Source organism: Heterodontus francisci, chromosome 23 (assembly GCF_036365525.1).
Source record: "Heterodontus francisci isolate sHetFra1 chromosome 23, sHetFra1.hap1, whole genome shotgun sequence".
Lineage (NCBI taxonomy): Eukaryota > Metazoa > Chordata > Chondrichthyes > Heterodontiformes > Heterodontidae > Heterodontus > Heterodontus francisci.
Genome location: NC_090393.1, coordinates 20,795,909 through 20,867,997, shown reverse-complemented (window position 1 = coordinate 20,867,997; position 72,089 = coordinate 20,795,909). Strand labels below are relative to the sequence as shown.

General features: G+C 41.4%; 2 protein-coding genes across 6 annotated transcripts in view; one reads left to right on the top strand and one right to left on the bottom strand.

Moving 5' to 3' along the window:
• Positions 1-2,318, top strand: part of pole (polymerase (DNA directed), epsilon) — a 139,624-nt gene extending 137,306 nt beyond the window's left edge. Inside the window, exons 28-29 of the mRNA XM_068055486.1 lie at positions 877-966; positions 1,351-2,318. Coding sequence (XP_067911587.1) covers positions 877-966; positions 1,351-1,464 — 204 coding nt within the window. The 3' untranslated portion in view covers positions 1,465-2,318. The remainder of the gene's footprint in view (positions 1-876; positions 967-1,350) is intronic.
• Positions 2,319-14,005: 11,687 nt separating this feature from the next.
• Positions 14,006-70,500, bottom strand: p2rx2 (purinergic receptor P2X, ligand-gated ion channel, 2). Of its 5 annotated transcripts, none has more exons than XM_068054836.1 (13): positions 70,263-70,500; positions 63,127-63,274; positions 59,229-59,300; positions 57,376-57,451; positions 55,172-55,265; positions 53,892-53,972; positions 50,895-51,036; positions 44,402-44,535; positions 40,235-40,325; positions 28,839-28,904; positions 23,809-23,886; positions 20,565-20,704; positions 14,006-14,757 (listed from the first exon to the last, which is right to left on the bottom strand). In XM_068054836.1, exons 1-12 carry the CDS (start codon positions 70,400-70,402, stop codon positions 20,609-20,611), a joined length of 1,218 nt encoding a protein of 405 aa, XP_067910937.1. In that variant the 5' UTR covers positions 70,403-70,500; the 3' UTR covers positions 14,006-14,757; positions 20,565-20,608. The 5 variants fall into 5 exon arrangements, 4 of the variants coding, with proteins under 4 accessions (XP_067910937.1, XP_067910939.1, XP_067910936.1 ...); XM_068054838.1 differs by lacking the exon at positions 14,006-14,757 and adding an exon at positions 64,553-66,904 and having other exon boundaries at positions 17,106-20,704; positions 70,263-70,337; XM_068054835.1 differs by lacking the exon at positions 14,006-14,757 and having other exon boundaries at positions 17,106-20,704.
• Positions 70,501-72,089: the final 1,589 nt, after the last annotated feature.

Genomic DNA, 72,089 nt, shown 5'->3' with positions numbered 1-72,089 from the left:
CCAAACCTGTGACCTCTACCATCTAGAAAGACAAGGGCAGCAGATGCATGGGAACACCATGACGTGCAAGTTCCCCATCCTGACTTGGAACTATATCGCTGTTCCTTCACTGTCACTGGATCAAAATCCTGGAACTCCCTTCCTAGCAGCACTGTGGGTGTACCTACACCCCAAGGACTGCAGCAGTTCAAGAAGGAAGCTCACAACCACCTTCTCAAGGACAGTTAGGGATGGGCAATAAGTGCTGGCCTAGCCAGCAATGCCCACATCCCATGAGCAAATTTAAAAAAACTTTCTCTGTCATTGTAACTTTGTTGTAGTTTGGCCCTGTAACCAGTCCACTGGAAGGTGCATCACAGAACTTGAGGCAGTCTATCTCTTCCAGATTTAGTTGGTACAGTTTCTTAGTGGTGGTGATGCAGGGAAAAACCTTAAAATAAAAGCAAAATACTGCGGATGCTGGAAATCTAAAATAAAAACAAGAAATGCTGGAATCACTCAGCAGGTCTGGCAGCATCTGTGGAAAGAGAAGCAGAGTTAACGTTCCGGGTCAGTGACCCTTCATTGGAACGACCCGAAACGTTAACTCTGCTTCTCTTTCCACAGATGCTGCCAGACCTGCTGAGTGATTCCAGCATTTCTTGTTTTTATTTCAGGGAAAAACCTTGTTTATTCTGGGGTTCACTTAGAAAACTGTTTTTAATTTTGATTGCACTGCTTTAAGGTTTTATGTTGAATTCCCTTGTGTTATTTTAATGCAGTTGTTAATGTGCAACCTGAATGTAAACTAAAATTATAATTACCACTTCTTCCCAGTTATTGTGCTAAGAAAGAGCAACTTTAGGACAAGATTTAATTTCATTTTTGTTTTTCTAGATTTGTTCAAAATGTAAAGGCATCAAAGAAGCCAACATGCCTATCTACTGTAATTGTGCCCGGGACTTCGATTTGACTATTTCTGTGAAGGTGTGTTTCTTCCATACCAATTTTTTCTGGTGCCATTTAGATAAAAGTTGTACATTACAGTCAGAAGTTTTATCTGATTTTGATTGAAAATAATTACTTTTTTCCTGTTACTTGTCTGCTTCAATTTTTTTCTTGTGAATTTTCAGAAAAATCTCAGTATAATTAGGAGTTGTATTGAAAATGTCTAGACTAACATCTATGACCCCTTGTTCCTAATAGTCATATCTCCACACACTTCCCTACCCCGCCCCTTCTCCCACCCCTGCATCTCTACAAATAACTGGATTTCTAACTGCATCACAAACCCTCTTGTGTTTGTATGCTAAGTTAAATAAAAGCTTGGCCTAATGTATGCATTTTGTTTTTTTGTCTGTACGTGTATAGGGATTTATGGAGCAAATCCAGGTATTCAGAAATATTGCCAGACACTACAGCATGACCTTCCTGTTGGAGACTGTTGATTGGATGTTTAGGATGAATACACACTTGAGGCCATGAAGACAAAAGAATTTACAGGACAAACATTTATACCACTTGAATGAAATTATGGATATCGGTATTTGTGGGGACATAGAGAGTTAACTCTTTCTACATTGAAGGACTGTTTAAATCTGTTTCTCTGATTCCAGCAGATGCTGCACAATCGCAACGTTCCTTTATTCTGATGGATGGTCTGGGCAGCAACCAGTTGATTTGGGAGGGTACAATTCAAGCAGAGCAAGTTTTGCCTTGTGATGAAATTACCCTTTCTGTGGCACTGTTGAATGATGAAGCAGGTTTCTTGAAAGAATGAGCATTTTCCAACTTTAAATGCACCCTCTTTCTTCAAGCTTGGATCCTAGTAAATTAACTTAATGACTTTGTTAAATATATTGTAATCTATTCAAAAGGATTTAAGTATCATAAACTTTTATGATTAAGGGCAAACAATTTAGAAGCATCACCTGAACCTTAAGCCTAAGTTCCAGTCTTGAATTCTGTCCCTGGTGTATGTTCACTTTATATAATATGTAGAATTTTATGGAGGCCTTTTGTGGGAATGCTAGGTTTGTAGCCATTTGGAGGGAATTTCAGAATTTTAAACAACATTCACAGGAATTATTCTTCATTTTTAACATGTTTGATGTAAGTTTATAAAAATATAATGGAGCTGTCGTGTATTGCATGGAGGAGCTGATGGGGAAATTTCCAAGCTGTTGTTTATAACCAACCAATGTGTACCATTATGCTGGTTGTAATTAATGTATGTATCAAGTATCATCAGATTTTATCTCTCAACCATGCTTTGTATTTGAGAAATCAGAAGAAAACTGTAACCGTAGATGCTCACCAGTTAAACCTTTGAAAAATGACAGCATTGATGGAGTTATCTGGTATTCTAATTAGTGATTTTGTAGATTTAAATTGTAATTCAACCTAAGAAAGCACATTCACAAATGTATTTTTCACCTGTGAAAGCATATTCACAAATGTATTCTCCACCACAAATCCATGAAATTATGCAATTTTTTAGAATTCAAAAGAACTTGTAAATATGATGGAGTAATTTAGTATGCAGTAGTTAGGATGTAAGACTTGTTCTGATTTTGTCAGGTGTGCTTATATTTCTCTTTTGTTTACACAGCACAATTATTTAATTAATCAGATTAGAAACTGGTGTTCTGTTTGAATGGCTAGTTGCAATCTGTAGCAGCCAATCTTAATTTTCTAATTTTCAATTTCTTTAAGGTCAAAACGTTAATGAGTTACATAAACAATTAATGGCCCACCCCTCGATCTTGCATGACATCAGCTGGAAAATCATCTTAAACATGAGGCTAAAGTAAGGAAATATGATATGTAGCACTCTTTTTGTAAGTTGACTAATTTTGTTTAGCAATAATGTATTAGTGGACCAATGCATCTGGGCCTCTGCCATTTACATAGTCTTTCTTCACAACGTCTTCAGTTGAGTGGGGAAATTTTGTTTCATTTGAACTGGAAAAAAAGTTTATTTTATGGCACATGCCCTAATGTTTGGGCAGAACTTCTTTGTCCAAACTTTTTCATGTATGATTGCTGGAAGCATTGCGTAGTCATTAAGGAGTATCCCACTGGGTAAGAGGAGAATAATTAATACCTGTTACTGGGATAATTTGCTGTTTTTGTCTGGGTTGGCATTCCAACCTGAGTAGAGTTTATCTTCATTCATTTGTAAATCTACCAAATCTATCACTATCTTTTTAATTTATGTTTTGGTTTCAAATCCACCAAATTGCCATTTAGTTGGGTATATTTTACATGGTTACGTTTACTTGGAGCTAGATAATCCCTGCAGAGGGGTTTGAAGGAAAAGAGTTCATGTCCTTTACTGGGTCTTATTGGGGGCTTTATTTCTTCATGATTTGTAAGTAGTGTTTCCAAACTGTTCCTATTTTTGTTTGAATACACGGTGCCGAAGTCTCTGCAGAGAGCTAGTTGGTGATAATTAAAAATTCAGTTTTTTTGATTTACGGTTGTTTACTGCATAAAGTGCTGTAGTTGAACAATCAACAGCAAAGAGTGTTTTCTTTCACCGTAATTGAAGTTTGTGCTGAAATTGTGTGAATATTTTACAATGTTTTACAGTGCAATACAAAAATATTGACACTCCCGTGGTACTTTGGCCACCCTCACTCTTTCTCTTTGGTTTGTTTTGAATTTGTGTACCAATCTCAATCAGCAGTGACACCTAGCAGCAATGCAGTGATTCATGGACATTTAAATAGTATTGCATCGTATTTACAGCACAGAAACAGGCCACAACAAAAACAAGAAATGCTGGATTCACTCAGCAGGTCTGGCAGCATCTGTGGAAAGAGAAGCAGAGTTAACGTTTCGGGTCAGTGACCCTTCTTCAGAACTGACAAATATTAGAAAAGTCACAGATTATAAACAAGTGAGGTGGGGGTTGGGCAAGAGATAACAAAGGAGAAGGTGCAGATTGGACCAGGCCACATAGCTGACCAAAAGGTCACGGAGCAAAGGCAAACAATATGTTCAAGGGAAGGTGCCCTGGGACGAGGACGAGGTGGTGGGGGTAATGGAGGAGTGGACCAGGGTGTCGCGGAGGGAACGATCCCTTCGGAATGCTGACAAGGGCACCTTCCCTTGCAATCGCAGGAGGTGTAATACCTGCCCATTTACCTCCTCTCTCATCACTATCCCAGGCCCCAAACACTCCTTTCAGGTGAAGCAGCGATTTACTTGTACTTCTTTCAATGTAGTATACTGTATTCGCTGCTCACAGTGTGGTCTCCTCTACATTGGGGAGACCAAGTGCAGACTGGGTGACCGCTTTGCGGAACATCTCCGCTCAGTCCGCAAGCAGGACCCTGAGCTTCCGGTTGCTTGCCATTTCAACACTCCCCCCTGCTCTCATGCTCACATCTCTGTCCTGGGATTGCTGCAGTGTTCCAGTGAACATCAACACAAGCTCGAGGAACAGCATCTCATCTACCGATTAGGCACACTACAGCCTGCCGGACTGAACATTGAGTTCAATAATTTCAGAGCATGACAGCCCCCCACTTTACTTTCATTTTTAGTCATTTTTAGTTATTTTTTCTTCCTTTTTTTTTGCATTCCTTTTTACATTTTTTACAATCTTTTTTTGCATTTATTTCATTTCATCTTAGTTTGTTCAGTTTGCTTACCCACTGTTTTTTTCAGGTTGTTTTTCTTCAGGTTTGCACTTGCTGATGTTCAATATTCAGTATATTCACACCTAATCTGTACTAATGCTTTGTCTTTCAACACACCATTAACATATTGTTTGCCTTTGCTCCGTGACCTTTTGGTCAGCTATGTGGCCTGGTCCAATCTGCACCTTCTCCTTTGTTATCTCTTGCCCAACCCCCACCTCACTTGTTTATAATCTGTGACTTTTCTAATATTTGTCAGTTCCGAAGAAGGGTCACTGACCCGAAACGTTAACTCTGCTTCTCTTTCCACAGATGCTGCCAGACCTGCTGAGTGAATCCAGCATTTCTTGTTTTTGTTTCAGATTTCCAGCATCCGCAGTATTTTGCTTTTACAGAAACAGGCCATTTGGCCCATTAGGTCTATGCCAGTGTTTATGCTCCACATGAGCCTCCTTTTGCCTTTATAATGCCATCAACATATTCTTCTATTAATTTCTCATCCATGTGTTTATCTAACTTCCCCCTAAATGCACATGTGTTATTAGACTCAACCAGTTCTTATGAGGAATGAGTTTCACATCCTAACACTCTCTGGATAAAGCGGTTTCTCCTGAATTCCAAACTGGATTTATTAGTGAGTATATACTTATGACCTCTATTTCTAGTCTCATGCAATTGGAAATGTCTACTCTATCAAACCCTTTTGTTACGACCAGGTGAAAGGGGTCTAGGGGTTCCCTCTCAGCCTTTGCCTGGTTTAACCATAACAGGTTTTAATTTTTAAAAAACACCCTGTTTTAACTCCCCCTGTGTGAACCCTTGTTCACCACTTTCCTATTGTAAGGCAAAGCAATCAATTCAGACAGGTTTTCTTAGATTTTAAACAAGAAAGGTAGAGGCTTATTAATCTTAAACTCTAACCCAGTTAACAACTACGAATATGCGACGCGAGCATGCATATGCGATAAACACACACGCAGATAGAGACAGAAAAGTAGAAAAGAATAAAGGGGGAAAAGTTTGAGGCAATAGATGTGTTTCTATTTTTACTGTTCTTTGAGTTTGCTGTGAAGTCTCTGGTTGCCGATCAGACTTGCAATTCGTTGGGGTCCAGTGCACGCTTCAACTTGTTTCGAGGTTGGAGTCTTTTCTTCCTTGAGGTTTACGTGTCTTCCGTGGGTCCAGTGGCTTGGGAGAAAGCGAGAGAGAAAGAGAGGCTTCCTTGTTTCAGCTTCAATTTCAAAACTGCCTTCTGCCTTTTTCTCTATGGCACAATTCAAAAATCCACAGGTTGCCCAGCAGGTTAGTCATGTGACTAGCTGGTTTACTTCAGTTTGTGGATTCTGCCATCTTAGCAGTCATCCTGGAATGTGAGCTTCCTCACCTTCAATGTCTGGTGATCCAAGTCCATTTTGGATTAAGTGGGCCAGGGAATAGTCCTTTGTCTCTCCAAGCAGTCTGTTAGTATGCAGATGTTTTTCTAGCCACTGCTGATCTGTTTAACAAGTCATTTCCTCGCTCCAGCAACAGTTTAAAATCAATGTTCATATGACTAAATTAATATGCCTCATTCTTGGCAGGTGGGGGTCTGCATGACACCTCCACGCCCAGCGGAATGAAAAGCGATTTTTAAAAAAAGAGCATTTCATTAAAAGGGACTAGAGAGAAAATAAGGAAAGGAACACACATGCATCTCTCTCATTCATTCAGAACCCTAACAATTGTTAAAAGTTTGTCTTTTCTTGGTAGAAGTGTTGCTTTAAACTGCCGTTTTGGCATCCCAATAAACATGTGGCTTTTTCGAGGAAGTTTTTTTTCAGTTTGCACATTTCCATGACTGCCTAAAGGGTGTTGGTTCTTGTTGAGGTCTGCAAGGGGAGGGTTAGGTTTGATTAGCGCCAGGTTGGAGTTCTGTTCGGGGTGGCCGCAGTGGGCGATTCCACTCTGAACTCTCTTTCAGTGCCTTGATGAGTCATGCAAGGGCTTTTCACCTCGGGATAGCTGGTTCCCTTTTTTCCTGACTGTGGAGGTGGATTCTTTGCTAATCTTCCCTTTGTCCTCTGAGACACTCCTGCTTGCAGGTATTTGTCCAGATTCTGCTGCACTCCCCTGTGGCACTTTGGCTAGGTGAGGCATCACCCTCATGGTTTCTCTGTCCTCTTGAGGACTTTCTTTTGTCTCTGCATGTGCCTTTTAAATGCTGTTAGCATTTGTAGCATCTGGTAGGGCGCATCTAGTGTCTGCATTTACATAGGAGGATGTGGGGTCTAATTTTTCAAACATTTCGGGGTTGGCTGACCGGAGAGGAGTAGTTCTCATCTGGGATTCCTCCCGGACTTCCTTTAACCTGCCCTTTTGGTTCTTTTTCCCCATTTCTTTCTCACCTGTTGCCAGCCCCATGCCTGCCTGTCCCCCTTTTGTTCTCGCCAGGGGTCCCTTACAGTTCACCAGCCCTCTGCTGGAGGGTTCTCCAAACACCGATACAGGGCCTAGGGGTGCAGATTTCACTGTAGGTTGGGGTTTCCCCTCAACCTGGCACATGTGGCAACTCCTACAGTACTCCATCACATCTTTGTGGCGTTTTGGCCAGTCAAACTGCTGTCTTATGCGGGCTTTGGTTTCTCGTATACCGACATGCACAGCCACTGCAACCTCTTGGGTGCTTCTTAATATTTCTCTCCGGTACCTCTGCGGCACCACTAACTGGTAAACCGTTGTCCATTCCTTGCTCTCAGGTCTCTGCAGAGAACTCCTATTCCTCATCAGTACCTCATTCTTTAAATAGTAGCAATCAGGGGCTCCCTCTGCTTCAATTTCAGACTGGGCAGCCTGTACTAACTCTCTCAATACTGGGTCAGCTCACTGAGCTTCAGCTAGGGAAGATCTATTTAACTCATTCCCTGGTCTAACTTTCCAAAGGAAGTCTTGGGGAGGGAGTTTCAGGATTTTGACCCAGCAACAGTAAAGGAACAGTGATATAGTTCCAAGCCAGGATGGTGTGTTGCTTGGAGGGGAAATTGCAGGTGGTGGTGTTCCAATGCATCTGCTGACCTTGTCCTAGCCAGTAGAGGTTCCGGGTTTGGAAGGTGCTGTTGAAGAAGCCTTGGTGAATTGCTGCAGTGCATCTTGTAGATGGTACACACTACTGCCACTGTGCATCGGAGGTAGAGGGAGTGAATAAGGTGGTAAATGGAGTGCCATTCAAGCGGCTTGCTTTGTCTTGGATGATGTTGAACCTCTTGAGTGTTGTTGGAGCTGTACTCCTCCAGGCAAGTGGAGAGTATTCCATCACATTCCTGACTTGTGCCTTGTCGATGATGGACAGGCTCTGGGGAGTCAGGATCTGAGTTACTGCAGAATTCCCAGCCTCTGACCTGCTTTTGTAGCCACAGCATTTATATAGCTGGACCAGTTAAGTTTCTGGTTGTTGATAGTGGGGGATTTGGTGATGGTAATGCCATTGATTGTCAAGGAGAGTTGGTTAGATTCTCTCTTGTTTGAGATGATCATAGCCTGGCACTTGTGTGGTACGAATGTTACTGACTCTTATCAACCCAAGCTTGAATATTGTCCAGATCATGCTACGTGTGGGTATGGACTGCTTCAATATCTGAGGAGTTGCAAATGGTACTGAACACTCTGCAATCATTAGTGAACATCCCCACTTCTGGCCTTATGATCATTGATGAAGCAGCTGCAAATGGTTGGGCCTAGGACATTGCCCTGAGGAACTCCTGCAGCGATATCCTGGGGCTGAGATGATTGACCATCTTCCTTTGTGCTCGGTATGAATCCGACCAGTGGAAAGTTTTCCCCCTGATTCCCATTGACTTCAATTTCGCAAGGGCTCCTTGATGCTGCACATGGTCAAATGATGTCAAGGGCAGTCACTCTCACCTCACCTCTTGAGTTCAGCTCTTTTGTCCATGTTTGGACCAAGGCTGTAATAAGGTCTGGAGCTGAGTGTCCATTGTAGAACCCAAACTGAACATCAGTGAGCAGGTCTTTGCTGAGTAAGTGCTTCTTGATAACACTGTGGACAGCACCTTCCATTGCCGACTGTGCCCTTAGCCAAGCTATTCCACTACAGCTACAACACTGTCATCTACCTGACAATGTGGGAAATTGCCCAAGTTTGTTCTGTCCATAAAAAGCAGGACAAATCTAATCTGTAACAGACCCGAAATGTTGACTGTTTCTCTCTCAACAGATGCTGCAAGACCTGCTGAGGCCAGAATTTCAGCACCTGCAGAATTTTGCTTTTGTACTACTTAATTTGATGCCTTTTGCATGTGGAGATGGGCCCTATTGGCAAATTACTGTGTGCAGGGTCTTGCATGAGAATCTGTGTTCTTTCACTATATAGCATCTTAGTCTGCGCTTGCTTTTGTCAGTTTAGAAACAAATTTGGATTGACATTCAATGGTCCTGCTGTTCTTGTCTCAAGTTAATAGAACAGTGGCTTAAAGCTGACTGTATGTCAATAGTAATCAAATGAAACTGGTGCCATGGGTGCTTGAGTGTTCTTCTTCCGGAAAACCACAACAATGTTAATGTAATTTGGGCATTTAAATTTGGGGGAATTTAAAAATCAGTTTACAGCAATTTATGTTTGCTGGAGGAATGTAAATCCAGCTTAATGCATTGTTTAAACAATGTGACCTGGCAGTTTTATACAGGTCACCTGTTTATTGTGGCTAGTCTCTGGCTTTGCACGTGTTTTGTATCATCATGCTCCTTTATTCAGTTCTTTTGCAACTTATCCCCAGAACTCGGCCCCACTACTCTGTACTGACTGCTGGCAAATGCGTGAGCAATTCTAGTTTTCTTTCCTCCAAGCATCACTTTTCTGATCAGGAACTTAGGGCAGAGACGGGGGCTGTGAGGCATGTCATTGTTGTGTTTCAACATGCTGGAACCTAAATGTTGATTGACCAATCAGCCACACACACATACCAAAGAAATCCAATAAGTGCAGTTACCTGGCCACATGTCTATATTAACAGATTCCTGACATTTAAGTTCAAAACCCACAAAATGGGAATACATTGTATGCAGCTGGTGGAATTCTGTATCTTGTGTGGAACAGGTCATTGAAACTTGACAAAAATATCTGCCATCCATAATATAGAATAAAGTTAACAATGTTTCAGCAATTCACACTTCTCATTTGCAATAATCTGCTCCATGTTGAAAGTGATCTCAATTATTCTGCTCAAGCCAGTCTGGTCCTGCTTAGTTCAGTATCAATGTCATCCTTAATTGTATTTTCAGTACGTCAATGTCTCTATTTGCACTAAGCACTCATGCCAATACCACTCAGTTTAAACATCTTCTTACTGGTTTCAGCCGGAAAGGATAAGAAATTTGGCAGATCTGGATTTCTTGTATGTCTTTATGCTTAATGTGCATAGTGATAGTAGTGGTGGTGGTTTAATTTAGAAGATGTAATAAAATTTGCTATTCTCTCTCTCACGCCCTGTAAGTTCGAAACAGTATTGACCCTTTTAGTTTGAAATACTATATAAACTCTCAATTTTTGTTAATGACGTACTGGTACAACTACTTCCCTGCAATTCAGGTCCAAGTAGGAACCAAGAACTGGTAGAAGTAAGTATGAGGTTTTGCAGAGGAAGTTTGAGAAACTGGGTTCTAAATTGATGAGCAACACCTCATGGGTAATAATCTTTGGGTTACTACCCGAGCCACTTGCAAATTGGCATAGGGTCAAGCAAACTAGAGAACTAATGCATGGCTCTAAGACTGGTGTGGGAAGAAGGCATTTCAATTCATGGGACACTGACATCAGCGTTTAAAGAGAGAACTGTTCCTTTTGGATGGGCTCCACTTAAAGCAGGCTGTGATCAGCATCCTGGTGAATCGTGTAACTGGAACTGTGGATAGGGCTTTAAACTGAAAGTGGGCAGGAGGGGGGTATTCAGTGAAGGGAAATTTGGAAATTAGAATTAGAACATTACAGCGCAGTACAGGCCCTTCGGCCCTCGATGTTGCGCCGACCTGTGAAACCATCTGACCTACACTATTCCATTTTCATCCATATGTCTATCCAATGACCACTTAAATGCCCTTAAAGTTGGCGAATCTACTACTGCTGCAGGCAGGGCGTTCCACGCCCTTACTACTCTCTGAGTAAAGAAGCTACCTCTCACATCTGTCCTATATCTATCACCCCTCAACTTGAAGCTATGTCCCCTCGTGTTTGAAGAGAAAAGTCTAAAGAGAAAAGTTGAAACAATAGAGCAATGCAGCGATTTGGGAAAAGACAAGCAGAATGGGAAAGGAAGGGGCAGAGAGGTTAACAGTAATGGTGCATCAGCAAATAAGATCCATGCAAAGGATAGTGGTTAAAAAATAAAATTAAAGCCTCTTTCACTGAATACATGAAGCATTTGTAACGAGATAGACGAACTAGTGGCACAAATAGAGAGAAATGCGTTTGATCTAATTGCCATTACAGAGACATGGTTGCAAAGTGACCAAGGTTGGGAAATAAATATTCCAAGGTACTTAACATTTCAAAAAGACAGGCAGATGGAAAAGGAGGAGGAGTACCCCTGATAGTAAAAGATGACATAAGGACTGTAGTAAGAAAGGATCTCAGCTCAGAGTTATGACCTCAGTGAGACTGTTAACATGAAAAATACAAGTTATGAACCCCCAGACCAATTTAAAGAATTACACAATATTTCACGTTTTAAGTCTTTTATTATAACAAGTAAAATAAAATAAATCCGCATTAACTAAATAGTACTTTAAGTAGCTGATACCCCAAATTACAAAGAAAGAGGTTTTCTTATTAAAATACTTGAAAACCTCACACCACGCTTGTACGTTACACAGTCTATTTGATGGCGAAATCCTTTGTGGTTAAAAGTCTCAAACTCCTCCCAGTAGCAAAGACCTTTTCAAAAATCAATGTCCTCTTCCCCCACTTCAAGCGCTTTCAACCTGGATGTCTGGTGATCCTGCTGGTCTTCTACTTCTCCACAAGCTTCAACTTTCAAAACAGGTTCAAGTCTTCTCATCCTTTTGCTGTATCAGGCTTCCAAGAGCAGTTGTTTCCTCCCTCTCGAGGCTGCAATCACCGGTTTCTTCTCTTACAGCATGTCTGCACTCAGAAAATCTGTTAAATTTATCTGGACTCAAAAGTTAATAGTTTATGGCCCTGTTCCAATATGCAAAGTCCAGAAGTCTGGTTTCACAGAGCAACATGGGCCTCCCACTGTTGCCAGGTATTAACAGCTGCTTGGTACATTTGCATCTTTAGAATCACTGATGCCTTGTTTTACGACCTGAAAATCTGGGAGGGGGAAACTCATTGTTCTTCAGGTGTTATCCCTGAAGTCTCTGTTTTTCCAAATAAAAGTCTTTGATTTGTGTTCTCTGGTGACCAAGACTTCTGTCTTACCCTTTTGCGCAGTGGATGTGAAGTCACCTGAACTTTCAGACGCCCATCTTAAACCTTTACAAACCACAATTTTTAAATCATAATCATGTTGCAAAGTCCAGCATTCATAACATTCAGAAAATTAACGGGTAGAATCATACGAGTGGAAATTAGGAATAGCAAGGGTCAGAAGATGCCACTGGGAGTAGTTTATAGGCCCCATAACATTAGTTATACCATTGGACAGAACATTAATCAAGAAATAATTGGAGCATATACCAAAGGCAATGTAATAATCATAGGGAACTTCAATCTTCATATAGACTGGATAAATAAAATTGGCAAAGATAGTCTGGAAGATGAGACTGTAGAATGCTTTCAAGACAGCTTGCTAGAATAATACATTGTAGAACCAACTAGGGTTAGAGCTATTTTAGATCTAATATTGTGCAATAAGGCAGGGTTAATTAGTAATCTCAGAGTAAAAAGTCCTCTGGGGGGAAAAGTGATCATAATCCAATTGGATTCCATATTAAGATTGAGGGCAACATACTTGAGTCCAAAACAAGAATCTTAAAATTAAAACTAATTATGTAGGTATCAGGGGAGAGCTAGCCAAACTTGATTGGATAAATAGTTTAAAAGGCATAGCAGTAAATAAATAGTGGGAAATATTTAAAGAACTAATTCAAATTTTTCAACAAAAATACATTCCATTAAAAAACAAAGCTCCATGAGAAAGATCTATGCGTGGATTACTAGGAAAGTTTAAGGATGGTATTAGGTTAAAAAAGAGGTTTATAATATTACTAAGAGGATTGGGAGAGTTTTTAAAAACCAGCAAAAGGTGACCCAAAAAAAATGATAAAAAGACAGAATGAGAGTAAACTAGCCAGGAGTATAAAAACAGATTGTAAGAGCTTTTACAAGTCTATGAAAAGGAGAGTAGTTCAAGTAAACGATCCCTTGGAGGCAGAGACAGGAAAAGTTATCATGGAGAATGAGGAAATGGTGAGACGTTGAACAAATATTTTGTGTGTCTCTTCACAATAGAAGACACAAATTGCATACCAGAAATAGAGGGTAACCAAGGGGCTAATAAGAGTGAGAAACTTAAGGTAATTAATATTAGCAGAGAACATGTATTAGAGAAAATAAAAGCTGACAAATCCCCAGAATGTGATAGCCTACATCCTATAGTTCTAAAAGAGGTAGCTGCAGAGATAGTGGATGCACTGGTTATGATTTTCCAATATTCCCTAGAATCTACAATGGTCCCAGCAGATTGGAAGTTAGAAAATGTAGCATCGCTATTCAAGAAAGGAGTGAGAGGGAAAGCAAGGAACTACAGGCCAGTTAGTCTGACATCAGTTGTCAGGAAAATGCTGGAATCTTATTATGGGAGTGTTAGCAATGCACTTAAAAAATCATACTATAATCAGACAGAGTCTGAAGTAGGGAATCATGGGATAATGAGCAAAATGAATGCTGAAGACTGGTAACACTAAATAATGTATAATCTCAACTTGGTATTGAGAAATGCTGAGCCATGTGAAGATGTAATTAAAGAAAGATGTGACTGGGGGAAGGGACAGGAACGAAGAAGGGAACTGAGTGATCAAATGGCCTTAGAACAGTTAGATGATTAAAGAAGAACTGATATGTAGAAACAAAGGAAGATGTATGTTGAAATAAGCAGCTGGCCAAGTGAATACGTGAAAATAGCTAACGTGGAGGGTGTTACGCGAAGTTACTGTATAAGTATGTGGATTGAACAAAGAAGTTTTGAGTTGCCTCTTGGATCTCACTAAGAGACGTACTCCCCTGTATGCATACTTGTATCTCTGAATAAATTTTGCTTGGTTCACCTGCAACCATCTTGTGTGAAGTGTGCTCAATACTACTCCACAACAGAGTCAATGTAGCTTTGCAAAAGGGAAATAAAAACAGAAAATGCTTGGAACACTCGGCAGGTCTGGCAGCATCTGTAAGCATTATAAAGAACATCAGGCCATTGCAGAAATTTATTTATTCGCTGCACCCATCTTAAGTGCACAGGACCTTTTGAAATTGGTATGAGAACCAATTCAGTTCATTATGACAACATTCTAGGGTGGATACAAAAGCAAAATACTGCGGATGCTGGAAATACTCAGTATGCAGTCTTGCAGCCATCTGAACACAAAGTAACGGGATTAAGAAAGAAACAAGATGGGTTTTCTTTTTGATCGATGTTGATGAGGTGAGGCCGATCGCTGACAGTCCTGTCCAGGGTGACAGCCAGGTATTTTGGGTGAGGGTCATGGGTAAGTCTCCTTCCACAGAAAGAAATCCTGAGTTCTTGCCTGGCAGTGTTGTTGTTCAGCTAGAACACTGACACAACTGGTCCTCTCTGGACTGGAGCACAGGCACTAAGTCCAGAAGTAGCATTCCAGTAGGTCCAGGTTGCTGCTTGCTTCCGCTAGAGTTGATGCCTGCGTCAGCAGTGCTATGTCATCCGCATAGATAAACTTTCAGGATTTGGTGCAGGACATGTCTGCCATATAGATGTTGAAAAAGGCCTGTGCATGCACCACTCTGGTGGCAGACCATTGTTGAGTATCCGTGTTCTTTGGGAGTCAGTGACAACCTACACATGGTATCCTTGTATGTGCTAGTTCATCAAGAACTTGCCAGCTGTTATCAAGAAGAAGACTGAATGCCCGTTGGTGGCCTCCCGGTCTGAAAAGCATGAAAGTGTCATACATGGATTTCATTGCAATGCTGTTGTACCTCATTGGGTTCCTCATGGCTGTCATCAGCCACGCATTAAAAGAGATACACATCAATTCAATTGATAGTTTAATCATGCTGTGAAGTATGATTTTTTTTTAAATTTTGTTTAGATTCTTAAGAACATTAAAATTTTTAGTTAATGAAAATTTAATGGCAGATCCGAAAAACATTTTGAATCTAATTACCTTACCTGTATTATTGACAGAATAGTTACATGCTAATTGCTTACGCCATGAGGCATAAATTTTAATTCTAGCACCTGTAAGAAAGCCTGGGAGACATAGGGCTGCATTTTAAGAGTCCGCCGCTGAAGTAGGCAGCGGACCTTAAAAAAAAAAATGCGTTTCACCCGCACAGGCACTGCATCACGGAGCTGCCACGATTTCAAATGCAGCGGCTCATTTGCATGGCCGCAGCGCCTGGCCCCCACAATGACATGGAGGGGGCAGGCGAGCCGCCGCAGGCAACGGCGCCATTTTTAAAGGCCTTACAACCCTCGATGGACATTTAAGAATTAAAGGGACAGGTAAGTAGCATTTTCACAAAACAGATTTTAATTAAATTTAAATGCATTCCCCCCCCTACCCCCAGTGGCATTTCCAGACATTCGTGCCTGCACCCCACCCCCCGTAATTCAAATATTGAGAATTTGACCTTCCCACCCCCAAAAAAGTCCAGAAACTTTCCCCTTTACCCCTTCCCAACACCTGCCCCTCCCCCCCCGACCAATCTGCATCGTTGTTGCCCTGCTCCCCACCCCTCTGCACAGAGAAAAAATTCCTCCTCCCCCCTCCGCGCAGGTGTCAAGCCACGTTTCTCCAAACGGGGATTCGAAGGCGTGGCATTGTTGGCCATCCAAATGAAGATTGGTGCAGCGATTAAGAAGGCAACGGGACCCTCATTAAGTCAGGTATGTAAATTAGTTTACATATTTAAATCAGCGTCCTGTCGCCGAGCGGCGGGCGGCCACCACGAGGCCTCCCCACTGCTGCCGAGATCAGCACGGGGCCTGTTGCTGTCAGGGTCAATGGCGGTCCTCTGCCACACTGATCTCCATTGCCCACCCCCACCCACCCCAACGTTCCCGACGGCAGAGAGGCTTTAAAATCCAGCCCATGGTGTAATTCTTCATTCTAATCTGATTTCTTTTTTAAAAAACTTAATTTAAAAAAAAAAGCTTCTTTAAGGGGCAGAGTAACAGGGAACCCATTTGGGGAGCGAGTGGGAGAGGAATGAATGGCAGCCTAAGGGTGAAGTAATAGTAGAAGGAAAATAGAAGGAATTCAAGGGTTAAATGGGTATTTCGAAGGATAATAGAGAAAGTGAACAGATGGGAGGAATGGGAAAACGAAGGGCTAGAGGATGTGAGGGTATGGGGAAGCACAAGTGATTGGAGGTGGGATGGGGAAAGGAACCACACCTTTCCCATCAAATCACACCTGAAGTGCATCTTGCAGCTATTGGTGGTTCCTTTCCTCACCATCCCACCCAGCACTCCCCAAACAAAAGAAAAGATTTTAAAAAACAGAGAAGTAGATGAAGGCAGAGAAAGAGAAGCAAAAAGGAGAGTTAAGGCATGCAAATCAGAAGAGAGCAGAAAGAGACTGGAGCATAACAAAAGACAAACGGCAAGATAAAAGAAAAAGGAGACAGATAACAAAGATATATTCTCCAACTTTTTATATGCAGTGCAACATACACATATATGTACACACATAAAGTTCCTAGTGTTTTTATATTAGAATGAAATAGAATAATAGGATAAGTTTTCTGATCCTGTATTCCCAGTGGGGAACCACTCTCTAAGGAATCAAATGCAATAAGGCTACAAACACTGTTGAGTAGATTTTCCCTTCAAAGACAACTCAATGCTGGAAAGCACAGATCTATGACTTTACCTGAATATATCCTTTATTTAATGAGCATATAAAATTAGAGTATTTTGAAACCAGATATCATTGAGAAAAGATAAGATTTTTAAAATTCTGATTTATTTAATTGCAATTTTGAAAACTGCAGTGTTGCTGATCTTAGTCATGTAGCTATGTAGTGGAGGCTGAGTGCTTCCCTCAAGGGATTGTATGGATTCATGGCCAGGCTGCTGCTGTGATACACATGCAAGCAAGCAAACAGCTAGTCATGCACCTGTTTGATTGTAATGACACATGGAGATGATAAAAAATGAAAGTAGTTAATCCTTATTTTTAACTGGAAAAGATCAAAATATTACATTGAATTGATCTTTTTACTTCTCAAAATAAAAATTAACAATTTATTTTATCTCAAATTGTCTCATACAAACAAAAGACAAGAATAAGCATTCACCTTGCTTTAGCATGTCAAGAATCTTATAGTATAAAAAGAAGGAAATTTGGCCCATCATGCCTGTGCTGGCTCTTTGAAAGAGCTATCTAATTAATCCCACTTCTCTGCTCTTTTCCCCTATAGCACTGCAATTTTTTGCCTTTTCAAGTATGTATCCATTTCCCCCTTGAAAGTTAGGATGGTGGAAGCAGATTCAATACTATCAGGCAGTGTATGCCAGAGTATTACAATATGCTGCATAAAAAAATTCTCCTCATCTCCCCTTGTTCTTTTGCCACTTATATTAAATCCTTTGGTTACCGGCCTCCCACAAGTGGAAATGGAAGCAGCTTCTCATTTACTTTATAATATCCCTTTATACTTTTTATCACCTCGTTTAAACCTCTGCTTAATCTTCTCTACTATTAAATGACCAAGCCCAACTTCTCTAGTCTCTTCACGTAAATGAAATCTCCAATCCCTGGAATCGTTCTGATAAATCTCTTCCGCACCCTGTCCAAGGTTTTGATATCCTTCCGAAAGTATGGTGCCCAGAATTGGACCCAATACTCTAGCAGTGGCCCGATCAGGATTTATAAAGGTTTAAAATAACTTTTGTTCCTTTTGTACTCTAGCCCTCTATTTATAACAGCTTTATCAATTCGCCCTGCCACCAAAGATTTGTATGTGTGAACCCCAAGAACTCTCTGTTCCTGCAGCCCCTATAAAATTGGAGCATTTAGATTCTTCCTTCAAAACGCATTACTTCACACTTCTCTGCATTAAATTCCATTTGCCCTATTCCTGTCCATTTCACTAGTCTATATATGTCCTGAAGTCTGCTATTATCCACCTCACTGTTTACCATATTTCCAAGTTTTGGGTCAACTGCAAACTTTGACATTGTGCCCCTTATACAGGTCATTAATATATATCAAAAAGAGCAGTTGCTCTACTACCAGTCCCTATAGTAATCCCTTTCCTCAGTCATGCTCACATCATCGTATTTACCCAGCACAAAAGCCAAATAGGTCTGAATAAAAGGGCCCATGCTCAGTATTTACTTGGATAGGAACTCCTAGTTAATTTATTTCTCCATGAATCACAACTGGTGTAACCTTAAGGTGACAATTTTAGTGTCTGGTTATCCTGACTGTGCTAGCTATGAATGTAGAAATATAAGCAGCCAATAAATGGATCACATAATTCAAAAAGAAAGGTCAAGTTAGTGCAAAGAGGAGAAAGTAAGTAGGACGCAAGTAGCTAAGACATTGTAATGACACACGTAGGAAATTTTGTAACTTTCTGCAATCAGGTAAAAGTATTGTTTAATATTTTCTCTTCTATTTTCTCCTGAAGGCTCTGACTCGTGCTGGTCTACATGTTCTCTAGTACCTTGGTTTTCATGTATGAGCCTACATGGCGACTGTTAGGCTATTTCATCCTGTGAAATATTACAAACAAGCCCAATAATGTCCTCACCTGACATACAGATGCTAGCATTTTCCAGAAGGTGTCACTAGGTAGTAATCAGGAGTTGAAACCCTTGCTGATCTTCCCCTCCATATCCTGGGGTATTGAAGCTAACAGTAACCCCCATACTGCCATCCTAATTGAAATTGACTAAATTAACACAATCCAGAAAATTGAATCCAGTTTCTTCCTGGTCTATATGGTTCATTTCCTCACTGGCCAGTGCATTTACCCACTGACCCTGGGAGCTGGAAATTGTTTCTTATTGCGGTACATTCATTATTAGCTAAACATAAGGAAATAATTTCTATATTGCACACAACCTTCTGAGGAGTTTGCAGCTTCTGTTAATTTTGTTTTACTTTAAAGAGGTGACTTTAAAGTTTAAAAAAAACTTATGAGAAAACAATAAAAGAATGGGAAATGTCAAAATGTTACTGGTAATAATCCAGAATGCATTCTTTGTATAAATACACACATTGAAAGAATATAAGAGGGAAGGAGATTTTAAATTTCCCTCAAGTTCATTAAGATCAAGAGCTACGTTAACACAAAATCAACAAATTTATTTCAGTACATGTATCAAATACTTGTTATATTCCACCAGTCATTCTTTGATGCCTTTTAAATTCTTTAAATGTGTTTAGAAGGCAGCCACAGTTTCATGTCTACTGTTCAGGTACTATAAAGTTTTGAACTGAAAAGGGACATACATTTTCACATCAGAGAGTCTGAAGTTGTAGCTAAAGCTAACAGGTTATTATGTTGTAATTACAGAACTATTCAGTATAAATAAAAGGGTGCCATTTTGTCCTATATAGGTTGCTGTCAGACCACCATAGTGGGTGATATAGTGACTTGGAAGAGGTCCAGAGAATAACCCCGAGCCTAAAGAACCTCAGTTACTTAAATAGGCTTAAGGATCTTGGTCTATTTACTTTAGAGCAGCGAAGACTTAGGGGCAATCTGTTAGCGAATTATAAGATAATTTAAGGGCTGGATAGTGTGCCTATTGAGAGATTATTCCAGTTTGACAGAATGGGGAGGACCAGGGGACACAAGTTTAAACAATGTAAGAGAAGTAATAGACTGGATGTTAAACTGTTCTTCTTTTCCCAAAGAGTGGTGAGGCTCTGGAATGCACTGACAGTTGGTGAGGTGAGTGCTGGCTCTCTGCACATCTTCAGGGGGAGCTGGACTGGTTCTTGACTGGAGCAGAGACTGCATCATTTAGAAATGTCTTTATAGATAGCACTTGGTCCATGTGATCACCTAGACTAGTTTTGATCACCTGAGAAGATTGGAGCGGAATTTTCCAGAGTATATTTCCCCTAATTGGCCCTGAGTTTTTTTTTATGTCTTTTTGTCTGTGCCACGTGGCTATGGGGAAGGGGTGGCAAAGTGTCTAGTTGAGATGCTTGTGCCATCATGAGGTGCGGAGCTACTTGATGGACCAGCTGCTCTTTTCTTGCCAGTCAATGTTGTATTTCATAGACTAAGATCCCAAAACAGCTCATTCTTCAGATACTGCCATTCTGACAACTGAGGCAACAGCAAATATTGCAGTATGGACAGTTATTACAATTTTTGAAATGATATATTTTACTCAAAAATTACAATGTCATTGTTCACTCCTCTCTCTCACTGATAATCTATCTTACAAGATATTGGCCCAAATGGCAGCCCCCTTGAAGACTGGAGTTATAATGGGGTTATCATATTTGTTACTGAACCTTGATAGCAGCATCAGCATACAATTGAATAGGGAGCTGTATTAGTTTGACTTCATGTCATCTGTCAGTGAGATGCACAATTAAAATGGGTTGTAAATACTACAAATGGATGTGCGCTTAATCTTAAAGACTCTTATAGTGCAAAAGTTGTAACAGTTTTCACCCTGTAAGCGAAACTAGGCAAGTTCAGGGAGGTTGTCTACTTTATTTTATTCCCCAAGACCTATTCAATTTTTTGTATACCTTATCTTACATCTCACTTCAAGATGGATAACATAATATGGAAATCAACAATGTTTGCAATTTTCTGGTTGAATTGCTCTTAGTTCTTGTTCTGAAGCTCCATGTTCATTGACTGCCAGTATAATTCTTTCTTTAATAACCTATGTAGTAAAAAAAAGTTTTATGAGTATGTGTGTTGTCAGGCAAACCCCTCCCCCCACCTGCCAAGAATGAGGAAAATTAATTTTGCCACATGAACATTGATTTTTAAACTGCTGTTGGTTAAGATAAGATAAGAGAACTTGCTTTAAAAAAACAATTGGAGACTTTGGCTGGAGAGAGACATTAGCATATCAACAGATAGTACTTCAAAGGACAAGGGGGCTAATCCCTGCTCCAATTTAATCCTCAATGGATTTTTGATAACCTGGAATGCTTCAACGTCTGGTAATCTATTAAAATGGCCGAATACACAAACAGACGTGGTCAGAACAGTTTAGTCACATGGCTGACTGACTGTTGGAGTTTTTTGGATTTCAACGGGCCACAGGGTTAAAACTGAGAAAGCTGTTTGCTCCTCTGAAAATACCTCTCTCCTGTCTGCTCCCATCTTTTTCTCATGGAACAGAAGACCCATTGACACGTGAACTCAAAGTCTCCTATGTGAACAAGGTTTAAGAAGAATACTGAACACCAATGAAAAGTAAGAGCTGTCTGCAATCAAAGATTCTACAGCAAGCTGGAAACACAGAAACAGTAACAAGAAACCCCCTTCAGAGACTGCCTCAAACCTCTCTACTTTATTTTTCTTCTGCTTTTTTCTGTCCCTATTTGCATGTATGTATCACATGTGCATGCTAATGTGGACACATCGTATATCTGTAGGCATTCACCGAATTTAAGTTTGTTTTAATAAATGTCACTTTTCTTTAAACCTAAGAAAACCTGGTGTGCTCATTTCTTTGCCTTATAATTGGAAAGTGGTGAACAAGGATTCACCAAGGGGGAGTTCAGAACACTGTGTGTTCAAAACATAAACCCTGTTACAATAAGACCAGGTGAAAACAGTAAAAGAGCCCTAGACACCTCGATCACCTGGTCATAACAGTTTGCATGTGTCACAACTATGTCCTAAGCAGTAAGTGCAAATAGAACCAATTGCACATTGTAACAGGAAAAAGCTGTCTTAACCTGTGAGATTTTAATTTCTAAATCTTTGTAAGTCTTTTCAAAATTGTTCAAACTTTAAATTACATTTCATTCAGTTGCCCATATTCTTGAAGGGAGTTGTCTGTATGAACATTGGCATCCTTCAGTAACTTCTAATTGTCCCATTTTATGCTTTGGGACTATTGGTTAGAGACAGTATAGGCAGAATCTTACCAGCCATGTGGAGGCAGCTTTGGTGGCAGGCGGTGGGAGCATTTTTGAGAATAATGCATCAAGTTGGCCACCCAATGCATTCCTGCCTCCGGGGAGCCAGCCAAGCCTCCTGTATTTACACCTTCTCGCAAATTTACAAGGGACAGGAGCTAGATATTATTAACTATTCATTGAAAATAAACACCCAGGGTATGAAGCTGTTGTCTGATGAAATATTTCACTACAACGCAGAGTAAGCTGTTACATACTTGTGACGTTACATGTAAATTGAACACCCTACTCTTAAAAGGATGTTGATCTGTTTGGAGGGTTTCGAGCAAAATGACAAGGAAGATTCCAGAACTTCATATTATGAGGAGAGATTCACAGATCTATACTTATTTTTTTTGGGATAAAAGTGTTTCAAAGAACGAGAAGCATAGATAATCTGGATTATAAGGAGGCTGTTTAATTTAGGCAAGAGGACACAAATATAAAATGAACATTCATAAAGTGCTTTGAGATCATGAGAATTTTAACTCACATAGGAGCTAATATGTTGGACAGACTCCCGGAAGTAATGTTGTACCTGTTAACTTAGGTAAATGGCTAGTTAATAATAGGATTGAAGGTTACGTAGATTAAGAAATACACAGAAATAATCAAATACACCATGGAAGACAATTGTTTGTGTGCTACTGGGACCGTGGAAATGTCGTCTATGGAAAACAGCCAGTCATGGTGGCAATAGTGGCAGTACAGGGATGGAGACATTGTATAGAGCTTTATTTGATTACTTGAGAGAGAGAGACATTTTGCAGAACTTTCCCTATGTGATTAAATGGGATTGTATAGAGTCAACAATAGGGCAGATTAATCATGTTCTGAAGGAGGAGTGATTGAATGGCCTTTTATCATGTGTTACTTTATCTTTTCACCATTTCATATATATGGGCCATATTTTTCTTTCCCCTGAAGCTTCCCTATGCCATGCACCTTAATTAGCTAACAGCACTACCAGTCTTGCTATGTAACCAGTTGTAGGACATGTGTAACCTGGAGGTCACTTTCTGATATTTCTTTCCTCTCTATAGCAAATCTTCCGTCCTTCTTTGCACTTTATTCGGAGGCCTGGCCAAGACCTCCTTCTCTGCCACCTGGGTATTCATCGCCACCTTGTACACGTTATTGTGTAGTGAAAGTGTGAGAAAAGACTTCAATTCTACCTCCATATAGCCTAAATTGGCATGAGTGCTGTACTGAGGGAATGTGGCATTCAGGAAATGCCATCTTCCAGCTGGAAAGTTAAACTGAAGCTGCATCTAGGTGAACATAAAAGACCCTTGAAAACATCCTGAAGACATAATAATCTGATATATCATGTCTTCAGGACATCCCAAAAAATACTTTACACTGAATTGATTAATCGTGAAGTATAGTCACTATTGTTATGTTAATGCAGCAGCTAAATTGTGCACAGCAAGCTCCTTCAAGCAAATGAATGAATAGGTGGACAATCTGTTTTTTGATGGTGTTGATTGAGGGATGAATATTGGCCAGCACAGCAGGAGGGCTCCCTCTTTTTCCTTGAATGGTATCATGGGATTTGTCTGTCCACCTGAGCTGATCGATGGCGCTTTAATTTAACTTTCCAGCTGAAAAGTACAATCTCTGTGAGACAGCTCATTAGTAAATCAAAGTGCTATATCATGAGGTCACCAAAATGTTGTCAGTTCTGAACATAGATGGGGTGAAGTCAGTTCCATCCAGAAGTACACTTCCTGCCAGCTGAACACAGCAGCTATGGAGAAGTCTGCAGCTAGGTTCCAGGATATGAGAGATACAAGAAATCTCAGTGAATTCCATCAGAAAATGTTTTGAGTTTGATTAGCTGAATTTTCACCTCTTCAAACTTCCTTGCACTGTAGATGTCATTTTTGTTCATGAAGGTCAGCAAAATCCAGTCACACAGGAATGAACCCTAAGTTCAGTAAAGATGAATTAATTACTCAAAACATTTCATATGCAAATCTGACTATCAGCAAGTTTTGATCGTTCACAGAGTACTATGAATGCAAACTCTTTTATTTCCATCATGGTAGGTGAATGTATACCTCAAGAATAATAGTCATTGCGTCATTTATGGCACGGAAGGAGGCCATTCGACCCGTCAAGCCCATGCTGGGTCTCCACAGAGCTATGCTGTCAGTCCCACTCCCCAGCTCGGTCTCTGTAACCCTGTAAGTTATTTCTCTCAGATGGACTACCAACTTCCTCCTGAAGTCATTGATCATCTCTACCTCCACCACCCTTGTGGGCAGCGAGTTCCAGATCATTACCACTCACTGTATAAAAAGTACCTCCCCATATCCCCCTGCATCTTTTGCCCAAAACGTTCAATCTACGTCCCTTAGTCCTTGTACCACTCGTTAATGAGAACAGTTTTTCCTTGTCTAACTTATCTAAGCCTGTTATCATCTTGTACACTTTTATTAAATCTTCCCTCAATCTCCTTTGTTCTAAGGAGAACAAACCCTGCTTTTCCAACTTAACCTTGTAACTAAAATCCTCCATCCCTGGAACCATTCTGGTAAATCTCCTTTGCATCCTCTCAAGGACTCTCACATCCTTCCTGAAGTGTGGTGACCAGAACTGGATGCAATACTCCAGTTGGGGCCTAACCAGCGATTTATAAAGGTTCAGCATAACTTCCCTGCTTTTGTACTCAATACCTCTATTTATGAAGCCCAAGATCCCATATACATTGCTAACCACTCTCAACATATCCTGCCACTTTCAAAGATCGATGCACATGCACCTCACGACGCTCCCCCACCAGCCTCCCCTCCCCCCAAATCCCAGTCCCTCTGTTCCTGCACACTCTTTGGAACTGTGCCATTAAGTAGATATTGCCTCTCCCTATTCCTTCTGCTAAAATGCATCACCTCACACTTGTCAGTATTAAGTTCCATTTGCCACCTCTCTGCCCATTCTGCTAGCCTATCTATGTCCTGTTGCAGGCAGTTCACATCATCTTCATTGTTTGCCACACCTCCAAGTTTGGTATCATCAGCAAATTTTGAGATTCTGCTCTGTATTCCAAGATCCAAGTCATTTATACATAATCAAAAAAAGCAGTGGTCCCAGCACTGACTCTGGGGAAACACCACTGTCTATCATCCTCCAGTCTGAAAAGCAACCATTTACTAAGACTCGCTGTTTTCTGTCTTTAAGCCAATTTTTTATCCAACTGGACAAATTTTACGAAACTGAGAGGTGACCTGACGAAAGTGAACTGGATACAGCTACTTGAAGGAAAATCAGTGGCAAACCAATGGGAGGTATTCAAGAGTGAGATACGGGCACAATGTACGCATGTCCCCACAAAGATTAAGGATGGTACTGCCAAATCTAGAGCTCCCTGGTTATCTAAAAGCTTACAGGGTAAGTTAAAGCAAAAAAAAAAGCTTATGACGATCGCAAATATCTTAATATTTTAGAAAGCCTAGAGAAGTATAGAAAGTGCAGGGGTGAAGTAAAAAAGGAAATTAGACAAGCAAAGAGAGTCCATGAAAAATTATTGGCAGGTAAAATCAAGGAAAACCCGAAGATGTTTTATCAGCACATTAAGAGCAGGAGGATAACTAATGGAAAGGGAAGGCCTTTCAGAGATGTGCAGGGGAACCTATGCGTGGATGCAGAAGATGTGGGCATGGTTCTTAATGAGTTTTTTGTTTCTGTCTTCACAAAGGAGAAGAATGATGCAGACATTGTAGTTAAAGAGGAGGAGTGTGAAATATTAGATACGGTAAGCATAATGAGAGAAGTGCTTGAGGGTCTGACATCCCTGAAAGTGGCTAAATTGCCAGGACGGATGAATTGCATCCCAGGTTGTTAAAGGAAGCCAGGGAGGAAATAGCGAATGCACTGAGGATCATCTTTACATCCTCATTAGATACAAGCGAGGTACCAGATGATTGGAGGTCTCTGAACATTGTATCATTGTTTAAAAAGAGTACGAGAGATAAGCCAGGTAATTATAGACCAGTCAGTCTGACCTCGGTGGTGGGTAAATTATTAGAATCTATTCTGAGGGACAGGATAAACTGTCACTTAGAAAGTCACGGATTAATCAGGGATAGTCAGCAGGGATTTGTTAAGGGAAAGTCATGTCTTACTAACTTGATTGAGTTTTTTGAGGAAGTGACAAGGAGGATTGATAAGGGTAGTGCAGTGGATGTGGTTTACATGGATTTTAGTAAGGCATTTGTCAAGGTCCCACATGGCAGACTAGTCAGTAAAATGAAAGCCCTTGGGATACAGGGAAGGTGGCAGGTTGGATCCAGAATTGGTTCAGTGACAGGTAACAAAGGGTAGTAGTCGACGGATGTTTTTGAGACTGGAAAGAGGTTTCCAGTGGTGTTCCACAGGGCTCAGTGTTGGGTCCCTTGCTGTTTGTGGTATATATTAATGATTTGGACTTAAATATGGGAGGCATGATTGAGAAATTTGCTGATGACACAAAAATTGGCCGTGTAGTTAATAATGAGGAGGAAAGCCATGGACTCCAGAATGATATCAATGTTTTGGTTGAGTGGGCAGAGGAGTAGCAAATGGAATTCAATCCAGAGAAGTGTGAGCAATTGCATTTGGGGAGGGCAAATAAAGCAAAAGAATATAAAATAAACAGGAGGATATTGAGAGGGGTAGATGAAGTGAGAGACCTTGGAGTGCATGTCCACAGGTCCCCGAAGGTGGCAGGACAGATGGATAGATTGGTGAAGAAGGCATATGGATTGCTTTCCTTTATTAGCTGAGGTACAGAGTACAAAAGCAGGAATGTGATGCTGGAACTGTATAAAACACTGGTTAGGCCACAGCTGGAGTATTGCGTGCAGTTCTGGTCACCACATTACAGAAAGGATATAATTGCTCTGGAAAGAGTAGAAAGGAGATCTACAAGAAGGTTGCCCGGGCTTGAAGGTTGCAGCTATGAGGAATGATTGGATAGGCTAGGATTGTTTTCCCTGGAACTGAGGAGGCTGAGGGGACTTGATTGAGGTGTACAAAATTATGACAGGCCTAGATAGAGTGGACAGGAAGGACCTGTTTTCCCTGGCGGGGAGGTCAGTTACCAGAGGACACAGATTTAAGGTGATTGGTAGAAGGATTAGAGATGAAACTTTTTCACTCAGAGGATGGTGGGTGTCTGAAATTCACTGCCAGGAATGGTGGTGGAGGCAGAGGCTCTCAATTCTTTTAAAAGGTACCTGGACATGTACCTGAAGTGCTGTAACATGCAGGGCTATGGATCAGGTCCTGGAAGGTCGGATTAGTTTGGGAGGATAGTTTATTCGGCCAGCACAGACATGATGGGCTGAATGGCCTCCTTCTGTGCTGTACTTTTTCTATGCTTCTATGGCCACTGACCTGCCTATTCCATGAGCCTCAGTTTTGTTAACCAGCCTTTTATATGGTACCTTATCAAATGCTTTCTTAACATCCAATATAAACAACATCCACTGCATTCCCTTCATCAACCTTCTCTGTTACCTCATCAATAAATTCAATTCGTCAAGCATGATCTGCCTTTTACAAATCCATGCTGACTATCTTTAAATAACTCTAACCTCGCTATGTGTCTGTTGATATTTTCCCTGATTATAGTTTTATAAAACCTTACCCACCACTGATGTTAAACAAACTGACCTGTAGTTGCTAGTACTATCCTTACACTCTTTCTTGAATAAGGGTGTCACATTTGCCACTCTCCAAACCTCTGGCACCTTTTCCATATGCAGGGAAGATTGGAAGAATATGGCGAGCCATTCCACTATCTCCACCCCCAATTCCTTTAGCAACCTGGAATGCAAGCCGTCTGGACCAGGTAACCTATCTACCCTAAGCAGAGCCAGCCTTTTTAGTACCTCCCCCTCTCAATTTTTATCCTATTTATTGCCTATACTCTCTCTGCTTCTACTGATATTTTGTCAAGCTCCATTTCCTTAGTGAACACTGATATAAAGTACTCATTAAGTACATTAGCATTGCCCTGCACCTGTAAGCATATATTACCCTCTCTGTCCTAATAGGCTCCACTCCTCCTCTTACTACTCACTTACTATTTACATGCTGGGAGAAGATCTTCGGTTTCCCTTTAATGTTGACTGCCATTCTATTTTCATATTCTCTCTTTGCCAGTCTTACTTTCCCCTGTCAACTTATTGTATATGGCCTGGTTCTCACTTGATGAGTTCTCCTGACATGCATCATACACTGGTCAACCTCATGATGAGTGGAAGTTAAATCTGTATTACAGCAACACCCATTCAGTGTCTGGTCATAACAATCCTACGTTAACTTCCATTTCAAATAATGGCATTTTCTTTGCACATGTTTTCCCTCCAGTTTTCTCCACTCCTAATGCTGACCTACATTGAGATAGATTTCCATGGGATGAGTTACTCTCCAATACCTATCCCAAGTCATTATGCTTCCTACATGAGGCTAGACAGTGAGTTTCAGTGAGTACTGAACCATAGGGAGCATCACAATTGGGCCTGATTCTTTCTTGGGCTGAACAAATTTCTTACCTTATATTTCAAATGATCATGTTATAAAAAGAAGTGAGATGGTCATATTGTGCAGATATTTTCTGACCTGGACCCAGTAGTTTACAGGCACCCGCCAATCTGCAAACATCCCTTATAGTAATTGAACTCTAATTGGCCTAAGAGTGTGTTTACCAAAAACAATTAGACTTTACAGCCTTAAAAAAACAGATCTACTTAAACATAGTTTCACCTCAACAGCATTATGTGAGATAACACTCCAGTGGCATTGCTCAAGGTAAATCTATGATGTACATTTTACATTGCTGGAAGATCCACTAGTACAATATATAAAATGGAAAGAAAATTCAAAAGTACTTACAACTCCAATAGATGTGAGTGCTGCAGCAATATTAATAATTGTTGGGATGATATTAAACTTTCCTGCCTAGAAGAAATGAAAATTGAAGAATTGTAATTTTCTATTTACTGTATTCTGCAATTGATAATTTAACATTTTTATTGCATTATGTTCCTTCATTTTAGCCATGCTTTGACTGGGGTTACTCTGTCACCTCCTAGTTAACTCAAGCTGCCTTAGCTCTCTTTCTTCGCATTCTTTATGGAAGGTTCTGTCTCTCTCTTTCTCTGTCTTCTAATTCAAGTTTCCTCTGTTCCAATTGTATCTTTGCTAACAATACCCTGTCGGGGTCTGCTTCTCACCCTGTTTCTGCTTCTTCAGATTCAAGGGAAAAATGGTTGGCCATTAGCCTTAGGAGTTCAGACTTCCTAGCCTTGCCACATACAGTGATCCCACACTGCTCAGCCATTTTTCTCAGCTCCTCCATAGACAGTGTTTTTATCTTATCCCAAGTTACTTCACCCTGGCTTGGGGAGGTACTAGCTTCAGTTGCAGACATGTTAGTATTCAATCACTCACAACCACAAGAAAACCTGTATTGAAATCTTGCTCTTTTTTGATTGGGAACAATTTGGTTTCCAATTTCTCTCATTTGTCTGTGGGTCAATTCCGGACGCAAGCACCCAAATTTCTGTCACAACCAGGTGAGAAAGAGGTCTAGGGTTCCCTTTCAGCCTTCACCTGATCTTACCGTAACAGGGTTTAATTTTTAACACAGTTTTTGTTTTAGCTACCCCTTGGTGAATCCTTGTTCACCGCTTTCCAATTATTATAAGGCAAAGAAACCAGCAGAAACAGGCTTTCTTAGGTTTAAAGAAGAAAAGTTGAAATTTATTAAAATTAAACTATTCCAATTCGGTTAATGCCTACGGATACATGACGTGCCCACACTAGCATGCATATGCGATACACACATGCAGATAGAGACAGAAAGAAAACAGAAGAAATAAAATGGTAAAGTTTGAGGCAATATCTGAGGAGGTTTTTTTGTGTTACAGTTCTTCGAGCTCACTATAGTGTCCTTTATTGTAGGTAGATCTTGCTTTTTGTTGGTGCCCAGTATTCTTCTTAAACCTTGTTCGCTTTAGGAGACTTTTCCCTCTTGGGGTTCATGTGGCTTCAGTGGATTTGGAGTTCCGTAAGAAAGAGATGGGAGCAGGCAGATAGGAGAGGCTGTGGCAAGCCAGACAGGAGAGATCTTCTCAGTCCAGGAGCATTCTGATTTCTGCCCAAACTGTTTGTACAAATTCAAAAAACTCAGGTTGCCCAGCAGGTTAGTCATGTGACTAGTTGGTTTGACCATGTCTATTTGTGTCTTCAGCCATCTTAGCAGTCAACCTGGAATGCGAGCTCCCCCACCTTCAATGTATGATGATCAAAAGTCCATTGTGAGTTGAATGTGTCAGGGAATGGTCCTTTGTCCTTTCCAAGCACTGTCTGTTAATATGCAAATGTCTTTCCAGCCAAGGGTCCATTGTGGGTTGAATGTGTCAGGGAATGGCTGCTTTGCCCTTCCAAACACTATCTGTGAATATACAGATGTCTTTCCAGCCAAGGTCTAGCAACCTTTTTTTAAAAGCAAGTCCTTTCTTCACACCAGTAGCAGTATAAAATCAATGTTCATGACAAAATTATGTGCCTCATTCTTGGCAAGTGGGGGCCTAGCATGACAAGACTGTGACTGGCATTGATGGCACTTTGGGTAGTTAAATAAAAGTCTGAGGTTTGCCGGCAATATTTGGTAAGTGGAGCTGCCACTTGCTTTGTTCAAATAGTTTAAAAGTAAAAGAAAGAACTGCAATTAAGAATCAAGTGCACACTATTGACCAGACATTACAGAAGGTGTTGAAGTACCCATGCCACAGACTTATCAATAAATCAAGATAACCTCCTGGATATCGCAACTAACAGCGGACTCAAAATTGAGTTCCAACAAAAATGATCGGCTGAGTTTGGGGTCCAAATGCAAGCAGAGTTCCCCACACTGTCAGACAGGTCTCTCAAGGTTGTGATGCTGCTTGCTACAACTCTCCTGTGAAAGCTGGCAAATGTTCGCCCACACTGATGACGTCGACGAATGCTCTGTGTTGTCAGGAGTCACTGATATAAATTACGTTACTGACTCATAATCTCTATCTCGTTACAGCACCACCCCGCACCCCACCCCCCCAACCCAATCAATGTTTGCACAGATGCCAGAGTGTGCAGAGACCAGCTGCCCCACCTGCAGCTGGTTATCTACACAGAGGTTAATGGCACCATCATCTTAGAAACCTTTCACAGAGAAACACCAGCCAGCCACTGAGGGATCAGCTTGTAAAAGTGCAAGATTAGGAGTTTAGTGCTGCAGTCTAGCACCAAGGGCTCGAACATTTCAAAATATCATGTTGATGTGTGGATGAAGTCATTGCAACATCACTCTAATCTCTACTAGTACTTTTTTTTTAAAAATGTTGACTCTGTAAATATGCCTATTTTTCTTGTTAAAGCAATTTTATTCCCCCAGGAGGAGAGGAAGATTGAGTTGCAACTTGTTCCAAGTTAGAAAGATGCTTTGTTGCACAGATTCTATGGGTGTAACCAAATTAAATTAATTGGCTACACAGCAAGGCAGTATAAGCAGTATTAGGTATTAGAACTTTTCCTACTGAAGACCAGATATGTCAAAAACGCTCAGCAATAATTGTGTTGATGAACTTTCTCAAGAAGGTACTAAATAAAAATGTGGTTGTGAAAGGGAGTGAAGATATAGGCATAGCTAATCTAATAACTTACTAAGTGCTTTATCTGCTGGCCTGTTGGAAGCATTAAATGTCACCTGTGGAATGTAGCAGATCAGGATTGAATAACGTGCAATATAATGTTAGGTTAACATCCAGGAGTTTTTGCTCAATTGAATTCAAGAGGCAAATTTCAGCTGCCTCTAAGCTGCGTTGAGGAGATTTGGTAATCGTGTAAAACATACATGGCATGTTGGAAGTAGTAAGTATGATGGGGGATGAGCTTTTCTCAATCCATACTTACATTCCAATAAAAGTATTGAAAAATAAAGGTGCACAAATAATGTTGAATATTTTAAGACATTTCCTAATCATTCACACTATATTTAGTGTGCCAATCTAACTTTATTTCTTTTGTGAGGGAATATCTCTCATGTCAAGAAGACTTAAAACATTTTCCAAAGATACATGGGGAAAATTTAGGAAAGTTTATGTATGAGCGCGCAGGCGATACACAATACGAACTCTCAGCATCTCTTACATGCAGTGCAGTTTTGAGATGATCATAGTACTGAGCTTCAGCTTTCTACAATACCTGTGGAGTTATACAGAAAAGAGTAATCCAACAACAACTGCAATTCCCAGCATCCTTTGACTGATTTTGTACATGTACAAACAGAAGAATGACCCGTGATTGCTGAAACTATGTTATATTCAGAAGTGAAGCTACTGAGAATTTCATGTAGGAAAACGTTCTATTTGCCAATAGGATGCAAATGTTTGAGGGACACTTACCTAAATTGGCAGTTGGCAGTGCCACGGGACTGCCATATGTGTGCTAAAGGTTAAAGTTTAACCAGCTAAAACCAAGTAACCTACTGTTGGGACATAATTAATTAGGCAGGCAGTTTCACTATGGGAACAAGGCAGAATGGCGAATGCAGGAATCATGGGTAGGATAGGGTTAAGTAGAACAGAAACATGGAGCCAGCTCAAAGAGCTTAATTGTCCGTTAACTTCAGAATGCACATACTTGAGCAAATCAGACAAAGCTGAAAACTAAAACAGAAGCAGGAAATAAGGCAGAAGCAGAAGAGGAGATTATCGATCCTTAACCATAATGTAAACTGAGACAACTGCTAAATTAGACAATGGAAACTGTTAACTTTTAGTCTGCAAGTAATTCCTTGTTTCCTAGTTTGCAACTGTGATTACACTTCAAATACACTTAATTGGCTGTGAAGTGCTTTGGGACGTCCTGAGGTCATGAAAGGCAAAATATAAATGCAAGTCCTTAAGCTGTATAAGTAAGGAACCCAAAGTAGAGCTAGGTTGGGGTCTTTAATTACCTTTAAAGAAAGGAAGAAAAGTTCCATGGATGACCTGGATAGATGATCATTTGTAAAACTACGATGATTCCTTTGCTCATGAGTATTTATATTGGGGATGTCTTCCTCAGGCATATTAATATATAAACACTCGAGATAATAAATAAAACAGGTTATCAAGATATTATTGTCTGAAGTCCACAGATCTGTTATGAGTTAAAATTAAGGATTATCCAACACCTACCAGCACGGAGAACAGGTAAAGTTCCTGCTGCCTGTCCAGCCAGGACAACCCTACAGGGCATTAGATTTCGTGATTATCTGGAGTTAAATGTGAAGAGTCTCAGTGCCCAATGCCAATCTACCTTCCCAGGTTCCTTTTGTCAATTACCAGTAGTGTCCCAAAGTACTGCAGTTGTGCTTGCCTCAAGTATTGGAGAACCAAGTTTGGAACATAGGAGCAGGAGTAGGCCATTCATCCCACCAAGCCTGCTCCACCATTTATTAAGATCATGGTTGATCATCCACTTCAATGCCTTTTTCCCACACTATCCCCATATCCCTTTATGTCATTGGTATTTAGAAATCTGTAATTCTCTGCTTTAAACATACTCAATGACTAAGCTTCCACAGCCCTCTGGGGTAGAGATTTCCACACCATTTGAGTAAAGAAATTTCTTCTCATCTCAGTCCTAAGTGGCTTCCCCCTTATTTTGAAATTGTGTCCCCTGGTTCTGGACTCCCAACCAGGGAAAACATCTTACCTGCATCTACTCTGTTCCTTTAAGTATTTTGTAGGTTTCAATGAGATCATCTCTCATTCTTTGAAACTCTAGAGAATATAGGCCCAGTTTCCCCAATCTCTCTTCTTAGGACAATCCTGCCATCCAGGGAACAAGTCTGGTGAACCTTTGTTGCACTCCCTTTATGGCAATAATATCCTTCCTAAGGTAAGCGGACCAAAACTGCGCACACTACTCCAGGTGTGGTCTAACCATGGTTCTATACAATTGAAGCAAGACTTCGCTACTCCTGTACTCAAATCTTCTTGTGATAAAGGCTAACATACCATTAGCCGCCTCAATTGCTTGCTGTACCTGCATGTTAGCTTTCAGTGACTCATTGACGAGGACATCGATGTCCCTTTGTACATTTACACTTTCTAATCTCTTACCATTTAAGAAATACTCTGCATATCTATTCCTCCTACCAAAGTGGATAAGCTCACATTTTTCCACATTATGTTCCATCTGTCATGTTCTAGCCCACGCACTAATTCTATCCAAATCCCCTTACTCCCCTTGAAGCCACTTTGCATCTTCCTCATAACGTACATTCCCACCTAGATTTTTGTCATCCGCAAGCTTGGAAATATTACATTTGGTTCCCACATCCAAATCATTGATATATATTGTGAACAGCTGTGGCCAAAGCACTGATCCCTGCAGCACCCCACTAATCACAGCTTGCCAACACGAGAATGACCCGTTTATTCCTACTCTCTGTTTTCTGCCTGTTAACCAACCCTTAATCCATGCCAGTATATTACCTCCTATCAATAAAGGGTTGAATTGATCTTGAGCCACATTACTTCCAATGAAACCTTGCTCCCCGCCGTCCCCAAAGGGAACAGTCACAAGGTGGCTTTGAGATAATTGACAAGCATGTGTTTCAGTCCTCACTAGATAGACTACAGATACTAATAACTGGCAGTATGATAAACAATACAAATCTCCTTAAAATGTGTCAGCACACCACACAATCTTTTGACACAAATTAATGCACACCTTTTACTATTGAATGTGGTTCCACCAGTTAGACATGCAATTATTAAGCAGCTTTCTTTTTTGCAACTCGGGCATAATGTGCCCTGAACATATGAATGTCTGTTCACATACTCACTCTTCAGGTAATGATTTTAGCAGCTGCCAAGCCAAACCTTACAGTTTCTTCATTGGATATATAATGGATGACAAGAGACTGGAGGGGAATCCAGAACAGAGTAAAATCAAATGAGCAAAAGCTGCAAGCTAGGACATTAAGATTGAGGAGTTTGCAGAGGTAACATTGGACAATAAACAAAATTATTTGTAATGCGGATGAGGCCTTTGAAATCAATGTGTTGTGGCAGGGAGGCAACTGAAGTTGACTAAGATAAGGATGATAAGTGGTAGGAACTTATTGTGGGAAAGGGCACATGTGATGTAGTTTTAGACAAGTTAGAGTTTATGTTAGGTAGAGCTCAGGAAGCCAGCAAGGAGAGCACTGGAGGTGACAATGACATGGATGATAGTTTAGGAGTGTGGTAAGGATGTTGATAGGTGATATGAAGGAGGTGAAAATGCTGGATATCCAACAACACGAACATACAAATTAGGAGCAGGAGTAGGCCATTTGGCCCCTCGAGCCTGCTCCGCCATTCAATAAGATCATGGCTGATCTGATTGTGTCTCAAACTTCACACTCTCATCTACCCCCGATAACCTTTGACTCCCTTGCCTAACAAGAATCTATCTACCTCCGCCTTAAAAATAGTCAATGACCCCGCCTCCACCACCTTCTGAGGCAGAGAGTTCCAAAGTTGCACAACCCTCAGAGAAAAGATTTCTCCTCATCTCTGTCCTAAAAGAGCGACCTCTAATTTTAAAACAGTGCCCCCTAGTTCTGGACTCACCCACAAGAGGAAACAGCCTTTCCACATCCACCTTGTCAAGACTGTTCAGGATCTTATATACTTCAATTAAGCCTCACCTCACTCGTCTAAACTCCAGTGAAAACAAGCCCAGTCTGTCCAGCCTTTCCTCATAAGACAACCTGCTCATACCAGGTATCAGTCTAGTAAACCACCTCTGAACCACCTCCAACGCATTTACAGCCTTCCTTAACTAAGGAGATCAAAACTGCACACAGTTTTCGAGATGTGGTCTCACCAGTGTCCTGTATAACTGAAGCATAACATCCTTACTTTTATTTTCAATTCCTCACGTAATAAAGGATAGCATTCTATTAGCCTTCTTTATTTCTTGCTGTACCCGCATACTAACTTTTTGTGACTCATGCACTTAAACACCTAGATCCCTCTGCACCTTGGAATCCTGAAGTCGTTCTCCATTTAAGTAATACTCCGTTTTTTATTCTTCATGCCAAAGTGAACAACTTCACATTTTCCCACATTATATTCCATCTGCCAGCTTTCTGCCCACTCACTCAACCTATCTATATCAGTCTGCAATTTCTATGTCCTCTTCACAACATACTTTCCTACCTATCTTTGTGTCATCTGCAAATTTAGCTACCAAGTCATCGCTCCCCTCATCTAAGTCATTGATATAAATTGTAAAAAGTTGAGGCCCCAGCACAGAGCCCTGCGGAACTCCACTCATCACATCCTGCCAATCAGAAAAGGACCCATTTCTGCATACTCTCTGTTTTCTACCAGCCAGCCAATCTTCTATGCATGCTAATATGTTACCCCCTACAGCGTGAGCTCCTACTTAGAGCAATAACCTTTTATGTGGCACCTTGTCAAACGCCTTCTGAAAATCCAAGTACAGTACGTCAACGGGCTCTCCTTTATCTACAGCACATGTCACTCCTTCAAAGAACTCCAACAAATTGGTTACACATGATTTCCCTTTCACAAAACCATGCTGACTATTCCCGATTACCTTGAGTTTTTCTAAATGCCCAGCTATAAGCTCCTTAATGATCGATTCTCACACCTTCCCCATGACAGGTGTCAAGCTGACTGGCCTATAGTTACCTGTTTTCTGCCTTCCCCCCCCCCCCCCCCTTCTTTAATAAAGGGGTTAAGAACAACACTTCCAACTCCCTCAAGCTTAAACAGGACACTGAGTTTGCACAGCATCAGATTTAACCAGGGTGAGCAGCTGGGGAGGGGCATTTGAATCATGCGCTACATTGCAGCTTCTGGCAGAGGTCAAACAGGATATCTTCATTCATGCAAATGTTTAGCTGGAGAAAGCTCCAACTCATCCCTAACTAGATGTTAGACAACCTGGTGACAGAACAGTAATAGTTGTGGAGTAAAGGGCAGCGGCAAAAAGGTACAACTGGATGTCATCAGTGTACATATGGATGTTGAACACATGTATTCATATAATGACATCATGGAACAGGTGTATACACAGGATGCTCTGCAGTTTAACCAGTGAAAGGCAGACAGCTTATCAATGCAGAGCTGTTGCTTGTCTATTAACACCTTATTCATTATAGAGCACTGATTTTCATGGTTATCTGGAGCCAAGTGGGGAAATGGCAAAACCCACGAGAGGTCTACCTCTTCAATTCCAATTATGGTCTAGACTGGCTAGCCAATCAGCAGAAGTACTCTGGAATGGATCTGATTGGTTCAAATATCAGATTACTGAGTCTGTTGCAGAAAACAGAACTGACTCAGGTCCAATTTTGACACCAAAATTTGTCATCTTTGACACCAAAGAGCACCATTCAAGGAGGATCATCATCAGTTGGTCATTCAATAACAAACAAGGGATAAGAAACTATACTTCATGAGGAAAAACTTGAGATGCTGGAATTATCTCCACTGGAGCAGATCTAAGAAGAGATCTAATAAAGGTTGTTAAAATGACGATGGGTTTTTCTAGAGTGAATCTGGTTGGGGAATTAGTGACGAAGAGTCATCAATTTAAAATTGTCACTAGGAGCGTAAAGTTAGAGGAAATTTCATTGTGCAGAATGTTTCTGGAACATGGAATGATTTGCCACACAATGCTTTGAGACACAGACCTTTGTGTATTTTTTTTAAAGAAAAATTGGATAAATATTCAAAGCAGAGGATGATACAGGTCCGTGGGGAAAAAGTGAGATCGAGAGATTAGTTTTGGATTGCTTTAGTGACGAACTGGCATCCATATGAAGGGTTGAATGGCCTCCTTCTATAATGTAAACCTCGATGGTTCTATGTCCCATGCCATGCATTAGACTTGCTCATTAACTGCTTGATCCAACTCTTCAGGTGAGGTTACTTTGAGGAAAATATGTGCTTTCTTGAGATAAACTCTGCCTTCAAAATGCTAACAACAGGTCAGTATAGGTTAGAATTTTCCTTCCTGCAACTGTTTTACATTTTTGCTACAAAATGACCTCATAAGTTGATCCTGGATTTTGCACATGGGATGTCCTTCCACTGTGAGATTAGGAGTTCTGAACCATGAAGGAGGAGAGCTGTTTTATATATCACAAGCTCAATCTGCATTGGGACGTTGATGAAAAATGGGAAACGCCAACCTCTCTTTTGCCTCTTCTCAGCAGAATGTCAAAGCTAATCTGGTCAATTACCAGATCACTCACATATCTATAAAAATCAATTATTTGGTCAGATTCTTGTATGTTCCACTCAATAACTTCTAGATACACTCTTGAGTTGTTCCAAGTCATAATATTGTTCTCTGGGGCATGAGGAATAGAAATGTTTTATTTTTATCTGATTTTAAATAGTCAGAATAAACAGCAATTAAGAATACCATCAGCCAGTTATGTCCCTAGGATGCTACGAAGTTTCCTTTGTTCTATATTAGTCTGTGGACAGCCAATACATATGGCTGGCTATAATACAACTAGCCCTCATCAACTCATTCAGTGTGAATGTCTGTCTTAAATGTATTTTTGTTGATATGTCTGGCTGTCCATACACAGTGCACTGTTAGCATCCACAGGGCTCCTTTGTAAGGAGTAATTTATGGTGTTAGGTGTTTCACTAGTCCAGTGAAAAGATGTTAACACCCTGGAAAGGAAAGATGATTAATTATACCATTATTCCAGTATTCACTTAAACCATGTACTTCCACTTGGTCAAAATCCTTTATCTAGGCTTGGCCAAAATTGGAATCTTGAGTCAAACATCGGTGACTGCGCAGACACTGGAGCAGAAGCCACTACAAGAAGTATTAGGAGTGAAACCATGTGAGAACAGAGATGGACCACAGAGGGAAAGCAATGGAAAAGAATGAGTATAATAAAAGCAAAATACAGCAGATGCTGGAAATCTGAAATAAAAACAAAAAATGCTGGAAATACTCAGCAGGTCTGGCAGCATCTGTGGAGAGAGAAGCAGAGCTAACGTTTCAGGTCAGTGGCCTTTCATCAGAACTGGCAAAGGTTAGATATGTAATAGGTTTTAAGCAAATAAAGCAGGGGTGGGGCAAAAGATAACAAGGGAAGGTGTTGATAGGACAGAGGGTCACAGAGCATAACTGACCAGAAGGTCATACAGCAAAGGCAAAGGGTGTGTTACTGGTGTGGTGAAAGACAAAGCGTTAGTGCAGAGGGTGTCAAATGACGGAATAATGAATAGCTTCCCTTGTTATCTTTAAACCTCCGTTTTATTTGCTTAAAACCTATTACATTTCTAATCTTTGCTGGAAAAGAATGAGTTGTTGATCTTGTTGAAAGGTGGATAGTTTGAGGAGATCAAGGAACACCTGGGTTGAGTGGTGACTGACTCAGTACTGTGGGTTGGACTAAAACTAGAATCAAGGGATTTGACAGAGGAAAAAAAAAGACAGACTTGCATTTATATAGTGCTTTTCATGACCAAACATCCCAAAGTGCTTTACAGCCAATGAAGTACTTTTGAAGTGTAGTCACTGTTGTAATGCAGGAAAAAGGGCAGTCAGTATGCATACAGCAAACTCCCACAAACAGCAATGTGATAATGACCACATAATCTGTTTTTGTGATGTTGATTGTGGAACAAATATTGGCCAGGACACTAGGGATAACTCCCCTGCTCATCTTCGTAAAAGTGCCATGGGATCTTTTACATTCACCTGAGAGCACATCGATTTAACATGTCTCTCAAAGACAGAACCTCTGACAGTGCAGCAGTCCCTCAGTACTCCACTGGAGTGCCAATCTAGATTTTTGTGCTCAAGTTTTGGAGTGGAACCTGAACCCACAAACTTCTAACGCAGAAGTGAGAATGCTACCAACTGAGCCACAGCTCATACTAATGGCAGAGCGATGAGCTGGAGGGCAACCATACATTCCAGTACCTTAGATAGGAAAGGCAGACTCAAGATAAATTGAACAGACCAGAGGGATAAAGGATGGGCTTATTTGAGTGTGGTGATAATGGAAATTTTGAAAAGGAAGGAATCTGTGGGCCACTCTGAAACCTTAATCTACAGGGGAACAGCTTAGAACTTACAGGGAAGCAAAACGCACTGTATGGTGACCGGAATAAGTCACTTTCAGCAGAAGTTTAACAAGTGCTAGATAGTTATATGTTAGTAGGAAACAATTCAAAATTAAAAATTGATTTTACCTCACCGTGAACAATAATGTCAATTCTTATCCCAAACACTTTTATTAGAGTCCTGTATTCAGTGCCGTTCTCCACGAAGTACTTTGCATGCCTGTCATTCAGACATAGAAATGAAAGGGAAAAGGAGATTACAGTTTTATTATGGTGTCAGGTCTTTGCCTGAATGTCACACCTAAATGCTTTTAGCTGCACCTAAAAAAAACTCAGTGATAATGCAATGCTGTGTCATTGATGAAGATGTAGTTATGCAAATGATGAGAGACGACCATAACTTCAGAGACAAAAGAAGAACTGAAAATAAATCACTAGTTAGGCCTTAGCAGGAGTACTGTGTCCATTTCTTTCTTTATTTAGGAAGGATCTCAAGGCCTTGCGGATGGTGCAGGGGAAATTTAATAAAATGGTACCGGGAATGAGGGGCTTCAGTTATATGGAGAGACTGGAGAATGATTGATCTCAGCTTCTGGAATCTTTCTCATTAGAGCAGCAAAGGTAAGGAGAGATTTCATAGAGATGTTCAAAATTATGGAAGTTTCTTCCTCTTAAGACCTGTTTCCACTGTCAGGAACATCGATAATCAGCGTACACAGATAGACGAACCAGGGGGAAATGAGGAGTTGTTTTTTTTAAAAAAACGCAACCTGTTGTTCTGATCTGGAATGCACTGCCCGAAAGGATGGTGGAAACAGATTCAATAGGAACTTTCACAAGGGGAAAAAAATTGCAGTGTCGTGGGGAAAGAGCAGGTGAGTGGGACGAATTAGATAGTTCTTCCACAGAGCTGACAACACGTGTGATGTGCCCAATAACCTCCTTCTGTGCTGTATGATTCTAGTGACATAATAGAAAATTCCAGCAACACGTAACAGGTATGTTTCCTCTTTCCGGTGCTAAGACTTTGGACAGGTACCTTTTATCAGAAATTATTCTCTGATGCGGTACCAAATAAGTATCTCTTCCCTTCTCCTCAAATTCTCCATCTCTGGGGACAGTCTATCTACTGATATCTACTACAAGTTCACCAATTCCCTTTACTAGCTCAATTATACTCCTTCTCATCCCATTTCCTACAGGGGCTTCGTTCCTTTCTCCCAGTTTCTCCAGCTCCATTACATCCTCTCTGACAATGCCACCTTCCACACAGACCTTCCAAAATGCTGTCTATTTTCCTCAATAACAACATCCCTTCATGGTAGTCAAGGCCCTTGACTGTGTCCATCCCATTTCCTGCACTTCTATTCTTGCCCCTTCTCCTGCCTTCCAGAACTATGACAGGGTCCCCTTTTCTTCATCTTCCACTCTACCAGCCTCTGCATTTAACAGATTGTCCTGTACCATTTCCACAACCTCTAACATACACCCATCAAATACATCTGTCCCTCGCCTCCCCTTTCAGAATTCCAAAGGGACTGTTCCCTCCTTGACACCCTGGTCCATTGCTGTATCACCCCTGCCAACTGTTCTCCTTCCCCAGCATCTTTCCATGTAAACAGGAGACACACACCTGTCCTTTCAGCTCCTTCTGTACCACCGTTGCTGTAAAATCTTTCAGTTCTGACAAAAGGTCATCAACCCAAAACATTAACCCTATCTTCTGCTTTCCACAGGTGCTGCCTGACCTTCTAAGCATTCACACCATTTTCTGTTTTTAATAACAGATTCTGTTATTTTTGTCAACCTGCACAATTGAGACTCTGCGCCTCTAACCCGCAACACTTGGGGTCTTGGAAACCCTGTATTTAGTTGCATTTTTCAGGCTATTGAGTGCTGTAGGTGGAATTCATGAAAGTGCAATTGTGTATTGTCTATATTAGGAACGGGTTTGAAGTGTCAACTTTTATGGTCTTGCTCCTTTGAGCTTTTTCTCCTCCTCTTCCCAAGTTCCAAATATTCTATCTTACATGCTGTCCCTATAAGCTAGAGGTTAAAAAAAAACACAAATTTGGTGTCAAATAACCACTACTTCTTAATTTACTTTGTCTTTCCCTTCAGCTTTTTTCAACCTTAGTGGTTATTATGCACACTGGTCCATCTACTTGGGCTTCTCAGTCTTAAAAATAAAATCCTCCATATATCAACAAATTGATTCTTATGACACAAAACTTGGAAGTATTGTGAACTGTGAGGAGGATGGTGATAGACTTCAAGAGGATATAGACAGGCTGGTGGAATGGGTGGATACATGACAGATGAAATTTAATGCAGAGAAGTGTGAAGTGATACATTTTTGAAGAAAGAATGAGGCAAGGCAATATAAAATGAAGGATACAATTCTAAAGGGGGTGCAGGAACAGGGGGACCTGGAGGTACATGTGCAGAAATCATTGAAGGTTGCAGGGCAGGTTGAGAAAGCGGTTAATGAGGCATGTGGAATCCTGGGATTTATAAATAGAGGGATAGAGTACAACAGCAAGGAGGTTATGGTGACCCTTTTATACAACACTGGTTCAGCCTCAATTAGAGTTGTGTCCGGGTCTGGGCACCACATTTTAGGAAGGATGTGAAGGCATTGGAGAGGGTGCAGAAAAGATTTACAAGAATGGTTTCAGGAACGAAAAACTTCAGTTATGTGGACGGATTGGCAAAGCTGGGTCTGTTCTCCTTAGAGAAGAGGAGATTTGATAGAGATGTTTAAAATCATGAGGGGTCTGGACAGAGTAGATAGGGTGGCGCAGTGGTTAGCACCACAGCCTCTCAGCTCCAGCGACCCGGGTTCAAGTCCGGGTACTGCCTGTGTGGAGTTTGCAAGTTCTCCCTGTGTCTGCGTGGGTTTCTCCGGGTGCTCCAGTTTCCTCCCACAAGCCAAAAGACTTGCAGGTTGGTAGGTAAATTGGCCATTATAAATTGCCTCTAGTATTGGTAGGTGGTAGGGAATATATAGGGACAGGTGAGGATGTGGTAGGAATATGGGATTAGTGTAGGATTAGTATAAATGGGTGGTTGATGGTCGGCACAGACTCGGTGGGCCGAAGGGCCTGTTTCAGTGCTGTATCTCTAAACTAAACTATAGGGAGAAACTGTCCCCATTGGCGCAACTGTCGAGAACCAGAGGACACCAATTTAAGGTGATTGGCAAAGGAACCAAAGGCGACATGAGGAAAAACTTTATGCAGTGAGTGGTTAAAATCTGGAATGCACTGCCTGAGAGTGTGGTGGACTTAGATTCAATAGTGGCTTTCGAAAGGGAGTTGGATAATTATTTGAAGAGAAAAGATTTGCAGGGCTACATGAAAAAGCTGGGGGAGTGGGACTAGCTGAGTTGCTCTTGTAGAGAGCCGGCATGGACACGACAGGCCGAATGGCCTCCTGTGCTGTAACCATTCTATGATTATGGGGCACATTTTACAGACCCCCCCCCCCCGAAGTCGGGGGTGGGGGGGGGCCAGAAATAGCCTCCAGGAGAGGCCCACCGCGGACCTCGATGCCAGGAAGGACCGGGCCCATACTGCCAGCAGTGGCGAGACCTCGTGGCAGCCATCCTGCCACTCGGCGACAGGAGTCCAATTTAAATATGTAAATTAATTTAAATAAGTGAATTAAATACCTTCAAGCTCCCGCCGCCTGTCCCGGAGCGATATTGGTGCCGGTGGCCGGCACTCCCACGCTTTCTGCGGGGGGTGCAGTGCGGGGGATGGGGGGCAACGGGGTCAGATTCATCTGATTGGTGTAAGGTATGGTGGGAAGGGTTACAGTGCAAAAATCATGAACTTTTGGGGGGGTGGGGGTGGAGGGAGATCAGGTGCACAAGGTAAGTGTTTTGGGGGGGGGGAAGGGCAAGGAATTAATTCTATGCATATTGTGGGGTGGGAGAGGGTCAAGATCAAATTATTTAATATTTTAAAATCAATCTAGCTTTAAAAATTTTAATTGAAACGTAGGGCTCGAAGCCCTTTAAATGGTATCAGCACCTGTGCAAAGGCAGCTGACGCCATTGCCGGGGACGGACAGCCCGCCCCCTTCACATCAGGGTGGGCAGTCCGGCTCGACTATTTAAATGAGCGCCGCTCTTAATATCATGGCAGCTCCGCAACATGTGGCCCGCACAGGCAAGCTGCCATTGTTTTTGCCCGCTGCCGATTTTGGTGGCAGGACCATAAATTTCAGCCCTATAGATGAGCACGCATACATACACAAGAGCAAGCACCTAAAAACAGAGGATGCACTGACCTGAAATTATATCCTAAAGAGTTGTTACCTTTGGAAACGGAATCGAGCCTTCTAAAGGAATAATGAGGGTTACATTCTGAAGCTGCCTTATCCAGGTCACAGATCCAGCTTATAATTACTCCCAGGATTCCTCCCTTTATTTTACAGAAAAAAACAGATAAAGGATAAGATTAGAATCAATGCATCACTGGAAACAAAGTACAGATCCCCCCATTTAATTTTGATGATCAGATACTCCATGTCACAAAATTGTTTTGTGCTGCTGGACCCAGAGGGCGAGAATGGGACTTGTCTGGAGGACAAGAAGCAAAGTGAATTTTGGAAATGTAAGAATTGATGAAAACTTTGAACTTTTGCTTGATTACTTTTGATGATCAGGGAGTATCTACTGATCAGGGAGAACTTTCCATGAAGAGATTACATGAGTGTATTAAAGTCTATAATAGCATAGATTGTACTTAGTTTGCAGAGGGAGTGACATTGATTGTCCAAATGCCTTTTGTTGTTGCACTATTTATGTCTGTAATATGGTGGGAGCAGTGATGGTTGTGTGACTGCACAAATACCAGCAGAATTCTGAGCCGATGCAAATCTATCCATTCAGTAAATCAACAATTTAACAAAGCTCAACAATGATGGCAGAACAAGAGCCACGGGTTAATATGTTAAGCTGGTGTTTGGTGGTGATTAAAAGCAGATCAGGAATGCTCCATTTTAACAAGCATTGTTTCTGCAACAGTGAGAGGCAATACTCACTTAGAGACCAAAGACATGATGCTAGTAAGTTTCCCAGTCCATTGCTCAGTAAAGTCAATTCCATTAAGATGAAACCATTGCTAAGATTGAATTGTTTCATCTTCATGGTTTCTCAAAAGTTCTCTTAAAATTCTTCAAGAGATATTGGTAAGCCTAAATGGAAGTGAGGCATTGTGAGCATATATTTCTGGGGCCAACAATATTTGCCTCTGGGAGGCATGTTTCCAGCATGATAAACACCTGGAACTGGAAGCTTGCCAATTGGAAGCAGGAATGCAGGCATACAAAGAGAAGGCAGAACCTCTAACATTCGTTATTTTAACATATATGAGGAGAAAGCCTTACAGATGTAGGGAGAGAAGCCACAGAGGGGACTGGAGATGGAGAAATAGGAAGACTGGCTTGAGTTGAAGAATAACTGTAACTTTCTCCTGTTCTTTCATCTTATCCTACACTCTCATTGAATTGCTGGAAAAAAGCAACTTGTATTTATATCACACCTTTAACATCATAAAATGGCAGGGATGCTCAAAAAGCCAGAAATAGAGGAACATAGATATCTCGGAGGGTTGTGGGGCTGGTGGAGATTGCAGTGATAGAGAAGGGTGAGGTCATAGCGGGATTGAAAAGAATGAGAATTTTAATATCAAGCTGTTGCTTGACTGGGAGCCAGTGTAGGACAGTGAGCACAGGGGTGACAGGTGAACAGGATGTGATGTGAGTTAGGACACAGGCAGCAGAGTTTTGGATGATCTCAAGTTTACAAAGAGTAGATTGTGGGAAACTAGCCAATTGTGCATTGAACAAGAACAAAGAACAGTACAGCACAAGAACAGGCCATTCGGCCCTCCAAGCCTGCGCCGATCTTGATGCCTGCCGAAACTAACACCTTCTGCACTTCCAGGGCCCATATCCCTCTATTCCCTTCCTATTCATATATTTGTCAAGATGCCTCTTAAACGTCGCTATCGTATCTGCTTCCACCACCTCCCCTGGCAGCAAGTTCCAGGCACTCACCACCCTCTGTGTAAAGAACTTGCCTCGCACATCCCCTCTGAACTTTGCCCCTCGCACCTTAAACCTATGTCCCCTAGTAACTGACTCTTCCACCCTAGGAAAAAGCTTCTGACTATCCACTCTGTCCATGCCGCTCATAACTTTGTAAACCTCTATCATGTTGCCCCTCCACCTCCGTCGTTCCAGTGAAAACAATCCGAGTTTTTCCAACCTCTCCTCATAGCTAATGCCCTCCAGACCAGGCAACATCCTGGTAAACCTCCTCTGTACCCTCTCCAAAGCCTCCACGTCCTTCTGGTAGTGTGGCGACCAGAATTGCACGCAATATTCTAAGTGTGGCCTAACTAAAGTTCTGTACAGCTGCAACATGACTTGCCAATTTTTATACTCTGGAATAGTAATCTGGAGGTAACAAAGGCATAGATGAGAGTTTCAGCAGATGAGCTGAGACAGAGCTAGAGTCGGGCAATGTCACAGAGGTGGAAACAGGTGTTCTTAGTGACGGTGCAGATGTGTAGTCAGAAGCTCATTTTGGGGTCACATGACACAAGGTTGTAAACAGTCTGGGTCAGCCTCAAACAATTGCAAAGGAGACAGATAAAGTTGGTGGCTAGGGAATAGAATTTTTGGTGGGGTTCAAAGGCAATGTCATTAGCCTTCCCAATATTTAATTGAAGGAGATTTCTGCTCATCCAATACTGGATGTTGGACAAGCAGTCTGATAGTTTAGCATAAGTGGAGGAATCAAGAGAGGTGGTGGTGGTGAGGTAGAGTTGGGTGTTGTCACCATATATGTGAAAACTAATGTTGTGCTTTCATATGATGTCTCTGGGGGCAGCATGTAGATAAGAAATAAAAGGGAGCAAGGATAGATCCTTTGGGCCTCAGAGATAAAGGTGCTGGAAGAGAAGCCATTGCAGGTGATTCTCTGGCTATGATTGGTTAGAAAAGAATGGAATCAGGTGAGTGCAGTCTCACCCAGCTGGATGACATTGGACAAGATGGTGTGCTCAACTATGTCATGCTTCAGACAGATCAAAAAGGATGAGGAGGGCAAGTTTACCTTTGTCACAGTCATACAGGATGACATTTGTGACTTTGATAAGAGCTGTTTCGGTACTGTGGCAAAAATTTGATTGGCGGGATTCAAACATGGAGTTCTGGGAAAGATGGTCACAAATTTTGGAGGTGACAACACGCTCAAGGACTTGAGAGGAAAGGGAGTTTGGAGAGCGGGTGGTAGTTTACAAGGACAGAGGGGTGAAAGGCCGTTTTTTTGAGGAGAGGGGGCATGACAACAGATTTGAAGAAGAGAGGGACAGTACATGAGGAGAGAGAACTATTAACAATATCAGCTAACATGGGGACCAGGAAGGGAACACAAGAAATAGGAGCAGAAGTAGACCATATGGCCCATTGAGCCTGCTCTGCCATTCACTATGATCATGGCTGATCTTGGGCTTCAATTCCACTTTCCTACCCGCTCCCCATATCCCTTGATTCCCTGCGAAAACAAAAATCGATCTATTAATTTATCTATCCCAGCCTTAAATGTATTCAATGACGGAGCAGCCACAACCCTCTGGGGTAGAGAATTCCAAAGATTCACAACCCTTTGAGTGTAGTAATTTCTCCTCATCTCAGTCCTGAACGACTGACCCCTTATCCTGAGACTGTGTCCCCGTGTTCTAGATTCCCTGTGGGAACAATCTCTCAGCTTCTACCCTATCAAGCCTTTTCAGAATCTTGTATGTCTCAATTAGATCGCATCTCATTCTTCTAAACTCCAGAGAATATAGGCCCAATTTACTCAGCCTCTCATCATAGGACAACCCCCTCATCCCAGGGACCAATTTAGTAATTTTTTTCTGCACTGCCTCTAGTGCAAGTATATCCTTTCTTAAATGTGGAGACCAAAACTGCACACAGTATTCCAGGTGTGGTCTCACCAAAACTCTGTACAATTTTAGTAAGACTTCTTTATTCCTGTACTCTAATCCCCTTGCAATAAAGGCCAACATGCCATTTGCCTTCCTAACAGCCTGCTGCACCTGCATGTTAACTTTGTGTGTTCCTTGTATGAGTACTCCCAAGTCTCTCTGAACATCAACACTTACCAGTTTCACACCTTTTAAAAAATATTCTGCTTTTCTATTTTTACAAACAAAGGGCCCGTTTCAGTGCTGTATCTCTAAACTCTAAACTCTAAAACTCATAATAATATAAAAGCAAAATACTGCAGATGCTGGAAATCTGAAATAAAATCAAAAAGTGCTGGAAATACTCAGCAGGTCTGGCAGCATCTGTGGAGAGAGAAGCAAAGTTAACGTTTCAGGTCAGTGACCCTTCATCAGAACTGGCAAAGGTTTTAAGCAAATAAAGTGGGGGTGGAGCAAAAGGGAATGAATGGGAAGGTATTGATAGGACAGAGGGTCACAGAGAATAACTGACAAGGAGGTCATGGGGCAAAGGCAAAGACAAAGAGTGTGTTAATGGTGTGGTAAAATACAAAGCTGAGAGGTTGTTAAATGACAGAATAATGAAAGTCCTAGCCAAAAGCAAAACATGGTAAAAAAAAGTGTTCAGGCACAAACTAAAATAAAATGAAATAAAAATAAAAAGTACAAAGTAAAACTAAAAAAAGGTCAAACTAAAAAAGAAAGGGGGTACAGATACACAATGCAGGCTAATAATATGGCCATAAAAAAGCGAAGAAAAACTGGGGTTCATTTCTAGAGAGATAGAATGGAAAAGCAGAGAAATTAAGTTTTAAAAAGTATAGAACATTGATCAGGCTGCATTTGGAATGCATGACTAGCTCTGGTCTCCATATTATAAAAAGGATATAAAGGCACTGGAGAAAGTACAAAGAGGATTTACTAGAATGATATCAGAACTGAGAGGTTATAGCTATCAGGAAAGATTGAACAGGCTGGGGCTCTTTTCTCTAGAAAAGACTGAGGGGTGGATTATAGAGGTCTTTAAAATTACTAAAGAATTTTATAGAATAGATGTAGAGAAGATGTTTCCACTTGCAGGAGAGAACAGAATTAAGGACCACATATATAAGCCAGTCACCGATAAATCCAAAGGAAATTAAGAAAAAAAGAAAGGCTTGCATTGATATAATGCCTTTCACGGCCACCAGATGTTCCAAAGCGCTTTACAGCCAATGAAGTAATTTTTGAAGTGTAGTCACTGTTCTAATGCAGGAAACACAGCCGCCAATTTGCGCACAGCAAGCTCTCACAAAACAGCAATGTGATAATGACCAAATAATCTATTTTTGTAATGTTGACTGAGGGATAAATATTGCCAGGACACCAGTAAAAATTCCCCTGCTCTGCTTCGAAATAGTGCCAAGGGATCCATTTTTATCCACCTGAGGGGGCAGACAAGGCCTCAGTTTAACATCTTATCTGAAAGACAGCATTTCCGACAGTGCAACAATCCCTCAGTACTGTACTACAGTGTCAGTCTCTGGAGTGGGACTTAAACCCACAACCTTGTGGCTCAGAGGCAAGAGTGTTATTAACTAATTCAGGAGATACTTCACCCAGAGAGTGGTTAGGAGGAGGCTTGTGTAGAGCATAAACACCAGGATGGTCCTGTTGAGTTCAATGGACTATTTTTGTGTTCTACCGCCAAAAGCAATTAACTGGTCATTCATCCTGTTACTGTTTGCGCAATCTTGCTGAATGTAAAGTGACTACTGTGTTTGTCTACATAAGAACAGGAACTGTACTTCAAATTAAGCCATGATTACATGGTGTTCGCATTTTATATTGCTACGAAGAAAGTGAGTAAGGCTGACAAATTTCAACGCTTTTTTTCAAATATACAAAGGCCTGATATAAAGAACAGGTTCAGTTCTAACCTGTTGTGATCTGTTTTAGAATTAATAGGCAGGATTCTACTATGGGCTTTGGGACCCCAACATCGGGAATGAAATGGGGGTCCCGAACCCACACTTGGGGGCAGTGGGACCGGCTTAGCTATTTTCCCGGCTCCTCCCGCCTCCCAACCCGGGGGCCCGGATAATACTTTTTAAAAATTCATTGAGGGATGTGGGCGTTGCTGGCTAGGCCAGCATTCATTGCCCATCCCTAATTGCCCTTGAGAAGGTGGTGGTGAGCTGCCTTCTTGAACCGCTGCAGTCCATTTGGGGTAGGTACACCCACAGTGCTGTTAGGAAGGGAGTTCTAGCATTTTGACCCAGTGACAGTGAAGGAATGGCAATATAGTTCCAAGTCAGGATGGTGTGTGACTTGGAGGGGAACTTGCAGGTGGTGGTGTTCCCATGCATTTGCTGCCCTTGTCCTTCTAGTTGGTAGAGGTCGCGGGTTTGGAAGGTGTTATCTGAGAAGCCTTGGTGCGTTGCTGCAGTGCATCTTGTAGATGGTACACACTGCTGCCACAGTGCGTCGGTGGTGGAGGGAGTGAATGTTTGTGGATGGGGTGCCAATCAAGCGGGCAGCTTTGTCTGGATGGTGTCGAGCTTCTTGAGTGTTGTTGGAGCTGCACTCATCCAGGCAAGTGGAGAGTATTCCATCACACTCCTGACTTGTGCCTTGTAGATGGTGGACAGGCTTTGGGGAGTCAGGAGGTGAGTTACTCGCCTCAGGATTCCTAGCCTCCTGCCCAATGAGTGTGAAGTCACAGAGAGAAATTATACATTTGGTAACTAAGTTTATAGAACAATTAACATAAATTGCTGTACCGTTTGGCTGAGGTTATCAAAGGTCTCTCCTGCTTTCTCAATAATGAAGCTCAATGGGAAAATGGGACAATAGAGGTTGGTGTCCTCATTAAAAATGCAGTGTCTCAAATAATTTGGGTCTCTATTTTTCTGAATGTTTCCTCTGGGAATAAAATGTCAGAAATAATAAAGAATAAATAATGACAGTCAGAATTTCAGTATTGCTTACAGTCAGCTATACCGATAGTAATTTTAAAATTTCAAGTTTGCTCAGTAAATCCAAATATATTGAACAGCCTTTCCCAAAATTAGTACTGTCTAACATTGATATTCATGCAAAATATAACCAATACCTTTTTATCTTTATTTTCATAAAATAGTCATAATTCCTGATTTTTAAAAATGCAGCTTTATAAATTATTTAAAAGAAATAAGTTGCTTAATTCAACACAATCTGATTATTAATTCCAGTTTGTACAACATTCCCTCTATTTATAGCATTGGACATTTGATATGTTAGACATGCAAACCACTAAAAACTCCTATGTCAACCTTCTTTTATAGGAGATTTCATTATAATAGTGTTCAATACCTGAAGGATCAGTGGCAGAGGGAGAGGCTCACTTAGAATCAGGGACAGGGAGAGATCACCTCCTGTATCCCTGACACTGCTCACCACTTACCTTCTCTTTTCGGCCCCCATGATAACTGACATCTTAAATGCTGCTCTCTCCTGACAGAATCCTTCCTTTTTGAAATCACCTTCACTTCTCAAAAAACTCTAACTCATTTGTCCTTGAAAACCATCACCCTGTCTCCAGTCTTCCTTTCGTCTTAAGTCCTGAAATGTGATGTCATCTCCAAATGCATGTCCATCTTACCAGCAACTCAGAGTGAGAGAGAGAGATGCAGGCAAGACTGCAATGGACAATAAGAAAATGAAAGATTTGTTAAATTAATACTTTGTACCTCTTTTCACAATTGAGGAATAGGACAAAATACCAGTAGTACAAGATAACAGAAATAAGTCAAGTGGAGGAATTTAGTGGGCTTAACATAAGTAACAACTGGTAACAGAGAAAATAATGGGACTTAAAGATGGACAAATCTCCAGGACGATGGTTTCCACCCTAGAGTATTAAAAGCAAAGCATGGAAATTGTAGATATGTCAGTCATAATTTGCAAAAGCTCGCTTGATTCAGGAATTGTACCTTTGGATTGGAAAATCCAAAACGCTACTCTATTATGTAAGAAGGAAGGGAAAGAGAAATTAGGTGACTACAGACCTATCAGTTGGATATCGTTTGCACAGATCACAAAGCTAGTGCATAGGTGCAAAATGCAATTTAGAAAAAGCTAAAGGAAAGTTGGCCTTTTTATTAAGGGGGTTGGAATACAAAAGTGAGGAATTAATGTTTCATTTGCACAAAGCCTGGTCCAACACATCGGAAGTACTATTTTCAGTTTTTAGCACCAAAACTCAGGACAAATACGTTGGCTTTTGATGGAGTACAATGCAGACGATCAGAATAATGCCAGGCTTGCAAGTTACATTTTGAGGGCGCATTGCCTAAACCTGGCTTGTATTCCCTCAAGTTTAGAAGGTTATAGGGTGCTATAATCGAGCTCTTTCAAATGATAACAGGACTTGATTTTTCATCTTGTGGGGGATCCCAGAACAAGAGGGCATAATCTTACACATTGAGGTAAGCTACTTTGGAGGTAATGAAAATACAAACTCTTGCCACCAAAAGGTTGTGGGTGGCAGGTCAATTGAAATTTTCAAGACTGAGATTTTTGTAGGTAAGGGTATAAAGGAAAATGGAACAAAGCGGGTAAATAGAGTTGAGGTACAGATCAGCCATAATCTAATTGAGTGGCCGAAGAGGTTCTGCGACTGAATGCCTACTCCTGTTCCTATATTCCTATATTTACCCGCACCAAGCCCTATGCAACCATCCATTTCCGTCCTCACTGACCCAGACTGGCTTCCAGTCCCTCAACATCTGAAATTTAAAATTCTCTTTCTGGTGCTTCGCTCCTTGCCTTTCTTTCCTGTACATACAAACCCCACCCCCACTCTATGCATTACCGTGACTTTGGCCTCTTTTGTACCCGCACCATCACCGCCCCCACCCTCAACGCCCCTCCATCATTAGTGGCCATGCCTTCAGTGGTATAGACCCCGTGCTCTGTTATTCATTCCCAATCCCCTCTAGCTCCTTCTCCTTTAAAATCCTTCTTAAAATCCATTTCTTTAACCAAGTTTTGGTCACCCACTCCCAACATCTTCATCTTTGGCTTTGTATTCGTTTTCTATGTTCTACATTAAATGCATTACAGGTGGTCAGTTGCCCATGGATGGTAAAAATGTCAAAGACAGAGTATCCTGAGGAATGGAGTGAGACGAAAATATGCAGGGGCAAAAAAGCTCAATGGTGTTTCTTATACATATATATATATAGCCCAAACTAATGTTCCCTACACGTGTATTTTATCTTCAGAATGTTATACATCTATGTAACCCTCAGTGATGTCCTTTATTCATGTACATTCCCTCATAAGTGTCATGTCAGCAATACAGATACATAACTATCAGTGACGCCTCTAAATAAGTAAATACGTACACCAGGATCTTCCTGACGGATTCTCTCTCATCCACTGTACCTTCAGTGGAAGATCACTGGAAACTGTGGATAGACCCATAAACAGTTACAGCTGCTAACCAGGGGAGTCCTGCAGGAAATTCCTGGTGATATTCCTCAGTGATGACCCCATACATGTATAAATCTTTCAGTGATATCTCTAGAGATGTATGTAATCCTCAGTGAAGTCCTCCTAGCAATGTCTTTATCTCTCAGTGATGCCCCATAAAATGCTGAACACACCTTTGCTGCCTACTCTTGTTGAACACAAGACATGGCTTTCTGAACAAAGCATTGGTCAGCTACTGCTGATCACCAACCACACAAAACATACTGAGGTGGTGATATACTTCAAGATAACTCCCACCTTACTTTGTGAACCCAAACCTGGGGAAGTGGATACTGTTTTTGATCAATATGGTGAAATTTGGAGCCATTTTCAGTACAGAGTCTCTGCAAAAGGAAGAAAGAAAACATGCTTTTAGAACATAGAAGTAAATTCTCTAAAGGAACATACTACTCATTAACATGCTTTGGTAATAAGTAACTCGGGCAACTTCTTAGTGGAAAATAAAGCTCAAACAAAAACAAACCCAGATTGGTTAAAAGTTTAATTTAACACTTTAAACTCCAGTATCATTTTAGTGAATCTGCGCAATAGCCCCTCCAAGACCAATACAACTTTCCAGCGGTTCGGTGCTTAAAACTGAACCTGGTATTCCATTATAAATGAAGAATCACTTCTTCACTTTTGTATTCCAACACCCTTGGAATAAAGATCAACATTTTATTAGCCTACTTAATTATTTTTGTATGTGTGCACTAGTTTTTAATAATTTGTGTGTATGGACACCTGAACTAGTTTTACAGTTCCTGGTTTCTCTCCATTAAGAAAATATTTTGAATTGTCCTTCCTGGATCCAAATTGGATAACCATGCACGCTCCCATAATAAATTCCCAAGTGAGTAGATCATAGTTTTTCCCGTCACTTAGTCTATGTCACTTTGTAGCTTCCAATTTCCACCTACACAACTTATTGTGCTTCCTAACTTAGTGTCATCTGCAAACTTGGACAGACTTACTCCTCCCCCAACAAGTCCCGAGATTTCTGCAGAACTGCCATGTGTCCCACTCATAAACCAATGAGCACCCTGTGTGATAGATTCCCTACTGGAGGTCAAGTTGAATGAGTAATGGGATAGGAAACCTGAAGTTAGCATGACTCGAACTGGTGCAAAGCCCATTGAACAATACTTCTGCTGCTGAAGTAGAACGATTAAAGAAAAAAGGTGGGAATCTATTCACTATTCTGTGGAAAAAATGTTCTTTTAATTTCTATTTTCAATTTAGTTATTATTCTGCTCCCTGTCTAGGACTTCCATGCCTTGCACCAAACTCATTTTGGACACTGCATTAAATTGACATCAGTGAAAAAAGACTTGATTCCATCTGGGTCAATGTTGTTAAAGCCATTTCATTCCATCTGCCTGATGTTTAGTTATAGCAGCTCATTGCTGAGTAAATGCAGGTTGTGCCTGGAAGCCATTTGGGAATAACTAGCGTTGAGTTACTGTTGTTTTCCCTTTTAAACAGTCTGCCACCTATACCAATGATTAGTAATAAGAAGCAACTATCAAACTTTTTGTCTCACCTTATAGAGAGTCCATTCTCCACTGGGCACCAAGCGTAGATCTCACACGTCTTTATCAAATCACGGTAGGTTACACATCTCCCAGTTTTCATTCCTGTGCAGGGAAAACCATTGCTAACTTTATCAATCACAACCCAAACTTTTAAATTAATAATTTTTACTAAGACAACGTTTATTAAAACTCTTGCTAAAATGATGTCAGTAGAGGAAACCATTGGTTCAAGTGGGACTTTTCATCTAAAACTGATCAGTTTTCTGCAATTATAGCACTCTTTTCCTTTGGGTAGCTGACACCATCTTTTACAAATTAGGACAGGGACAGGGGTCCCTGGGAATATCAATATTTGCAGAGGGTCTTCAGGAATGTGGCAAAAATGCAATCAGCCTCCAAAACAGAAAACTTTGAAAATCTTGGTCAATTTTGGTTACATATAACAAACACTTGCATTTATATAGCACCTTTAAAGCACTAAAACATCTCAAGGTACTTCACATAAGCATTATCAAACCAAATTTGGCAACACGTCACGTAAGGAGATGTTAGGACAGTTGAGCAAAAGCTTGGTTAAAGAGGTAGATTGCAAGGGATGTCTTAAAGGAGGAGAGGTAGAGAGGTTTAGGGAGGGAATTCCAGAGTCTAGGGCCTTGGCAGCTGATGGCATGGCCACCAATGGTGGAGCGATTAAAGTAGGGGATGCACAAGAGTCCTGAATTGGAGCAGCATAGAGATCCCAGAGGATTGCACGGTTAGAGGAGGTTACAGAGATAGAGCAGAACAAGATGCACGGATTTGAAAACAAGGATGATAATTTTTAAATTGAGGTGCTGCTGAACCAGGAGCCAATGCAGGTCAACAAGCACCAGATTAATAGGTGAACAAAACTTCAGTGTGAATTACAATATGGTAGCAGAGTTCCAGATGAACTCAAGTTTAGAGTGTGGGAACCACCCAGGAGAACTTTGGAATAGGGAAATCTAGAGGTAACAAAGACATGGATCAGAGGGTTTCAGCAGCACATGAGCTGAAGCAGGGAGTTCTTGGGCAATGTTACACAGGTGGAAGTAGGTGGTCTTGATGATGGTGGATACGTGATTGGGAGCTCATCTTGATTTCAAATATGACATCAAAATTGCAAATAGTCTAGTTCAGCCTCAAACAGTTGCCAGGGAGAAGGATGGAGTTGGTGGTTAGGGAACAGAGTTTGTGGGTGGGGACTGAAGGCAATGGATTTGGTCTTCCTAATATGTAATTGGGGAAATTTCTGCTCACCCAGTATTGGATGTCAGACAAGCAGCGTGACAGATTAGAGACAATGGAGGGGTTGAAGAGGCGGTGATGAGGTAGAGCTGAGTGTTGTCAACGTACAACATACATGTGGAAACTGTGTTCTTGGATGATGTCGAGGAGCAGCATGTAGCTGAGAAATGGGAGGTGGCTAAGGATACATACTTGGGGCACTCCAGAGGTAACGGTGTGGGAGCAGGAAGAGAAGCCATTTCAGGTGATTCCCTGGATGTGACTGGATAGATAAGAATGGAACCAGGAGAGTACAGTCCTACCCAGCTGAGCGACGGTGGGCAGGCACTGAATGAGGATGCTGTGAACTACATTAACAGATGGGTCGGGAAAGATGAGGAGGGATAGTTTACTATTGTCACAGTCACTGAGGATGCTTTTTGTGACTTTTATAAGGGCTGCTTCAATACTCTGGTAGGGTTAGAACCTGACTGAAGGGATTCAAACATGGAATTCCAGGAAAGATGAGCACTAATTTAGGAGGCAACAGCACATTCAAGGATTTCAGCGAGGAAAGGGAGATTAGAGATGGAGTAGTTGTTTGCAAGGACTCGAGGGGTCAAAGGTGGGTGATAATGACAGATTTGAAAGAAGAACAATGCATGAGGAGACAGAAATACAAATGTTTTGCAGAAAAAAGAATGGTTCTTATGGAAGGGCAGTTCCCAATCCACATGGAAGCCAATATCAGTAAGAGCTTTCTGTGGTAAAGCCCCTGAAGCTTGCAATTTGTTACAGATTCCTTGCCTTACTTCCCAACTCTGCATTGAACAGTTAGGAATCTAACTGTTTTCCACCCATAATGTTTAATGACACAATGATTGTGTAGCTCATTCCATCTCCTATAATTCCCCTGTCTTTGCATCTCTTCCCCACCCCTCCTCAGCCTAGTCTGTTCATACTGTACCATTTCCAAGCAATTCCATTTCTCCAGCCACACAATCTAAGTCAGACGTGCATCTAGATCCAGGAACACTGACAGCCTAGGGAACAATTTAATAGAGAAATAAATACTTTTGTTGAATAAAAAGCTTTAACTTTTAAAGAACATGTTTTTAAATTAGGGACTCAGCCCTAAAATTTCAACAAACTGCAATTCTTGGAATAATATTTGGTCCTATTAATTTAGGACTCTATTACATCCAGTTACAAGAAAAGATATAAAGAGCAGTGACAAATTTGAAACAAAAGCTGAAAGCACTGTAAATATAAAGCATCTTCAAAAGGCAAGACAGATTAATGTTACATGGGGGATCCTTCATCAAAACCAATGAGACTGAGAACTGACCACACGAGGAATATGGACAAACTTGTATAATGCCCCTCAGCAGCACCATGTAACAATTAATGTGATGTGGAGCTGGGTGACTATCATGTCTGAAGTGGTTTATGACGACACTGAGCTAAATGGTGGGCAAGTAAAATCCTTGGTGTTGTGTTTAGAGCAAGGAAGTGACGTTGAATGTGTAAAATCTGGAATTGGAGAACTGCATACCATTATGAGCATCCATTATAGGAAGGATATAAAACCCATTGAAAAGATACCGCTTAGATTCATCAGGATATTACCAGGGATAAGGGGTTACAGGTATGACAAGAAGCTTGAGAATTCAGGACTTTTTCACTGGAGCTAAGATTAAGGGGTGACATGATGAGTTCTTAAAGAGACTGAAGGGTCATGATGAAGGAAATAGTGATAGATTGTTTCCAATGGTCAGTGAGGTGGTAATGAGAGGATGCAAATTTAAAATAATCATAAAAAGAATTTAAGGGGAAATTTAAAACAAATTATTCAGAGAGTAGTTACAATGTTACAAACTGCTGTTGCTAAGAGTATATAAATTATTTTAAAGGGAGATTAGACGGTTGTTCAGAAAAAGAGGTATATTAAAATTTATAGCAAGCGAGTCAGAGAGTGGGATCAGACTAGGTGGCCCATATGGAGAAAACACCAGTGCAATTTCAATGGACCCAATGATACATTTCAGTGCTGTAACATTCTATGTTTATACAACTCTGCACCCCTGGAAGTTTAGTGTACATCTGGGATATCAGGACCTGTCACTCTTACATCGATGCTGCTACAATCTGCACAGAGCCCTTAATAGTGACAGTGAAATTCCTCTTGTCATGGTCCAGGGATTGTGCCCAATGATGCCTCCCAGTGGTGACCTGACTGGAATATGCAAATTAGTGGGAGGGCTCTTCATTTGTATGGGTCAGGCATGTGCAAGGGTCACTTTGGGCACATTTTGACCCCACCTGCCCATGCCTGGTGGAAACTCTGGCACCTTCCTACCTCTAGGGGGAGTAACCCAGACCACACCCCAATAGACCCAACAATGGGGCCAATTTGCAGCTTTTTAAATTTTTAAAAAATTAATTAACTAATTAATAAAGGGGTTGAGGAACTTGGCCTGGAACTCAATGGTGGGGCCCACATGCACCCTTGTGGAGTCTTGTGTGTCTCCATTCAATCAGGATACTGATTGCGGAGAAGCAGGAACTCCTAGTTTATGGAATCACTCCTAGCTCTGTTCCCCATCTTTGCTTTGTAAAGAGTGAACTGAGGTTCCACCTTCCTACAAGGCATCTACGAAATGTCCAAAGGCAGTGGATATGCACCACATCCAGGCTGCTACCGTTTTCCTGGGGATACTGCTGGCTGGTCCATCATCAGAGATAAGGGAGACTTACAGACACCCTCCCCCACTCCAGGGAATTTTGAGGCTAATCAATCTAGTAAACCTTCAGTCTTACCTCAGGACAGGTGTTCAGTCTCTGTAATGGAGTTGTTATAGTTCGCACAGTGATGCTGAAAATATCTCGACCCTGGAATGAAAAATGGTTGTAGAATTAGATTTTATCTATGGTGGAGACCTTTGATATTTCCTTCCAGTTTATTTCTCAACCTCTCAAAAAAATGGGTTTCACTGGGGCTCTAGTGTAGGAGACACATTAGGATCCCATTAGAGAAAATTAGAAGCACAGTGCGGTCAAAGAAAGTGATTGGCACTAGAGTGCCACACCAATGAGTGAGTAAAGCTGGGGTTCCATCAAGTCAGGTGATGGGTACTGGCCATTAATTCGAGGAAGTTGGGAAGAACAAAGGTTCCACGATAGCAGTTTGAAAGGCACAGGAATTCCATCAGGAGAATTGGGAGGCAGCTGGATTCATTCTATGTAGGTGGGAGATAGAAGGGGCAATATTCTATAACCACCTTCCTCTGTTGGATTAAGATTTTGAAAACTGGGGTCGTATGGATGTTGTATAGTGTGTGCTCTTTTGCCATGAAGCTGCCCTTCCATCTCACGCAGTGAAGGAAAGACACAAATCAGTATAAAAATATTCATGTAAAATTTCAAAGTGTAAGTGTTAGCCTTGACTCTGTCTTAGAATATTATGGGTTTAAGAATCATAGAGAGATACAGCACTGAAACAGGCCCTTTGGCCCACTGAGTCTATGCTGACCATCAACCACCCATTTATACTAATCCTACATTAATCCCATATTCCCTACCACATCCCCACCTTCCCTGAATTCTCCCACCACCTACCTACACTTGGGGCAATTTACCTATCAACTTGCAAGTTTTTGGCTGTGGGAGGAAAACGGAGCGCCTGGCAGAAACCCACGCAGTCACAGGGCGAACTTACAAACTCCGCACAGGCAGCACCCAGAACTGAACCCAGGTCGCTGGAGCTGTGAGGCTGTGGTGCTAACCACTGCACCACTGTGCTGCCCTAAGATCCACACTAGACACTTGAGCTCATAATCTAGGCTGGCACTTCAATGCAGTACTAAAGCATTACTGTAGTGTCAGGTGTGGGCCCGATTTTAACTCTGTGCAAGTGGATGGTTTAAAATGCGGCCCTGACCGTCTTTCAGCTGAGACATTGAGGCTCTGTCTGCCTCTCAGGTGAACATAAAAGATTCCAAGGCACTATCTGAAGAGGAGCAGGAGAGCTCTCCTTGCACTTTGGACAATGTTTATGCCTCAACCAACATTTCCAAAAAATAGAAATTGCTATAATTATTATTTATGGGACTTTGTTGTGCATAAACTGGTTGCTGCCTTTGCATAGATTACAGCAGTAAACATACTTGCAAGGTATTCATTGGCTGTGAAGCAGTTTGGGGCATCTTGAGGATATTTTATATAAATGTATTTGTTTATTTTGTTAGGAAATTTTTACTTGTCTCTATATAGTATCATTGCATATACAGACTCATCTGGCTCCACTTACTTCTAAATTATGAAGAGAACCTTAAGGTAGCATAGACGTCTAAATGGGTGGGGTGGGGGGGGAGTGGGGGGAGACAACCTCAAGAAGATTGAAGGAGTAAATGCACCGTGTTTTATGATACAGACAAAAGAGCTCCTGATTTGGTCCCCAATCTATCCTAATTTGAGTTATGCTACAAATTTAGGGTTTTGGGTTAGATATTCTCTCAGGTGCAGTGGAGCTAGTCACTTCCATAACCATATGAGCATCCTATGTTTAGGGTTGTGTCCATACTGTCCAATACCTAATTATACAATTACATAATCCAGTGTGTTACAATCATACACCCATGAGATCGTCAATGAATATCCTCTTTGCATGTGTTCCTCCAAACTTTCTGAAGGTAGTGTGATGGAAATCACACCTGCCAAATGAAAACATATTAATTTTATCATATGGGACACTACTTGAAACCTTTTTACTAGACATTGCAAATAACTTGTTTAAAAAAAGCAGAGCTGAGTGGCTGAAAACATGGTTGCACATTTGCATTCTGAGAGACATGAATGGAGAGACAATGGGGGTGCTGCTTGATTCAATTAACAAAATTGGTCTGGACAATAGTGGTGATCAATATCCTTTGACTGTGTAAGAGCCAGAACTCCACCTCCCACCGAGTGTGTCTGGAAAGCTTTGAAATTCAACAACCCTCCCAGAAGCTGCTGTTTCAAACAAAAAGATGATCACATAACATACCTGCTGGTAAGACTGGGGCTTTTTGAATTGTGCCTCACAGAAAGGAAAAGACTGCAACTGGACTGGCAGAAGAAAAGGCCCTTTCTCTCTCTCTCCCCAGCAAAGTTCCAGGGAACCCACGGTGGTAGCTTAGACTTCAAGTCTACAGACAAAGCCCCTCTTTGGCCTTCTGGTACCAGAGAAGCAAGTCAAATTGTGCACCAGGCCCCAGCGAGAACTTCGAGACCTTCACTTCAATCAGGACACTACTGCAAGTACATTAATAACCGTATCTATATTCCATTTATTATGAACTCTACTTCAACCACCCCCTCCTAATTCTTTCTCTCCCTCTGTATCTATTTGTGTGTGTGTCTCTCTCTCGTATGCATGCAAGCATGGTTGCATCACATATTTTAGCAATTTTAACCGGGGGTTAGAATGATAAGGCTAATAAACTTACATCTCTCTTGTTCAAACCTAAGAAAACCTGCCTGATTGGTTCATTTGCAATTGTAATTAGAGTACAGTGAGCAAGGGCTCACTGAGGTGGTAAGCTAAAATCACTGTGTTTAAAAAGATAAACCCTGTTACGGCCAAACCAGGAAAGGGGCAAGAGGGGAGCCTGAGACCCCTTCCTCACCCGGTCATAACAGTGGACTAATAAGATGTAACCAGAAATCATAAGCTACTTTATTTCAGAGTGACTGAACATACAGAGTGACAGTTGTAATGAAACTCACTTAGTTCAATCCGTACAATGTCTTCTGTAACAAAACAAAATAATGAACTCACTACACCTCCCCAAATCAGTGAATTGTTTTGCTTTACTTAAACAAGATAACTCCTAACGACCTTTCTGCACTCTCATTCTAGCCTAGCTAAAGCTCGCCCATGCGGCTTCCTATTTTGAAACCTGATTGCTTTTATGTCTCTGCTCCTATCTTTTATATCTCTTTGTTCAGAAGCAGAGAGCAGAACTTGTGCTCGACAGCTCCTGCTGAGAACCTGGAACCAGGGACCTACTAGTACAATGAATATGAAGTGTTTGTTGATTCCTGAGTCAAACTCTTGAGTCATAAAATCATAGAAACTTACAGCACAGAAGGAGTTGCTCATCATTTAGCATTTTTAGACACTTTTTGCAAACTTGCCTGTTTACATTTTGCTTTAAAATACAACCCTTAAATTGGCTGCCCTATCTTCTACATTAAAACAGTGACTACACTTCAAAAGTACTTAATTGGTTGTAAAGTGCTTTGGGATGTCCGAAGGTCTTGAAAGGCGCTGTATAAATGTAATTTCTTTCTTTAAATGTATATTTTTCTTCCAAATCCTTTTTGTGAAAAAAATGACGATAGAATCCCAAAATGCGACAGCTGATCTCAGCTGGAATTGCAGTTGAGCAGCTATCATTGGTCATTGTGTCCCTGGATTAGGGAGGGGAAAAAAATCATCCTGGAGTTTTACTGCTGATCACAATGAAGTGACTCTGCTGGAGTCACAGGCGCAGAGTGCAGTGTTCTATTGGGCCCTAATTTCCTCCAAATTTGAATATCCTTCTAGCACTGAGTATCTTAGGCTGACATGTAAAGAATCAACACTTGACAACACCTGAGAGCTGCTTGCACCCATGGGAATGTAACCCTGCTTAACTCAGTGTCTTCAGCAGAAAGAGCAGCTTCCAGCCCTCACCTCTGGTGGATGGACGTATTCTGCAACGTCCCATATTTTTATTCCCATGGAGGAATTCGAGACTCCGATTCCTTTCATCTTGGTGATGACAGAACTCTCAGGAGCATTCTCTCTTTCTTGGTATGATTTCTGGATGATGAAAACATACCTGCACCAATCAGAAATAAGAACTATTAATTCAAGAGATAACCTTGACACTGAGTAATGTGTGTGCAGGTTATTTCTTCTTTCTCATCATAGTGGCTTACATGCTTCAGATAAATTAACCCAATAGCAGCTACTATTGATACAAGTGTAACTACATTTAAAGGGAGACTTTGCTTGCTCCTGCTTCACATATAACTGATAGCATTACGAGTTTGGTAGTATCAGTCTATCCTTGACTTTCCTTCCACACATGCTATGTTCTGTCATTCTGTTCTTCCACAGTGGTGCAGCTGAGCATAATAACCACATGGTCCCTGTCAACATCAGTTTTAGTTTCCTTGGCTTTTACTCTATTTCAGTTTAGATATAGATAAGAACAGAGACCCCATTTGGAGCAAGCCTTGGGCCAATATCTTTGGGTGTGCATTCCAGGCACAAGTGTAGTGAAATTCTCACCCATATTGCTTTCAGTTTGGTTTTACTGCTCCTCTCCCATCACAATAGCAAACTCAACAATTGAAGTCAATTGGTTGGTTATGCCATGAAATTGCTGCTAATGCCGAAATGAACATAAAGAGCTGCACAACTGAGCTCTGTGGAGAAGTAAACCCAAAAATATCTTAACTAAAAGACCACTGAAATGATTGAATGTTTGTACAGTATTTTGTGACAGTAGTTACCTTTTTGGTAGAGGCCCCCAGCAACCGCTTTAAACATTGTCAATTAGTCCTTTCAAAGACTGGGACTGGCATTTGCCAATGACATTTTAAAACAATAGGAACCTTCAAACGTCTTTCCGCCTGTGTTGGGTGGGAGTGCTGGCTGTTCACTTAAAGGCCAGCCAGAAAGTTGGTTCAGGTCAGCAAGTGAGTGCACAAGGTCTCCACCAGAGTTAGTCTAATGGTGGCCATGAAACCCATCTGGTTCACTAATGTCCTTTAGGGAAGGAAATCTTCTGTCCTTACCTGGTCTGGCCTACACGTGACTCCAGATCCAACACAATGTGGTTGCCTCTGAAAAGGCCTAGCAAACCATTCAGTTTCTCAAGGGCAAATAGGGATGGGCAATAAATGCTGGCCTTGCCAGTAACACCCACATCCCTTGAACAAATAAAAAAAAAACAAGAACTGTGTGGCTGGCTGTTGAAAGCCTCCCCCAGTATTTTTTAAACACAGTGGAAATGACATTATATGAAGCCATTTCCTGCTGCAGCCCGGAAGAAGCCAATGACAAAGAAATCGAGGGACATAATAACTTTGACAGCAACAGGGAACTGTACCTTCTTCTTCTCCTTCTTCTTTGGCCTCCTTGTCTCGAGAGACAATGGGTAAGCGCCTAGAGGTGGTGAGTGGTTTGTGGAGCAGCGCCTGGAGTGGCTATAAAGGCCAATTCTACAGTGACAGACTCTTCCACAGGCGCTGCAGATAAAATTGGTTGTCGGGGCTGTTACATAGTTGGCTCTCCCCTTGCGCTTCTGTCAACTGCTATGACTCTTCGACTCGCCACTCTTTAGCCCCGCCTTTGTGGCTGTCCGCCAGCTCTGGCGATTACTGGCAACTGACTCCCACGACTTGTGATCAATGTCACAGGACTTCATGTCGCGTTTGCAGACGTCTTTAAAGCGGCGACATGGACGGCCGATGGGTCTGATACCAGTGACGAGCTCGCTGTACAATGCGTCCTTGAGGATCCTGCCATCTTCCATGTGGCTCACATGGCCAAGCCATCTCAAGCGCCGTTGGCTCAGTAGGGTGTATATGCTGGGGATGTTGGCTGCCTCAAGGACTTCAGCATTGGAGATACTATCCTGCTACCTGATGCCAAGGATTCTCCGGAGGCAGCGAAGATGGAATGAGTTGAGACGTCGCTCTTGGCTGACGTACGTTGTCCAGGCCTCGCTGCCATAGAGCAAGGTAATGAGGACACAGGTTTGAAACACTCGGACTTATGTGTTCCGTGTCAGTGCACCATTTTCCCACACCCTCTTGGCCAGTCTGGACATAGCAGCGGATGCCTTTCCCATGCTCTTGTTGATTTCTGCATCGAGAGACAGATTACTGGTGATAGTTGAGCCTAGGTAGGTGAACTCTTGAACCATTTCCAGAGTGTGGTCGCCGATATTGATGGATGGAGCATTTCTGACGTCCTGTCCCATGATGTTCGTTTTTTTGAGGTTGATGTTTAGGCCAAATTCGTTGCAGGCAGCCACAATCCTGTCGATGAGTCTCTGCAGTGTGGGATGTTAATGCAGCATCGTCAGCAAAGAGGAGTTCCCTGATGAGGACCTTCCGTACTTTGGTCTTCGCTCTTAGACAGGCAAGGTTGAACAACCTGCCATCTGATCTTGTGTGAAGGAAAATTCCTTCTTCTGAAGACTTGAATGCATGTGAGAGCAGCAGTGAGAAGAAGATCCCAAATAGTGTAGGTGCAAGAACACAGCCCTGTTTCACACCACTCAATATAGGAAAGGGATCTGATGAGGCACCGCTATGCTGAATTGTGCCTTTCATATTGTCATGGAATGAGGTGATGATACTTAGTAGCTTTGGTAGACATCCGAACTTTGCTAGTAGTCGGAAGAGACCACATCTGCTGACAAGGTCATAGGCTTTGGTGAGATCTATGAAGGCAACGCAGAGGGGCATCAGTTGTTCGTGGCATTTCTCCTGTAGCTGAAGGGAGACAGCATGTCAATGGTGGATCTCTCTGCTCGAAAGCCACACTGTGCCTCAGGGTAGACATGCTCAGCCAGCTTCTGGAGTCTGTTTAAAACAACTTGAGAGAAGACTTTCCCCACTACGCTGAGCAGGGAGATTCCATGGTAGTTGTTGCAGTCACCACGGTCACCCTTGTTCTTATAGAGGGTGATGATATTGGCATGGCACATGTCCTGTGGTACTGCTCCCTCATCCCAGCACAGGCAAAGCAGTTCATGGAGTGCTGAAAGTATAGCAGGCTTGGCAATCTTGATTATTTCAGGGGTAATGCCGTCCTTTCCAGGGGCTTTTTCACTGGCTCAAGAATCAATGGCATCACTGAGTTCCGATTTTGTTGGCTGTTCGTCCAGCTCATCCATGACTGGCAGAGACTGGGCTGCATTGAGGGCGGTCTCAGTGACAACATTTTCCCTGGAGTACAGTTTTAGGTAGTGCTCCACCCAGCAGTCCATTTGCTTGTGTTGGTCAGTGATCGTTTCCCCTGATTTAGATTTGAGGGGAGCGATCTTCTTGACGGTTGGCCCAAAAGCTCTCTTAATGCCATCATACATTCCTCTGATGTTTCCGGTGTCAGAGACCAGCTGAGTACGACTGCATAGGTGTTGCCAGTAGTCAGTTGCACAGCACCTGTCTGTTCTTTGTGCAGTGCTTCTGGCTACTTTAAGTGCTACGGATGTTAACTTGCTGGGGGCTTTCTTGTATTTCAACGGTGCAGTGCACTTAGCGGCTATGACAGATTCTAGCTCTTCAAAGTGAGGTTGAAACCAGTCTACATTCTGCTTCTCACGTTTGCCAAAGGTGGTCATTGCTGAGGCATAGATGGCGTCTCTGATGTGGGCCCACTTGGTCTCTGCATCCCCTGCAGGAGTGTTTTGAAGGGCTTTTTCAAGTGAATTTAGAAACTTATGTAACAGCTGTGGATAAGAAATTCTGTTAGTGTTGATGCGCGGGCGGCCTTTCTGCTTAGAGTGATGTAGCTGTAATAAAAGCAAGATACTGCAGATGCTGGAAACCTGAAATAAAAACAGAAAATGCTGGAAATATTCAACAGGTCAGGCAGCATATGTGGAGAGAGAAACAGAGTTTCAGGTCTGTGACCTTTCATCAGAACTAGCTGTGGCTGTTGATTGCAGCTCTGGCTGTGACAGTCTGCCTGGTGAAGTGCTGCGTCTTTATGCACAGCTCCTCAGAGAACTGCAAGGTCTCCAAACTCTGTTGGAAGGTTAAAGATTCCCACAAGCTCTCCTCCTTTTATTTGCTCTCCTTGTTTCTGCTGCATCTCCTTCCCCCTCTTGCCAGAGTGGAAATATTAGGACCGCCATGAATTAAATGCATTGTTAACAGTTAAAAATTTTTATAGCAACAATAAGCACTTTGAAAGTGGCTCAATAACAAAAAAAACCCACTCTGTAATACACAGACTATTCCAGCCAATATCTCTGGAAACAGTCATCCTCCGACTTAAGTATGACTTGTGAACAGGATCAGAAACAAGAGGTAGGAACGTGTAGAGTCAAAAATGGGCTTGTTGCTGACGACTACATCATTTGACCCTGATTTACATTATTTTCATTAGGCCCCCAATTGTTTCTAGTGGGACCTCATCATCGAAATCAAAGTCCGTCCGAAAATGTACATGGGTGGACAACCAGTGGTAAATCAGGGCTCTCTTAATTTCCCATGCGACTTCCGTGGCACTCTCAGCCATTATTGGACGCAAATAGACCGGCGACAAAATAATCATCAACAACCACCCCCCGCCCCCCTTACTGACCGAAGCATGTTAAATTTAAAAATAGGTTAGATAGGTGATTGAAGGAAAGGGTAGCGGAACAGAGTGAGAACCTGGGATTAGAACTGAAAGGTCACTGACCTAAAACGTTAACTCTGCTTCTCTCTCCACAGATGCTGCCAGACCTGCTGAGTATTTCCAGTAATTCTTTTTTGTTTTTATTTCAGATTTCCAGCATCTGCAGTATTTTGCTTTTATTGTTATTATATTGGATTAGAACTCGTGTGAAAAATAAACTTTAACGTGGATTGATTGGGCCGAGCGGTTCGTTTCCGTGTTTTTTTTAATGTAATTCTATGTATATTAGCATCCGCATGATTTCTTAATAGCCACAACAAAAAACTGCATTTAACTAACACCTTTATTTCAGGAAACGCACTTCACAGAGGTGTGAAGAAAACAGACGTTTAAAGCAAAAGATGAAGGTTAGAAGAGGATGACTAAAAGCTTGGTCAAAATGATATGTTAATATACATAGGAAATGTCTTTGTTATTGTAGAGTCCAGACTGGCCCATTTATTTAAATGAGCTAATGACTACCAAATCAGCAGACAAGGAATTTCATACAAAGTATTTCTATACTATTATTTTTCAGCTTAATTTTAATACCAGGATATCAGATCCCTAAAACTTCTGGGGCAATTACCCTTTGTATAATTACAATGACAAAATGTCAGTTTCTCCACTGATCGCCAATAAGTGTTCCATTTATCAAGAACTGAAACTGCAAATCAATTTAATTAGGATTCTTGACCACAGTTTGGGTCCTCCCAACTCTTTTTAAACCCAGTGTTTTAAATTGGTTAATGCATTGCTCACTGCTGAGCTACAAAGACCAAGAAGGTTTCAGCTTCAAAGTGCGTTTACACCATTCCTTTAGGCTTTCCATAGATCTTATACCTAGATGACAGTGGATGATTGGGAGAATCCCTTAGGTTAAATGTTCTCTGTCTTCTAACTGGATAAATGTCCATTTTTTTCTACATTCCCGTTAAGCGCCTTGGGACGCTTTACCAACTTAAAGACAATTATAAGAGTTTAAATGGGGTAAAAGAGCAAATGGTTCTAGGAGAACAGATACACAAATCAGGTTATTGAGGGCGTAAGAAAAGCAAGCAAAAGGTTATTTCTAGAGGGATAGAGTTAAAAAGCAGAGAAATGATGTGAAACTTGCATTGGTTAGACCATGCAGAGTACTGTGCACAGTTCTGCTCTTCATATTACAAAACAGGTATAGAGGTACTGGAGAGTGTGCAAAGAAGATCAGTTCTAATCTCTCAGTTTTATCAAGAAAAATGACAGGCTGGGGTTCTTTACTCTAGAAAAGTGAAGACTGAGGGGTGACTTGCTAGAGGTTTTGAAGATTATGAAAGGGTTCGATAGGGTAGTGGTACAAAATATGTTTTCACTTGTGGGGGAGTCCAAAACTAGGACAAAGAGCGGTAATATTTTGGTCGCGGTGGACAGATGCCTAGATCAGTTGGATACAGGTACCAGGAGCATATACTCAGTTCATTATAATAGGGTGGCAGAGGCAGAGAAAAAGATGATTCCATAAATGAGTTACACCCACAATTCGTTCAGACACTACTTGTGGCTGGTTCATAAATTCCATCCACACCTTCACAGCCAGGGATTGGTAGTGAAAAGTCAAGATCGCAAGAGAAAAAAAATATTAATGTCAAACTAAAAACTAGTCATACTTCACCAAACAATGCGCTACTACATTAGACATGTCTAGATAGGGTTCCTCTGTGTTAAAGAGGGCTAGCAGCGGTTAGATTGTGTTTGCTGAGTTAGCCATTTTAAACAGGTTTAGTCCGTGTTCGGCGCAAAAAAGCACCTTAATGTGAACTCAAGTTATAGCGACAATCTTAGGAAAATATGAACAGACGGATCTCACTGGGGTGGAAGACAGGACAAAGCCTCAATAATGTGACATATCAGCAAAAGTGTTGTCTCTTCCAGGTCCACGCTCTTTTCCAGATTTTGGTAACATTTCACAGGACGATTTTGTTGACAGGAGCAGACGCGGCATCAGTCTCCGGCTTCATTATATTTAGGAAAAATTCCTATGAAACCCAGATATTTATTCTGAACTATAACATCTACAATAAACTCAAACTTGCTATTAATCCCTATATTTACAGATCAAAGAGCCGACTCCCTGGAGTTGAAGTTCCAGGGGCCCTACTCAAAATTATTAAACAAAAGTTAGTCTGAATAAAAACTGTTAATGCTAAAAAATCAGACTTTCCTGCAAAGGGTGAGGATTGGAAATTATTCATTAACAAGTTTAAAACAGCTCCAATTTGAGCAAAATTATATTAGAAGCTCAAGTTTATAAATTAATTTACTTTACAGGATCTCAATCCAAGTCAAAAATCAAATCCATGGATGCGAAATAAACATATTATATTTAAATTAATTTATTCGACTCAAACTTGATGAAAACAGCCTAAACTCCAGGATGTACTTACATGGCGAAGTATATTATGATAATAAGTTGGATAATTCTGTAGATAATTCCTAAAGTTCGGTTTTTAACCACCACAACTTTGGGAGTCTCATAATCCCAAAATTCTGCCCAGTACAGAGCGCACGTTTCCCTGTAGCCCATGCTTGTAAATCCTTCAGCAATCTCAATTGCTGAGCTCCGACGAAATGTATCTTCTTCAGTCTGTAGGATGCAGCTATCGCACCCTGAGCGCAGTGCCTTTTCCTCTTTAGGTTGAGGGAGAGCTGAGAACACTCCTGACTTCAAACAACATGAACTCCCTCCTTTTCCCCATCAGACTGACGGAAGAAACAGCGACACCTTCGGGATTCAAGCAATTTCCTTCTAAAAGTGTCATACAGTCGGAAGGTGATTGAGGTTGTCTTTTGCTTTCCAGAAATCCGGAAATCAGCCCACCATGAAATCGAATTGTTTCTGAAGTAATTTCAGTGTGTGTGCCTCTATTAGAACATTACAGGTGTTGAGAATTCTTTGTGCAAAGCACTTTCTGACATTTGCTATTTACTAGTTTGAATTTGTCTTCTCCATCTCCTCCGATAACTCAGTGATTATCTGAAACTATTTTAACTACACCATTTGCAGTCTTGAGCACCTCCAAGAGATGCATGGAATTACATTGCATTTACAGCACAGAAACGGGCCATTCCTCGCTAGCGATCCATGCCGGTCTTTACACTCTACACCAGCCTCTTCCCACCCAACTTCATCTAACCCGATCAGCATAGCCTTGTATTCCTTTCTCCCTCACCAACTGAGCTAACTTTCTTTTTAAAGGGTTCTATGCTGTTTGTCTCAACTACACCTAGGTCCACATTCTAACCACTCTCTTGGCAAAGAAGTTTCTCCTGAATCCTGTATTGGACTTATTCGTGACTATCTTATATTTATGGAATCTCCACACAAATGGAAAAATCTCTACATCTACCCCATCAAACACCTTCATAATTATCTCTAATGGCCTCCTTTCAACACCAAAGAGTTGCTGGTCTCTGCTGATGACTACTCTGCTGATGATAGGTGCTTGATGGCCAGCACAGACACGATGGGCCGAAGGGCCTGTTTCTGTGCTATATAATTCCATGACGCTATGACTTTGTTCCATGTTGTTAGAGGCCAGCATTGTGCTTCTTTGCTGAATGGACTCCAGGGCCGAAATGTCCCTTGTGTCTCGGTCATCAGAACTGGACACTGGATTCAGTGTATGGTCTGGTCAGAGCTCTATAATGTTTGAGTATGACATCCTCTAACATGTACTCTATTGCTTTGTATATAGTTCAGCATTCTATTTGCTTTGTTGATTTCTGCTTCACCATGGTTGGATATGTTCAGCATTGAATCTACAAAGATCCCAAGATTTCTTCTCAGAATCAATTGCCCCTATTAGTTTGGTATCATTTGTGAATTTGATCAATTTTCATTGAGTTGCTGAATTCAGGTCATTAATGTAAATTGTAAGCATAAGAAGACCCGATACTGATCCCTGGGTCACCCCACTCATCACTTATTTTCACTCTAATGCAACTTCTCTAACAAGTATTGCTGATTTCTTCCATTCAGCCAATTTCTTATCCATTTGCAAGTTTTACCCATTGCTTTGAGCTTAACTCATGACTTTCATCTGGTACTTTGCCAAATGATTTTTAGGACCAAGATTACATTAGTCAGGTTTATATCAGTACACTTAAGGAGGGAAAAGTCAAGGTGTTTGATCAGAAAGGATCTTTGCCTTCTGTAACCATGCTGGTTGCTGTTTACTTGATTATCATACAGAGCTGTCTGAAAACACTGT

What these genes read in the sequence shown, in the direction of transcription:
- p2rx2 (XM_068054836.1), bottom strand. Translation starts at nt 70,402, where the DNA reads ATGGGCTACAGGGAAACGTGCGCTCTGTACTGGGCAGAATTTTGGGAT. An exon ending in ATCATAATATACTTCGCCAT is followed by an intron (nt 63,275 to 70,262) that starts GTAAGTACATCC and finishes TGATTGGTGCAG; the next exon opens with GTATGTTTTCATCATCCAGA. An exon ending in TCTTTAGGATATAATTTCAG is followed by an intron (nt 40,326 to 44,401) that starts GTCAGTGCATCC and finishes TCTGAATGACAG; the next exon opens with GCATGCAAAGTACTTCGTGG.